General features: G+C 34.7%; 2 protein-coding genes and 2 long non-coding RNA genes across 8 annotated transcripts; 3 read left to right on the plus strand and 1 right to left on the minus strand.

Moving 5' to 3' along the window:
* Nucleotides 1-14,889: 14,889 nt before the first annotated feature.
* Nucleotides 14,890-19,181, plus strand: LOC138857724 (uncharacterized). The gene is made up of 2 exons (XR_011396906.1): nt 14,890-15,054; nt 15,578-19,181. It is a non-coding gene; the product is annotated as an uncharacterized lncRNA (long non-coding RNA).
* A 184-nt stretch (nt 19,182-19,365) lies between these two features.
* akirin lies at nt 19,366-31,697 on the plus strand. 4 transcript variants are annotated; one of them, XM_014237658.3, is made up of 4 exons: nt 19,366-19,519; nt 26,101-26,428; nt 26,600-26,959; nt 30,619-31,697. In XM_014237658.3, the coding sequence occupies exons 2-4, from the start codon at nt 26,194-26,196 to the stop codon at nt 30,627-30,629; spliced, it is 606 nt and encodes a 201-aa protein (XP_014093133.1). In that variant the 5' UTR covers nt 19,366-19,519; nt 26,101-26,193; the 3' UTR covers nt 30,630-31,697.
* A 12,831-nt stretch (nt 31,698-44,528) lies between these two features.
* On the minus strand, nt 44,529-66,765 carry tut (tumorous testis). 2 transcript variants are annotated; one of them, XM_070111375.1, is made up of 4 exons: nt 66,603-66,765; nt 47,360-47,538; nt 47,124-47,296; nt 44,529-47,068 (listed from the first exon to the last, which is right to left on the minus strand). In XM_070111375.1, exons 1-4 carry the CDS (start codon nt 66,604-66,606, stop codon nt 46,663-46,665), a joined length of 762 nt encoding a protein of 253 aa, XP_069967476.1. In that variant the 5' UTR covers nt 66,607-66,765; the 3' UTR covers nt 44,529-46,662. The 2 variants fall into 2 exon arrangements, with proteins under 2 accessions (XP_069967476.1, XP_014093140.1); XM_014237665.3 differs by lacking the exon at nt 66,603-66,765 and having other exon boundaries at nt 47,360-47,859.
* On the plus strand, nt 59,400-61,063 carry LOC106619535 (uncharacterized). Its single transcript, XR_011396907.1, has 3 exons — nt 59,400-59,706; nt 59,767-59,813; nt 60,153-61,063. It is a non-coding gene; the product is annotated as an uncharacterized lncRNA (long non-coding RNA).
* Nucleotides 66,766-72,089: the final 5,324 nt, after the last annotated feature.

Below are 72,089 nucleotides of genomic sequence, written 5' to 3' on the forward strand. Positions count from 1 at the left end.
TTTCAGTTCCCCTCCCAAAAGTGAAATATTTTGCTAATGGCCGCACTGTGAACCTTCTCTATAATCTACATTCTCTGCTCAAACAGCTATCGTCGTCTACTTGTTTCAAATGACCAATTTATATAATTATTTTTGCATATACAAATGTAAATATGTATGTCCTCAATATGGCATTTGTAAAAAATCAAACATTCACAGACACATCAAAATGCAGACTCTCCATCATTGACCAATAAGATTCGAGCAAGCTTGCGACATACTTTCTAAGAATTTTGTATTGCAACGACACCAAATTCATTCATGAGGAACGGGCGAGTGTTACAATACAAACGGTGTCATATTTGTGTACATATGGATATTTTCCTGATATATTTTCATTATCTAAATAGGATGATATGGTATTAAAGTAACTGAACTGAAATCTTCCAATTAATAAAAAGAGGGTAAAGCAAATGTAAGATTCATGAGTTTAAGAGATTGAACATAAATGCTTGGCTCTGGCTACAATGGAAAACGCTAATTTTGAAGCGCTCTCACAATAGAATAAAATGGACATTGTACAAATCTACAAGTAACCAATCCTAACATTTTCACTAATACACACGCAAAAATGTCTTCTTGATACTGGTTGCCTCAAATATTCTACTACTAAATTCCCACTTGGTACGGGTTGCCTACTACTATTCTATTACTAAAACGTCCAAATGTCTCAAATCTATAACAGTGTGTTGCCGTGTTATGTTTTAAAATTTATAATTTTAAGAATGTTTTCATTACATATTCAAATAGTTTTCGATTATTAAGATTCCTAAAGATAAAATTTACATTTAATATTTACATTAAATATTATTTATTAATTGGTACATTGTTTTGCTTATTATTATTGTTGTTCCTGAATATTTATTCTATTATTTATGTTTATGTTAAATTAATACAAGTAGATTATTTTCACTTATATTTGTTCATAAAAACAATTGAATTGTACCTGATTTTTGTATATGCATTTTCGTTTTTGTTTAAATAAAGTTGAATATTTCAATATATATTGGTAATGTAATGATTTTATGTATATATCTTTTCTAGTTATATTTGTTGCGAAAAGTGGATTGTTTTAGAACTGTTTATATTATATGGGTGAATATAGGCCTCCTGGGGAACCTAACACCCAAAAAATATCGGAATTGCGCCTATATTGCAACCTCATAGGTGGTGAGGAAATCACTGGATTGTTAAATTAAAGTCCCAATTTAATGTTATACACTTATCTTTATTTCCAATTCCAACAACTTAACACTTATTGCTCACTATTCGAACTTACAACTTATTGCTTATAGCTTAATTGCTCTTTACATGGCAACACTCTAATTAGAACTGTGTCTGCTGCACAATCCGGCAGCCCTTATATAATAAATTTTAACAAAAGTTTGCTACCAGAACATTCTGGCAACTACGAATTCGCTGTCTAGTTGCTTCTGGCAGTTTATCAATGTATAAGACTACAAGTAGCCAAAGAATCAGCTGGTTTCCTATGTGTGTGAAACAGCCGTGACCACCTGATCGAATATGCCTTTTTTTGACACAGAGTTTTAAATAAAAGGATGTAGTTTAACAAACGCATGCTCGGGGAGATGAGAGGGTGTCTGTTTTTATGAATGAAGCGAGGTTGCTTGTTGAAAGTACGCCTGCGTTCATGAATGAATATGTTGTTGTTGTGTGATTCTATTTGGCTGACATATTGACTTGTGACGATTATTGTTTTTGTAGAACAATGTTTGTAGTTTTTGCGGGTGACTAGAAGTAAAAGTAGCTTAACTTAATATCCTGCTTACTTTATCTAAAAAGCGTATATTAAAAAATTACATATACTTACGTCAAGCAGAATTCCAGCTGACAAAAACATTATGAGTGGCGGAAAATAGACGATTCATTCTATTTTAAGACAAGATTGCTTCATATTGTAGGGGAAAACAATAAAATGTCTATCTAAATCGGGATCAGTGTACTGCAATTATATTACAAACAATATTTCAGGATTGTGTTATTAGCAGTGTGTGACAACAAGTACACACATGTTCACCGCAGTCGATATAGAAGTGATGGCGCAGTTTTAAAAGTCCGTTTCGTAAATATAATTTTAAATGGAACATAAAACCTTTCAGAAGCAGAATGAATGGAACAAAAAACCTTCCTGAAGCAGAAAATCTTCCATGCAGTTCGGTAAAATTCCCATTTGATTATGCGGATGATACTGATTTTTCTTTGACGAAAAATTGATGACACCAAAACCGGGAAAGTGTTTAGAAGCATACAAAGATCATTTTAATTTATGCTAATTCAGAGCGCTGGTAACAATTAAAAATACCTTTGACATTCTGGTAGTTAGATGCCAAGTTTTCAGCAATTGTTTGAATTGTTTTCTAAAAATAACAATCAAATAGTAAAAGCAATCATAATTTTACATAGTTTTGTGAAATTTTATAACTTTCCTCTTTTTTTTACTTTAGATAAATTTATAAAAACTATTAGACTAATTCTAATTCTAATTTTGCCGACGAAATGTAAAAATATTCACAGCTCTAACAAATCAAATATTATTTTACTAACAGAAGTATAAAATATCTCTGATATATTATTTGTAATAACAATTGATAATTTAAGACAAATGAATCGACCTATAAAGTTTCAGATATGTCACTGCCATCTTTAAAATGTTCGTTGTGTAATGTAGTCGTCTTTGTGTTCAAAGTAAAACAAATGATCAGGCATGTTAACGTAACAATATTGATATGATCATAAAGCAATATGATATCTTAACCAATTTCTGATTCATTTCGGTCGTTTTGTTTTTGGTGGTGATTAATTTAATACTAGCTGTCTTCGATTCGCCAAGCGTCGGATAGTAACCGATCGAACAAACTATACTAGATGTTCAAACAAACAGGCAACAATTGTGTCGCAACTAGGTGCTAACATGTCCTCTGATGTATGCGCAAATGTGCAAGTCATAATAGTATTGCTTGATAGGGAAATTATTTTTTCCTTGTCAAAAAACGTTTTATCAACCCCTTACTTTTGTTTTCTATAATTGATTTTAAGTCTTAAGTTTTTTAAATCAAAGAATAAAAAGAAATTTGTATTTTCATTTGTTATTTGAGCCATTCACAATAGTAAAACTGATGAAACTGAATTTGCAAAACCAAACTTGGTAGCATTGAAAATATCAGTTATACCACTGCCAGGTAAAAGTAGGTACACTATCCGCCTACTCTCTTGGGCATATTCAACTCGATAACTTTGTTGTTGCTTTTACATGTAATATGATATGAATACAGATATGTTTTAGTAGTAAGGACTATTTCAGCAAATGGCCAGAGGTATACGAAATTCCTAACCAAGAGACAGAAACAGTAGCGGATGTATTCATCAACAATTGGGTATCGAGATATGGTGTTCCAATAGAATTACATTCTGACCAAGGGAGAAATTTTGATTCAGCTCTAATACAGGAGATATGCCAGAAGCTGGGTATCCGGAAAACACGTACAACTGCACTACATCCGCAGTCCGTTTGCATGGTAGAACGATTCAATCGAACTTTGGAAGAAAATTTGAGGAAAGTTGTGGACAAGTATCAAAAAGATTGGGATACCCATATATCCTTGTTTCTGATAGCTTATCGGTCTGCTGTACATTAAACAACGGGGCAGACTCCAGCAAGGGTAATTTTGGTAATGATCTTCGACTACCGATTAATTTAAAATTTGTAATTAACGCCAACGGAGGAAGGATTATGAGCGATAAGATGAAAGCAAAATACGACAAGGCAATAAACTCTGAGGGTTTTATTGAAGGCGATTGGGTATTGTTATATAACCCACAACGAAAGAAAGGGCTGTCTCCCAAATTACTGTGTAATTGGGAAGCACCATATCAGATTATTAAACGACTCAACGATGTAGTGTATTGCATACAAACCATTCGAAGACCAAGGGATAAAATGAAGGTGGTTCATCTGGAACGGCTTGCAGCGTTTGGTACTGCAAATATGTCTAGTCGGTACGATCAGACTTAGGTAGATGGCAGTGTGGCGAACACGAGTACCAGAACAAATCAGAATTGACGATAAACTGCATTGTATAAATCTACAAGTAACCAATCCTAAGATTTCCACTAATGCACACGCAAAAATAACCCACTTCTACTACCAAAATCACACTTGGTACGGGTTGCCAACCAATATTCTGCTACTAAAGTCACACTTTGTACGGGTTGCCAACCAATAATATGGTACTAAAACATCCAAATGACAGAAATATGCTATAGTGTGTTGCCGTGTTATGTTTTAAAATTTATAATTTTAAGAATGTTTTTGTTCCATATTCAAACATTTTTCGGTTGTTTTAATTCCTAAAGATTGAATTTACATAGTATTATTTAAATTATTATTTATTGTATTGAAATATTATTAAATGTTTCCAATTTTATCTTATTAAACTTACATGTTTATGTTTTTGTGAGTGAAAATCCTTTGTCTGTTGAATATTTAATTTCTTAGTTTACCGGTTTAGTCCTGGGGAACCAAACACCCAAAAAAGATCGGTAAGGCGCCTATATTGCAACCTCAGAGGTGGTGAGAAAAAGCAATTAATATATAATAATCTTTTGTTTCAAAAATATTCTTGAAAGTTTTCATTATTATTTCCATTACAAATACATGTTCATTACCAAATTGTTAAACTACATCCTTTTATTTAAAACTCTGTGTCAAAAAGAGGCATATTCGGCGTCTTTTCGCGACGATGGCAAAAGCTAAAAATCATAAATTTAACAAATTTCTAATGTCCCCTCTAGAAGGGAAAAGTTGCAACCCCGCAAACCCACAAAACACAAAAAAAATTGACAAAACTGGCAACAAATCTTTTGTCGATTTAAAATATTTAACAATTTTAAAATATTTTTCAATTTTAAAACATTTTTCAATTTTAAAATATTTTTCCATGACAAAAATCTCCGTCAATATGTATGCATGCTCATACATAAACATATATATTTACGATAGTTTGTGGACAAAGCTGTAAGAGCGGCAAGGGAAGCGGTGATTATCGCCGGCCGTTCGTTATTTTTTTTCGGCATAGCTCGAATTTTCTACCAACAACACAATGTTGTGACGCTTTGTCGTCGCGTCAGTCCTTCGACACAGTGACTCTTTGACAAGAAACCAAAAAACGTGAGCTTCGGCCATTGGTTGTCCGTGGCAACGGAGATTTCTCATGAAACAATGAGTGTACATATTTACATACATAGGTTGCATGTAGACAAATAAATAATTATAATGGGTCCTTTCATATTTGTTTACATGCACACATATTAATTATACATATATTATGTATACGAATATTTGCGACCGCTTGCTCTTTTCTTATCGGGTTATGTCAAGCAAGAGGTGTACAAAATCAAACCCAGAAATCTGACTGAACTGAAGCAGTCCATTAAATAGATAATTGAGGCAACCCCGAATTAGGTGTCGCATATGAGTGGTTGAGCATGGGAGAATAATTAATTGTTTAAATAAAATAAAATTTTCTATACAATAACAAAAATAAATGTAATGCATTGACTAAAAAGAAACTTATTACGGTTTAATTTTGTAGCACGATTCGTTAGCCACCCTATATAGACAGAATATCTTCAAATTATATCCAAAGTCGTTTGCGCATTGTTAATATACGAATCTGTAAGCGTACATTTCTTAACATCGAAATTAGCATTATTTTTCTCAATTAACATTGAAAATGCTCAGTTCTGCTATTTTTCAGTCATCTGATGTTAATTGTGGACATTTGGTGAAACACGCTCATCGTTTTCAGTTCCCCTCCCAAAAGTGAAATATTTTGCTAATGGCCGCACTGTGAACCTTCTCTATAATCTACATTCTCTGCTCAAACAGCTATCGTCGTCTACTTGTTTCAAATGACCAATTTATATAATTATTTTTGCATATACAAATGTAAATATGTATGTCCTCAATATGGCATTTGTAAAAAATCAAACATTCACAGACACATCAAAATGCAGACTCTCCATCATTGACCAATAAGATTCGAGCAAGCTTGCGACATACTTTCTAAGAATTTTGTATTGCAACGACACCAAATTCATTCATGAGGAACGGGCGAGTGTTACAATACAAACGGTGTCATATTTGTGTACATATGGATATTTTCCTGATATATTTTTATTATCTAAATAGGATGATATGGTATTAAAGTAACTGAACTGAAATCTTCCAATTAATAAAAAGAGGGTAAAGCAAATGTAAGATTCATGAGTTTAAGAGATTGAACATAAATGCTTGGCTCTGGCTACAATGGAAAACGCTAATTTTGAAGCGCTCTCACAATAGAATAAAATGGACATTGTACAAATCTACAAGTAACCAATCCTAACATTTTCACTAATACACACGCAAAAATGTCTTCTTGATACTGGTTGCCTCAAATATTCTACTACTAAATTCCCACTTGGTACGGGTTGCCTACTACTATTCTATTACTAAAACGTCCAAATGTCTCAAATCTATAACAGTGTGTTGCCGTGTTATGTTTTAAAATTTATAATTTTAAGAATGTTTTCATTACATATTCAAATAGTTTTCGATTATTAAGATTCCTAAAGATAAAATTTACATTTAATATTTACATTAAATATTATTTATTAATTGGTACATTGTTTTGCTTATTATTATTGTTGTTCCTGAATATTTATTCTATTATTTATGTTTATGTTAAATTAATACAAGTAGATTATTTTCACTTATATTTGTTCATAAAAACAATTGAATTGTACCTGATTTTTGTATATGCATTTTCGTTTTTGTTTAAATAAAGTTGAATATTTCAATATATATTGGTAATGTAATGATTTTATGTATATATCTTTTCTAGTTATATTTGTTGCGAAAAGTGGATTGTTTTAGAACTGTTTATATTATATGGGTGAATATAGGCCTCCTGGGGAACCTAACACCCAAAAAATATCGGAATTGCGCCTATATTGCAACCTCATAGGTGGTGAGGAAATCACTGGATTGTTAAATTAAAGTCCCAATTTAATGTTATACACTTATCTTTATTTCCAATTCCAACAACTTAACACTTATTGCTCACTATTCGAACTTACAACTTATTGCTTATAGCTTAATTGCTCTTTACATGGCAACACTCTAATTAGAACTGTGTCTGCTGCACAATCCGGCAGCCCTTATATAATAAATTTTAACAAAAGTTTGCTACCAGAACATTCTGGCAACTACGAATTCGCTGTCTAGTTGCTTCTGGCAGTTTATCAATGTATAAGACTACAAGTAGCCAAAGAATCAGCTGGTTTCCTATGTGTGTGAAACAGCCGTGACCACCTGATCGAATATGCCTTTTTTTGACACAGAGTTTTAAATAAAAGGATGTAGTTTAACAAACGCATGCTCGGGGAGATGAGAGGGTGTCTGTTTTTATGAATGAAGCGAGGTTGCTTGTTGAAAGTACGCCTGCGTTCATGAATGAATATGTTGTTGTTGTGTGATTCTATTTGGCTGACATATTGACTTGTGACGATTATTGTTTTTGTAGAACAATGTTTGTAGTTTTTGCGGGTGACTAGAAGTAAAAGTAGCTTAACTTAATATCCTGCTTACTTTATCTAAAAAGCGTATATTAAAAAATTACATATACTTACGTCAAGCAGAATTCCAGCTGACAAAAACATTATGAGTGGCGGAAAATAGACGATTCATTCTATTTTAAGACAAGATTGCTTCATATTGTAGGGGAAAACAATAAAATGTCTATCTAAATCGGGATCAGTGTACTGCAATTATATTACAAACAATATTTCAGGATTGTGTTATTAGCAGTGTGTGACAACAAGTACACACATGTTCACCGCAGTCGATATAGAAGTGATGGCGCAGTTTTAAAAGTCCGTTTCGTAAATATAATTTTAAATGGAACATAAAACCTTTCAGAAGCAGAATGAATGGAACAAAAAACCTTCCTGAAGCAGAAAATCTTCCATGCAGTTCGGTAAAATTCCCATTTGATTATGCGGATGATACTGATTTTTCTTTGACGAAAAATTGATGACACCAAAACCGGGAAAGTGTTTAGAAGCATACAAAGATCATTTTAATTTATGCTAATTCAGAGCGCTGGTAACAATTAAAAATACCTTTGACATTCTGGTAGTTAGATGCCAAGTTTTCAGCAATTGTTTGAATTGTTTTCTAAAAATAACAATCAAATAGTAAAAGCAATCATAATTTTACATAGTTTTGTGAAATTTTATAACTTTCCTCTTTTTTTTACTTTAGATAAATTTATAAAAACTATTAGACTAATTCTAATTCTAATTTTGCCGACGAAATGTAAAAATATTCACAGCTCTAACAAATCAAATATTATTTTACTAACAGAAGTATAAAATATCTCTGATATATTATTTGTAATAACAATTGATAATTTAAGACAAATGAATCGACCTATAAAGTTTCAGATATGTCACTGCCATCTTTAAAATGTTCGTTGTGTAATGTAGTCGTCTTTGTGTTCAAAGTAAAACAAATGATCAGGCATGTTAACGTAACAATATTGATATGATCATAAAGCAATATGATATCTTAACCAATTTCTGATTCATTTCGGTCGTTTTGTTTTTGGTGGTGATTAATTTAATACTAGCTGTCTTCGATTCGCCAAGCGTCGGATAGTAACCGATCGAACAAACTATACTAGATGTTCAAACAAACAGGCAACAATTGTGTCGCAACTAGGTGCTAACATGTCCTCTGATGTATGCGCAAATGTGCAAGTCATAATAGTATTGCTTGATAGGGAAATTATTTTTTCCTTGTCAAAAAACGTTTTATCAACCCCTTACTTTTGTTTTCTATAATTGATTTTAAGTCTTAAGTTTTTTAAATCAAAGAATAAAAAGAAATTTGTATTTTCATTTGTTATTTGAGCCATTCACAATAGTAAAACTGATGAAACTGAATTTGCAAAACCAAACTTGGTAGCATTGAAAATATCAGTTATACCACTGCCAGGTAAAAGTAGGTACACTATCCGCCTACTCTCTTGGGCATATTCAACTCGATAACTTTGTTGTTGCTTTTACATGTAATATGATATGAATACAGATATGTTTTAGTAGTAAGGACTATTTCAGCAAATGGCCAGAGGTATACGAAATTCCTAACCAAGAGACAGAAACAGTAGCGGATGTATTCATCAACAATTGGGTATCGAGATATGGTGTTCCAATAGAATTACATTCTGACCAAGGGAGAAATTTTGATTCAGCTCTAATACAGGAGATATGCCAGAAGCTGGGTATCCGGAAAACACGTACAACTGCACTACATCCGCAGTCCGTTTGCATGGTAGAACGATTCAATCGAACTTTGGAAGAAAATTTGAGGAAAGTTGTGGACAAGTATCAAAAAGATTGGGATACCCATATATCCTTGTTTCTGATAGCTTATCGGTCTGCTGTACATTAAACAACGGGGCAGACTCCAGCAAGGGTAATTTTGGTAATGATCTTCGACTACCGATTAATTTAAAATTTGTAATTAACGCCAACGGAGGAAGGATTATGAGCGATAAGATGAAAGCAAAATACGACAAGGCAATAAACTCTGAGGGTTTTATTGAAGGCGATTGGGTATTGTTATATAACCCACAACGAAAGAAAGGGCTGTCTCCCAAATTACTGTGTAATTGGGAAGCACCATATCAGATTATTAAACGACTCAACGATGTAGTGTATTGCATACAAACCATTCGAAGACCAAGGGATAAAATGAAGGTGGTTCATCTGGAACGGCTTGCAGCGTTTGGTACTGCAAATATGTCTAGTCGGTACGATCAGACTTAGGTAGATGGCAGTGTGGCGAACACGAGTACCAGAACAAATCAGAATTGACGATAAACTGCATTGTATAAATCTACAAGTAACCAATCCTAAGATTTCCACTAATGCACACGCAAAAATAACCCACTTCTACTACCAAAATCACACTTGGTACGGGTTGCCAACCAATATTCTGCTACTAAAGTCACACTTTGTACGGGTTGCCAACCAATAATATGGTACTAAAACATCCAAATGACAGAAATATGCTATAGTGTGTTGCCGTGTTATGTTTTAAAATTTATAATTTTAAGAATGTTTTTGTTCCATATTCAAACATTTTTCGGTTGTTTTAATTCCTAAAGATTGAATTTACATAGTATTATTTAAATTATTATTTATTGTATTGAAATATTATTAAATGTTTCCAATTTTATCTTATTAAACTTACATGTTTATGTTTTTGTGAGTGAAAATCCTTTGTCTGTTGAATATTTAATTTCTTAGTTTACCGGTTTAGTCCTGGGGAACCAAACACCCAAAAAAGATCGGTAAGGCGCCTATATTGCAACCTCAGAGGTGGTGAGAAAAAGCAATTAATATATAATAATCTTTTGTTTCAAAAATATTCTTGAAAGTTTTCATTATTATTTCCATTACAAATACATGTTCATTACCAAATTGTTAAACTACATCCTTTTATTTAAAACTCTGTGTCAAAAAGAGGCATATTCGGCGTCTTTTCGCGACGATGGCAAAAGCTAAAAATCATAAATTTAACAAATTTCTAATGTCCCCTCTAGAAGGGAAAAGTTGCAACCCCGCAAACCCACAAAACACAAAAAAAATTGACAAAACTGGCAACAAATCTTTTGTCGATTTAAAATATTTAACAATTTTAAAATATTTTTCAATTTTAAAACATTTTTCAATTTTAAAATATTTTTCCATGACAAAAATCTCCGTCAATATGTATGCATGCTCATACATAAACATATATATTTACGATAGTTTGTGGACAAAGCTGTAAGAGCGGCAAGGGAAGCGGTGATTATCGCCGGCCGTTCGTTATTTTTTTTCGGCATAGCTCGAATTTTCTACCAACAACACAATGTTGTGACGCTTTGTCGTCGCGTCAGTCCTTCGACACAGTGACTCTTTGACAAGAAACCAAAAAACGTGAGCTTCGGCCATTGGTTGTCCGTGGCAACGGAGATTTCTCATGAAACAATGAGTGTACATATTTACATACATAGGTTGCATGTAGACAAATAAATAATTATAATGGGTCCTTTCATATTTGTTTACATGCACACATATTAATTATACATATATTATGTATACGAATATTTGCGACCGCTTGCTCTTTTCTTATCGGGTTATGTCAAGCAAGAGGTGTACAAAATCAAACCCAGAAATCTGACTGAACTGAAGCAGTCCATTAAATAGATAATTGAGGCAACCCCGAATTAGGTGTCGCATATGAGTGGTTGAGCATGGGAGAATAATTAATTGTTTAAATAAAATAAAATTTTCTATACAATAACAAAAATAAATGTAATGCATTGACTAAAAAGAAACTTATTACGGTTTAATTTTGTAGCACGATTCGTTAGCCACCCTATATAGACAGAATATCTTCAAATTATATCCAAAGTCGTTTGCGCATTGTTAATATACGAATCTGTAAGCGTACATTTCTTAACATCGAAATTAGCATTATTTTTCTCAATTAACATTGAAAATGCTCAGTTCTGCTATTTTTCAGTCATCTGATGTTAATTGTGGACATTTGGTGAAACACGCTCATCGTTTTCAGTTCCCCTCCCAAAAGTGAAATATTTTGCTAATGGCCGCACTGTGAACCTTCTCTATAATCTACATTCTCTGCTCAAACAGCTATCGTCGTCTACTTGTTTCAAATGACCAATTTATATAATTATTTTTGCATATACAAATGTAAATATGTATGTCCTCAATATGGCATTTGTAAAAAATCAAACATTCACAGACACATCAAAATGCAGACTCTCCATCATTGACCAATAAGATTCGAGCAAGCTTGCGACATACTTTCTAAGAATTTTGTATTGCAACGACACCAAATTCATTCATGAGGAACGGGCGAGTGTTACAATACAAACGGTGTCATATTTGTGTACATATGGATATTTTCCTGATATATTTTTATTATCTAAATAGGATGATATGGTATTAAAGTAACTGAACTGAAATCTTCCAATTAATAAAAAGAGGGTAAAGCAAATGTAAGATTCATGAGTTTAAGAGATTGAACATAAATGCTTGGCTCTGGCTACAATGGAAAACGCTAATTTTGAAGCGCTCTCACAATAGAATAAAATGGACATTGTACAAATCTACAAGTAACCAATCCTAACATTTTCACTAATACACACGCAAAAATGTCTTCTTGATACTGGTTGCCTCAAATATTCTACTACTAAATTCCCACTTGGTACGGGTTGCCTACTACTATTCTATTACTAAAACGTCCAAATGTCTCAAATCTATAACAGTGTGTTGCCGTGTTATGTTTTAAAATTTATAATTTTAAGAATGTTTTCATTACATATTCAAATAGTTTTCGATTATTAAGATTCCTAAAGATAAAATTTACATTTAATATTTACATTAAATATTATTTATTAATTGGTACATTGTTTTGCTTATTATTATTGTTGTTCCTGAATATTTATTCTATTATTTATGTTTATGTTAAATTAATACAAGTAGATTATTTTCACTTATATTTGTTCATAAAAACAATTGAATTGTACCTGATTTTTGTATATGCATTTTCGTTTTTGTTTAAATAAAGTTGAATATTTCAATATATATTGGTAATGTAATGATTTTATGTATATATCTTTTCTAGTTATATTTGTTGCGAAAAGTGGATTGTTTTAGAACTGTTTATATTATATGGGTGAATATAGGCCTCCTGGGGAACCTAACACCCAAAAAATATCGGAATTGCGCCTATATTGCAACCTCATAGGTGGTGAGGAAATCACTGGATTGTTAAATTAAAGTCCCAATTTAATGTTATACACTTATCTTTATTTCCAATTCCAACAACTTAACACTTATTGCTCACTATTCGAACTTACAACTTATTGCTTATAGCTTAATTGCTCTTTACATGGCAACACTCTAATTAGAACTGTGTCTGCTGCACAATCCGGCAGCCCTTATATAATAAATTTTAACAAAAGTTTGCTACCAGAACATTCTGGCAACTACGAATTCGCTGTCTAGTTGCTTCTGGCAGTTTATCAATGTATAAGACTACAAGTAGCCAAAGAATCAGCTGGTTTCCTATGTGTGTGAAACAGCCGTGACCACCTGATCGAATATGCCTTTTTTTGACACAGAGTTTTAAATAAAAGGATGTAGTTTAACAAACGCATGCTCGGGGAGATGAGAGGGTGTCTGTTTTTATGAATGAAGCGAGGTTGCTTGTTGAAAGTACGCCTGCGTTCATGAATGAATATGTTGTTGTTGTGTGATTCTATTTGGCTGACATATTGACTTGTGACGATTATTGTTTTTGTAGAACAATGTTTGTAGTTTTTGCGGGTGACTAGAAGTAAAAGTAGCTTAACTTAATATCCTGCTTACTTTATCTAAAAAGCGTATATTAAAAAATTACATATACTTACGTCAAGCAGAATTCCAGCTGACAAAAACATTATGAGTGGCGGAAAATAGACGATTCATTCTATTTTAAGACAAGATTGCTTCATATTGTAGGGGAAAACAATAAAATGTCTATCTAAATCGGGATCAGTGTACTGCAATTATATTACAAACAATATTTCAGGATTGTGTTATTAGCAGTGTGTGACAACAAGTACACACATGTTCACCGCAGTCGATATAGAAGTGATGGCGCAGTTTTAAAAGTCCGTTTCGTAAATATAATTTTAAATGGAACATAAAACCTTTCAGAAGCAGAATGAATGGAACAAAAAACCTTCCTGAAGCAGAAAATCTTCCATGCAGTTCGGTAAAATTCCCATTTGATTATGCGGATGATACTGATTTTTCTTTGACGAAAAATTGATGACACCAAAACCGGGAAAGTGTTTAGAAGCATACAAAGATCATTTTAATTTATGCTAATTCAGAGCGCTGGTAACAATTAAAAATACCTTTGACATTCTGGTAGTTAGATGCCAAGTTTTCAGCAATTGTTTGAATTGTTTTCTAAAAATAACAATCAAATAGTAAAAGCAATCATAATTTTACATAGTTTTGTGAAATTTTATAACTTTCCTCTTTTTTTTACTTTAGATAAATTTATAAAAACTATTAGACTAATTCTAATTCTAATTTTGCCGACGAAATGTAAAAATATTCACAGCTCTAACAAATCAAATATTATTTTACTAACAGAAGTATAAAATATCTCTGATATATTATTTGTAATAACAATTGATAATTTAAGACAAATGAATCGACCTATAAAGTTTCAGATATGTCACTGCCATCTTTAAAATGTTCGTTGTGTAATGTAGTCGTCTTTGTGTTCAAAGTAAAACAAATGATCAGGCATGTTAACGTAACAATATTGATATGATCATAAAGCAATATGATATCTTAACCAATTTCTGATTCATTTCGGTCGTTTTGTTTTTGGTGGTGATTAATTTAATACTAGCTGTCTTCGATTCGCCAAGCGTCGGATAGTAACCGATCGAACAAACTATACTAGATGTTCAAACAAACAGGCAACAATTGTGTCGCAACTAGGTGCTAACATGTCCTCTGATGTATGCGCAAATGTGCAAGTCATAATAGTATTGCTTGATAGGGAAATTATTTTTTCCTTGTCAAAAAACGTTTTATCAACCCCTTACTTTTGTTTTCTATAATTGATTTTAAGTCTTAAGTTTTTTAAATCAAAGAATAAAAAGAAATTTGTATTTTCATTTGTTATTTGAGCCATTCACAATAGTAAAACTGATGAAACTGAATTTGCAAAACCAAACTTGGTAGCATTGAAAATATCAGTTATACCACTGCCAGGTAAAAGTAGGTACACTATCCGCCTACTCTCTTGGGCATATTCAACTCGATAACTTTGTTGTTGCTTTTACATGTAATACATGTATACTAAAGGTATGTATTCATAAAGAATTAAATTATTAAAAAAGAAACTTAACTTAAGTTGTATACAATTTCGTAGTATTTGTTTCTGATATTATAGAAGCTTTGAAAGGTGTTGGCATTATTGTAGCAGACGGTGATTGAGTTACACACAATATAGTTGTAAAAGTGTTTATAAACTTCCAAAAACTTATAAAAGCAAAATTCAAATAAAAATACCACCTAAAAAATAAACATAACATCACAAGTTTGTGGTTATTGTTCTGAGTTAATACGGGATAGAACACAGTCGAGTACCAATGTGCTGCATGTCTTCACTGGTTTCATTTCAAATATACTAACCTCACACCTAAAGAGTTTAAAGCTACGGCCATTAGCATAAAGAGAAAAGAGTCTGTCTGGAACTGCACCCCGTGTCTAAATGATATTAGCGTCCTACGGCCGCCATTTTGTTAATTTTTGAAATAAAAAAGCTTCGATCAAGCCCAGGATTATCTATTTATAAATCTAATTTTTTCTATCCGATTGATTTTAGATGAATCTCCAAGGACTTAGGATTGTCACCGCAAGGACCTTTTTTTGGAACTGGGTCAACACAGACAGCTATAACTTTGTAAATAATTTTTTTTTTTGGAATTTTCGTGACGTCAAGTTGAAACATTGTATAATAATGCCATATTACTACTTTTGTAAATTAACATGATTTAATAGCAAAAAAAAAATTACTGAAAATTCTAATTTTTTCGTGCCTCTGACTACCTCCAACCCCTTAATGACAGGCTTACATCAGTCATCAGTCGTGAACAAGCTCAACACCAAATAAAACCTACCCATTAGCAAAGATAAAATATTCACTGAAATGTCTGAACGGAAATGTTTTGAAGCCAATGTTATTGCACTGAACATTCCTGAATCAAACAAAGCTGTGGGTAAAGATCGTTTAGAGGATGACAGGACGAATTTAGTAGCTGCTCTGTCTCCTAGCTTTATGAGTGTAGCCACTGAACTCAAGTTATGCAGACTTGGAGGACATATCCCGGGTTCGTATACGCCCCTGCGCGTCACTACTCGCTCAGTAGCCGACGTACACTCTATCATCAAGTATACCCCTCCTGATGGAAACACAAATGTAATCTTTAAGGCTGATCTCACCCCTTCCCAACAACAGCACCTAAAAAACCTGCGACTGGATCTAAACTCTATGGTAAAAGGTGGTGACGACGACATGGCAATTAAATATATTCATGGTGTACCCAAGATCGTGAAAAAGAATTTCCGCTCGTTCAACGAGCAAGAAGAGAGTATCCTAAGTCCAGCTGTACTATTAGAACGTACGAGGTCTGCGCACAAAACTCTGCGCCTTTCAGACCGCAACGGCAGCTAACCAGTTCGACACTGTTTGCATCACTGAGTCTTGGCTTCACTCATCTATATGTGATGATGAAGTCATTGATTCAACTTATAACATTTACCGTAAAGACCATATATCTCAAGCTAGTGAACAAGTGCGTGGGGGAATTTTCATTGCCTGTAAACGTTATCTCCATACTGAGCCAAGCTCAATTGCAAACAATGATTTAGAGCAAATTTTTATCCGTGTCAAGGGTGCCTCAAGTGACTAAATTATCGGCTGTGTCTACAAACCTCCTCAAACACCTTACGAGATCTTTGATAACCACCTAGCCACCATTTCATTCATTATGGACAAATAGCAGGCATCCAACTTTCTGATAATCGGCGATTTGAACCTCCCAAGCAGCTCACTTCGTGGGAACTGTGAAAAGCTAGTTTACGATGGATACGCCTCGCTCAACTGTGCTCAACGCAATTATATTCTCAATGCTCGTAACTCTTCCCTTGACTTATGTTACAGTGGTATTGATTCATCTTCAGAGCACTCACTTGCCTCAGAATATAAATATCATCCTGCCCTGGATATCACGCTCAACTTCCAGCCTGGACTGGTCCCAAACAACTCTTTTTCCTACTTATTCAAAAAGGCTAATTACGCAGAGCTCAAACCTTCTACCTGAGAACAAATTGGATTGATTTCTACAAACACGAAGCAATTGATAGTATGCTAGACTTTTTCTACGTAAAAATCATTGAAGGGCTAAAACAAGTCCGTTCCAATACATATGCATAAAAACAGTAACTACCCATCCTGGTTCTCAAAGCTCTCATTCACAAAATTAAATTAAAGAAGTGTTGTATAAGAAAAGATTGATTGTAAAAGGCTGAGTTCCGAGTGCTACAAGAGCTACGTAGACAATTGTAAAAGCCAAGCCCGCTGCAGCAGTAACATACCTCCATCCATGGTATGGGACGATCGGTCGGCTTACTCCGGGCATGAAATCTGTAACCCTTTTGCTTCTTTTTTCCACAGCATTTATGTCCCTAACAACTGCTACGTCGCAGATGCAGCTAATTTCAATCCGGGATGGCAATGCACGGATATGATCGATCTGATAGTATATTTCGACGAAGTACTTAAACAGCTTCTTGCACTCGACCCCAGAAAGGGTGCTGGACCTGATGGTCTACCCAATATGTTCCTAAAGAACTGTGCGATTGGTCTATGTGAACCCTTGACACATATATTCAGTGAATCCCTTAGCCGTGGTGTCTTTCCATCATACTGGAAATTATCATACATAACCCCAATACACAAGGACGGATTAAAAGCGATGGTCACCAATTATCGTCCCATCTGTATTCAGTCCGCCCTTGCCAAGTTATTTGAGAAATTGGTGCTACCACAGCTATTACAATCTTTTGAACACATCATAACCACCAAACAACATGGGTTCACTGGGGGCAGATCCACTACAACAAATTTGTTTCTATATATTAACAAATTGCTTAATACTATGGACTCTAGCAACTGTATTCATAGCATCTACACGGATTTTTGCAAGGCATTTGATCGCGTTTACCACGAAATACTTATGCACAAGTTGAGTAGCTATGGCGCAGGAGGTAGTGCTTTGACCTGGATACATTCATACCTTATAGAAGGACGTCTTCAGGTGAGAATCGATGGCTATCTATCTTATAAATATGAAGTGATATCTGGTGTAACACAAGGGTCTCATTTAGGCCTGGTACTCTTTAATATCTTCATCAACGACATTGGTAATAATATTGTCTCAGACCATCTGCTGTATGCAGATGATCTCAAAATCTTCAGACCCATTGCCTGAAATACTGACATTTTAACTCTACAGCAAAATATTGATACTCTTTAAACTTGACCTCAACGTCAACAAATGCGCTGCTATATCTTTCAACCGCACGTACTCACCAATTCATGCAAACAACAAGATCAACGGCCTGGAATTAAAAAGGTTGAAGGCGTAAAAGACCTGGGCATCATAGTTGGTAATAACCTCACCTTCTCTAAAGATATTGATAAAATCACTTACAAGGCATTCAAAACCCTCAGATTCATTTAAAAAAACGGTATAGATTTCAGCAGCCCCTACACCCTGACTAGACTATTCCTGTCTTTGGTTCTACCTGTCCTTGAATATGGGTCAGTTATCTGGTCTCCTTTCTCAAATGTAATGATAGACAAAGTGGAGGAGTCCAACGCAAGTTTTGCAAGTCACTGGCTTATAAATTGTTATCATCAAGTCACACCTACTCCATTGAAGAAGTATACCAGCGCTTTAACATCAACAAACTATCTGCACGTCGACAGGTTGCTGATCTCAGTTTCTACTACAAAGTTGTTAACAACAACATTGATGCACCGGACATTCTCTGCTGTTTTGAATTTGCCTCAGTCCGCCCAACTTTCAGACGTAATCGAATACTAAAACTTCCAACTCCAAGAAAAACTATGTGATCCATGGACCCCAAAATAGATTGGCTAAATCTACCAATTCACTTCAGGGTGGGATTGACTTCTACAGAGGTACATACACGGCTTTCATCGATACCACCAAGAAGATTTATTCTTGTAATCTAGGATTTTGATCTATGCAACTCCCCCAAACTGCTACCACAATGCATTAAATATATATATATATTATTTGAATTTTTTTTTTTTAAGTACCCTCAACTAACTATTTTTTATTATGTATATTACCGATTGGCGTGGCCAATAAATAAATAAATAAATTACAACGAACGTATCACATAATTGTTTTAATATTTTTTAGTTTGTTAAATAAAACTTCGTATATAATGTATTGATAATTTGTTTCTTGCCGTACGTATTCTACTAATAGATATATGTATTGTAGTTTGTGCAAACTAAGAAACTTTTTATTTTGCTAAATTTGATAGTTTAAACTCAGTATAAATATATTCTTGATTACAACCTTGTAGATTTATGTGAATTGTTCGTGAATTATACTTAAACAGCAAATCGAAATTAGTCGTCGGACATCGTCACCAGTTTTCATTGTGTTGAAAATTGCTACAAATTTACAAGAGTTTATTGCTAGAAAAATATATCTGATATTCATAGGCAAGTGTATAATTTTAAAAAATGTATTCATGAATTGAATTTTCTGGATTATAGTGCACTCTGATTATATTTTTGTCGAAAAAATAAAGTTTTCAATATTTATAATTTGTGGAAACTTGGTGTTCTAAAGGAAATTAAGTAGAAGATAAAACACAATTTTTTTTTGCATTGGTGAGCGAAATTTAGGAATTGCAGTCATTTCTTTTAGGATATGGAGCTACATATTCTGCGTGGTGGATTCCTTTCTTAAATTTTAATGTGTAATGAGTAGTCGTTAATCGTGTAAATATGTGTATGTATATTTAGATTATTGTGGTTAGGTTTTTATGGTTAGAAAGCCCCGTTTATCAACCGATCCTAAAGTTCATGTGAGAACAATAATATTTTTCAAGATATGGCAAGATCAACTAATATTTTAATTAGGAATATGAATATTTTATAATTGTATTCAACCTCTTGGTAAACTCTGTGAATACATAAGTACATAAAATATGAGGAATAACGTTAAAATTTTTTTTGCAGCGTTAGAAGAGAATAATTTTTACAAAACACCGCATATTCGGTGTTCAATATAATACTCTTGATTCTTAAGTTTTGCAATTCGAAATGCTGTAGAATAAAATTTAGAAAAAGTTTTAATTTAACTATTTTAAGTATGGCCGACATCGAAAACGTCAAGTACAATGTATAAGAACAAAGTATAATGTTTTGTAATGCATCCGAAATATTTTTGACATTGCACCATGTTTTGAAACGCATTAAACCGACAATCAATGCGCAGTGACAGAGAAAATCACGTATCACAAATAAAGTTGATGACATTTTTTTATACCCTTAACAGGGTATATTAAGTTAGTCACGAAGTTTGTCACACCCAGAAGGAAACGTCGGAGACCCTATAAAATATATACATAAATGATTAGCATGATGAGCTGAGTTGATTTAGCCATGTCCGTCTGTCTGTATATATACACACTAATCCCACAGTGTTTAAGCTATCGGTCTGAAAATTCGACGTAATATCTGCACGAAATTTGTTATGAGTTATTTTCTAAAGCAACAATGTAATCTCCGAAGAAATTGTATAGATCGGATGACTATAGCATATAACTGCTATAATAGCTGAACGATCGAAATAAAATGCTTGCATGGAAAACTCTTTTATTTGACAAGGTATCTTCACGTAATTTGGCATGTATTATTATTTAAGGCAACAATGAATTCTCCGAAGAAAATGTTCAGATCAGATCAATGTATCATATAGCTGGCATACAAAGTGACCCCTATTTGTGAAGCGTATTATAGCTTCGGTGCAACCGAAGTTAACGTTTTCGTCCGTTCCCACGACAGTCGGGTCTACGTAACCGGAACGGACCCGGGTTTATTCCGGCCAAGGACTGTCAACTCGGCAGAATTCTACCGCTACAACAACAACGTTTTTTCTTGTTTTATATTTTCATTGGCAACGTTGGCGCAGTGAAATTGTAAAGCTTGTTATTTATTGTTTTATTAATTTATACTAAATTTGTATAAAATTCAGAGGATGGAAGCATTCCCCCGAATTCGATGTTAAAATCGGTGTGTACGGAGGAGTATGTATGCTATTCTATTCTATGTACGGAGGAGGTACAACAGTTACCGCTGACTTATGGTTTTTGAGATATTTGCATTCAAAGATAAATAATTCAACTATTAAAATTGCATGTTGATTGATTTATATGGAATTTTATTTTATATTTTTAAATTGTATATCCACTAACACTTCACTAATCCATTCTAGACATTTGTTTTGTACAAAACTAACTTTAATTCAATATTAAACATTGGTTAAAATCCATTTATTCATACGACAACAAAATGGTTGCATAAAAACAAAAATTAAGTCTTACTATATTTAATAAAAATAAATATAAAAGAATGATTATACCGTCAATACAAAATTCATAATTTCAGAACTCAAAGAGCAGGTCTACGCAAAATAACTGAAAACACCACGGTATTGGACCGATCAGGGTTAACTGGTGTGTTATTTATTTCTTGCCATTGGGGTATTATTTGTTTCCTTTATTTCTTTTGGATCCTTAGTAAAACATGTAGATACGGTAACATTGATTATGTTTTAGAATGCAACCCTTGTGTTATTGTGAATAAATGAATTGAACAAAAGTGAAATATTGAATCAAAGTTTTTATTGCACTATTTAATATAAAATAAATGTGTAAAAACAAATTGGTGAAGTGTTAGTGGATATAAAATTTAAAAATATAAATGTAAAATTTATTATTAATGGAGATATAGCTATAAATTACTTTAAATGGAATAGGTGAAATTTTGAACTTTAATTGCAAATATCTCAAAAACCATAGGTCAGCAGCAACTATATATGTATATATATTTTCTTAATTTGGAGAGTCGCCTCTATCCAAAATGGCGGGTTGCTATTCTAAAAGTTATCCTATAATATATATTCCTATATATTTTAATGATGTGGTTTGCTTGTATTTTCGGAGAAATAGATTAAACTATTTGGTTTTGATCATAACATTTTTTATCTTTATACGCTTGCAAAAAACTTTGCAGGAAAAGTGTTCTATAAAGTCAAATTATAAAACGAATGATTTTGCAATGTTGTTTGACGTTGCACAAATACTGATACTTTGCATCAGTACGTTTTCGATGTCGCCTATGTAATTTTTCCGTCTATACTACTGTGCATTTCCACATACACCCCGATTCACTTAAATGGACAGAAGCTCCGTTTAAGCTTGGTTTTAAAGACGGATCTATTTTGAACTTATGTTGAGAAATTGAAAAATATACCTTTCATAATTTTGTTTATATACAGTGTTTTAATGAATTACTCAAAAAATGTACTTTTGAATTTGCGTCACTTAAATATGGACAGTAGTCTCAATAAGCGAATTAGATTAACCATACAAATGTAAATGTCTTATTAAAGTTTTATAAACTATTGCTTTTAGTATTTACTATTGCCTTCTATATTACGGATAGTTGAAAAAATTTGTTCGGAAGGCTATCACGAAGGTTTTTTAAAAAGTTCAAAGATATCTCACTCCATGCAATTTTCATCGCTGCTAAAAGGAACTCCCAATTATCGAATTGACTGACTGACTCATAAACCTTGCTGGTCATCCACCCCCAAACGGTTTCCATTATATTAAGGTCAGGAGAATAGGGTGGCTATTTCAATAAACTCTCATTTTGAGCTGTAGTCCAAGATTTTACTACTACCCTTCTGTTGTGGATCGGAGCATTGTTCTGTTGGTAATGTCCAAAGAATGGGTCCAAAAATATTGGAAAATTCCGGAAATGCATTCTTGAGTATGTGTTTGTACAAAGATGCAGCAATTTTTGATTTTTTATACTGTAACCCAATTGTTCCTTAATAATATACCTCAGGCCCTTCGCTGCTATGGTGACGTTCTAAACAGCGTTCTTTTTTCCTAAAGTTATAGAAATAATCGTTAAATCCTTCGGGACCATTAAAATTAAATTTTTTTATCCGAAAACACGACCGATTTCCATTAATTTTTCCAACACATGTGATCACTGCAAAACTGTAGCCTTGTCTTTCGATTCGTTGAGCATTAAGCGGTGATTTTTTTTTTTAATTTTTGGGCACCAGATGCTTACAACTTTTGATTACTTTGCTCACAGTGGAAGCACGCACTGGAGCCACTTTTCGCGTTTATTTTTGCTGCAGAGTCACTCGAATTGGAAGCTTTTTTTTCGCAATATACCACCTTTCTGCTTCTATGGTCACCTTTTTTTATTTTTGTCTTATATATTTTTTTCATAAGACGCCGGATTTCGTAAAAAACTGTAGACGACATTTGCACTTCTATTAATTTTGGAAGAAATAGCTCGCGCAGAAAGACCTAAGTCCTCAAAAGCTTCACTTTTGGCCTTTTCGACATCAGAAAATGCATATGCTCGTCCCATATTTACTAAAAAGACCTGAAATCGTTCCAAAAATCTCTTAGATGCCACAAATAACAATTTTATAAATTTCGCCTAAACGGACATGCCTTCACAATGCTGTAATTTAAAATGTACCTATTCAAGTGACGCAAATTTAAAAGCACATGTTTGTCTTATTCATGAAAACTCCGCATATAAACAAAATTATGAAAGATATATTTTTCATTTTCACAAGATTTGTTCAAAAAAGATCCGTCTTTAAAACCAAGTAGAGATATAGGCTCGTATCTTAAAAATAAATTGTGTACATATTCAAGTGAATCGGGGTGTATCTATTTTCTATTTATATTATTTAATAATTAACTTTTTATTGTTTCTACTTATACACAAAATAATAATAAAAGGGTTTCATGCTAACAAGTAATACCATATCTACAGAAATAAATAATGATTATACCGGCAGCTATATATATATCTATATATATATAAACAACCTTCTCATCTACCCGAAATCGGGGGTTTCTTTTCTAAATCCTAGTCGATTATGCTATCAAATACCTTAATGGCATTATTGTGAAATTTTTTGTTCCGGCAATAAGTTTTCCACTGAAATGGTGTTGTGTGTGTTTAAAGCAGAGGTGCTCACAACGGCATAGCTTATTTGGCCCCAGTTAGCTCCTAGAAAATTGTTTAAAAAAAAACACAGCATTTTTACGAACATGCAAATTGATCACAGTAAGCAAGTTGACTTGCGCTGGCATTGTCTGGCTCGAGATAGCTTGCTCGAAACTAACAGGATAATCGTCATTTATTCGCCGTTGTCAGACATTGCCTCGCATTCACTTAGCTTTGGCCAAATTGCTTTATTGTTACGCCAAGGATGAAATGATGCGAGACTCTTTCAATCGAGAGAGAACTGTCAAAATCCACATTTTTTATAACATTTGCCAATCATGCCACTGTCGAACGAAAATGGATGTATTTTGCATATCGATATTATTTTTAGGTGCTCCGTCCCCGAGTAGGCCCTTATAACGCATATACATCCCTATATACTTGTATTTATATTATAAAATTTTTAAAAAATCATATAACATAAAAAAATTATAACAAAGAAACCATACATATCATAATAAAAGATCATGGTTTTATAATGAACGTTTTAAAATAAATTAACAAATAAAATTTAGTTGCACGTTATTCAAAAGTATTTGTGTCGTTCCTTGAAATTTCGTTTCGCACTGCTTTTGTTAGCTATTTTTAGTAGGTTTATTTCTGGCATCCCGCCTTTTTTGACATCAGCTGTTCGAAATTCCCTGATTTTAATAATCAGGGAAAGAGAATAACAGAAAAATCAGCGAAAATGAGGGAGTCTCGCATCATGTCATCCTTGGTTACGCTGCAGTTACACGATCAAGAACCTGCTTTCAAGTCGATCACACAAACTGTGTGTCAAAATTCATTTAAATTGACAGCTGTGACACAGGGTGTAAGTAGTTTGATACTCAGTCGTAATTTCTAGATACCGTCGCCAAGAAATAACTTAAAATTCTTAAAAGTTTTGCACGAAATATATAATTTAATTTAATGGAAAAATGTTATGATTCGAAAGACTTTAAAAATGCAGATATTTTGCTTTTTTTAAATTACTTTTTCGGCACTATAAGCTATTTGAGCGATACAGATACTTTCATTTCTGCAAAGATTGATTGATATTCTTGTATTTTGATATCAGTCCATCGATATAACGAAAGATTTATATTCCCATTAATTGCTACGCTTTTGTATAAAAAACTATGTGGTTAGCTGTTTTAAATTGGTTGTTAAGTTGCCACACGATTTGATATCAAGACGGCGTTCAAGTTTGCAAATGTGATAGAAAATGTGCAGCAAGTTTTTGATCGTGTAACATTCGGGTTAGTTCAGTTAAAAAATACAATTTTGAGTCGACTTATTTTTTTTCATTTTGTTGCAAGTTTTATTAATGTTGTCGTGTGGCTTCTGAATTCAGTTTTTGTCTCCTCTGTGTTAAAGTGCAAAAAAGGTTTCTGCCGCTACAAGAAAGAAACTGCAACTCGATATCCTTTCACCGAAGTTCCTAAATTTGGGAAATTTACACTGTATTAATGCTTAGTAATGATAGTCTCTCCATCTATGGGTGTTGGATGAGTCTAAAGTCATTTAATATCACCCACAGAAAATAAATATGGTTTTTATGCCTTCATAATATCAAAAAAGAAGTGTTATATACATTTGTTTTTTTTTTGTTCGATATGTTTCTCCCACTACTGTGATGATTTTTTGTTAAAACAACAAACCACTTTCTTATGTAATTATAACAGATCCACCACCGCGAATTCTTTTACTCAACATATATTTTTGGTTTCTCTTATATATGTATTTTGTGTATATACAATTATATACAGAACAACGTGTTTACAATTTTTGCTACCTACGTATAAGTCAGTAGTTTAAAATAATAGTTCATTTTCCAATGAAAGCTGTGTATTTATCTCGTGATGTTTTGTAAAATTTATACGGATTTTTGGGAATTTGTGTTCTTATATATTTTAAAACCTGAGTCAATATATGTATGGTATAATGTAAATAAACAAGTCACAAATTTCATATAATTTTAGTTTTATCATCTGTGGCAATACATAATAACTTCAGAAAAGAATAAATTTGAAAAGTAAAAATCTACGCTCTCGAGCAAACTATTGACAGTAAAAATGGCTTGTGCAACACTTAAACGTACATTAGACTGGGAAGCACTAAATCAGCGTCCTACAAAGCGTAGACGTTGCAATCCTCTTGGGCAGACAACCGGAAATGGAGCATCACCATCACGCTCATCTGTATCATCTACTTTATATGACAATGTGCAGAGTCCTAGTGGAAGTCGTATTTCCAAAGAACCACAGCCTAATCCATTCACAGAGACCAACTTAACAAAAATATCACCAGGTTAGTGCAGTAATTGAATATAATATATGAAATTTATATATGATGTCTTAAGAGTTCTTACAAAGATACAAGAACGTCTTTTTACCATCGTACATGGAATAATTTGAACATAAAATTTTAAATATTAATTGGAAATATATTTTTAATTAATTACCGTATCTTTTTTTTTAGATAAAATGGCTCAGGATATCCGTGATGAAATTAAACGACTGCATCGCTGTAAACGTCTTCAATTCCCACCGTCTAACGTAGATGGTATGCAACAGGACTCTGAATCGAGCGGTTCCGAAATGGGTGCCGATAGTCCACGTCGCCCCGACACCCCGCCGAGTTTGGTGCGTAATCCAGAGAAAGCGCTTTTTACATTTAAGCAAGTTCAATTAATATGCGAACGTATGCTTAAGGAGAGAGAAGACGAGATACGTGAGAAATATAATGCTGTGCTGACTACGAAGCTCGCCGAACAGTATGATGCTTTCGTAAAATTCACATACGATCAGATACAAAGGCGCTACGAAGCCACACCAAGCTGTGAGTAGAAAGTTGTATTTACATATACATATATCCAGTCTAATTTAAATACTTTTGTATCTGATATTCATGCCACGCATATAACGCATCGTAGACTAATGTACTTACAGTTATGATCAGAGTTGCCACTTTCCTAACGCACAGTTAAAATTATTTTTATTTTGTTAAATTTAATTAATGCTTCATTATTCTAAATGGAAAAAATTGAAACTATCCAACATGGTGCTATATTGGAAGTGGGCCTTTATTTATCCTGTGGTTATTGGGGCAGAAAATTCCCACTAACTTCCTGGCTGAATCGCGAAACATCAGTATTGAAACAGTGAAACTTTAAAATAAAAATTAAAAAGACCGTTTTACAGTAGGTGTCCTCTTCCCATTTTTGTTTAATTTCTATGTCTCGGAAACTCTCCTTACCCCCAAAGGAAATTTTTTTACCTTATACCTATGATAATGATTCCACGATTACGACTTTGGAATAGATAAATTTTGGGCTAAAGACAAAAAACGTGGACTACATAGAAACAGGTCGATCGGATGAATTATGTAGCAACGCAGTGATCGCATAGCGGAGCTGCTTCATTGACCTAGATCAGTGGTTCTCAAACTTTTTTAATGACGGAACCCTTTTGGGAAGCAAAATACTTGATGGAACCCTACAATAAAACAATTGTTTTTATAAGTGTATTCTTTATTAATCAGCATAATAAAAGTAAAATGTAACAGTGACTAATTATTATTTACTTCACCACTTGGCAAGGACGATAATAGAAAACTTTAAAAAAGAAAAAATCTAACTAGTGGGAGGTATGAAACTGTTTTTTATTTTTCATCAATTGGTTGATATCAGGTTTGATGGAAGAACTTTGGAGTCTCATATCAGTTTCGGCGTCCAGTCTATTGCGATATTTTGTTTTTGTGGCTGCATAAGTTGAAAATCCTGTTTCGCACAAATATGTAGTTGGGAACGGGAGAAGAATATCCAGAGCCATTTGGCCAAGCATTGCATATTCATCTTGGATTCTGCACCAAAAATCATTGAGAGGCGTCGTTTTGAATAGTGACTCCATATTTGTATCGGATGACATTTCTAAAAGAGATTCATATATGTATCTCGTTTGACATGTTTTCAGGCTTTTCCAAATTAGGTAAAAAAGGATTATGAATCCATGAATTCACTTTAATTTTTGTATTGTGTTCTTCGGGAAAATACTTTTCAAAAGATGCGCGCAACGAACTGCGATAATTGACCAATTCTGCAAACATATCATCTTCGAACATTTCTAAGTCGTTTTCGCTTATAAACTCACTGAGTAACGTAAAGCTTTCTATTTCTTTCTTACCAATGCAAATGATCCAAAAATCTAATTTTCTTTTAAAAGCAGTTATTTTATTATAGGCCTGAAACACTGTTACCTGTTTGCCTTGCAACGATAAATTCAATTCGTTAAGTTTTTGAAAGATATCCGTCATAAAAGACAATCGAAACAACCAATTTTTGTCGTACAAACGGTCCTTCAAATTAAAAGAAGTATCTGCTGAAAGAAACATTTTTAACTCGGCTCTGAGTTCAAATAGCCTTGTTAAAGTTTTACCCCGAAACAGCCATCGCACTTCTGTATGGAGCAGCAGTGTTTTATGTTTGCTGCCATAATCTTCACACAATAATGAGAACAATCGGGATTGTAGTGGTCGTGATTTGATAAAATTAATTATTTTTACAGCTTCATCCATAACTAATTTTAGATTTGACGGCATTGCTTCATCGCAAGTGCTTGTCTATGCAGAATACAATAACTGGAACTATAATTAGGTGCTTTATTTTTCATTCGTGACACTGCTCCTGCTGTTTTACCTGTCATCGTCTTGGCCCCATCTGTACAAATGTCAATACAATTGTTCCAACTGAGATTATTTTCTTCAAAGAATAAATTTATTTCATTTAAAATTTCTTCCCCGGTAGTGTTTGTAAGCAGCGGTGAACACATAAGCATGTCTTCTTCAAAAGAACTTTTATATGGATATCTCACAATAACCAGCAGGATAGCCAAACCAGCGACATCAGTCGACTCGTCCATTTGCAAGGCGAATCGTGTATTTTGTAGACGTGTAACTAGTTCTTGTTTGACGTAGCTTGCCAGATCATGGATTCGTCATGAAACAGTATCGTTTGATAGCGGAACAGTAGATAGATGCTTTGCAGATTTTTCATCGAGCATACATTTTGTTATGTCTAATACACATGGTTTTATTAAATTCTCAGCGATAGTGTGCGCTTCACCTGCTTGTGCAATGCGATAGCTAACTAAATATGATGCCTCCGTGGCCTTTTCGTTGATAGTTTATGTTACATGCATCATATTTCTTTCCGCGCGCACTGCTTTTGAACATTCAGCGTTATTAGAAGATGTTGTTGCAACACGTTTAACACCTTTAAGCCAACACGTCAGGATAGTGGGGTTTAAATAATGCACAATCGTTACTGCGTATAAGAGACTAAATTTAGCACCTACAGTGAAGAAATGTACCGATAAAACTGAGAACAGAATACAGCAGGCAGTAAAACAATGAACACTAGTTTCTCGCTAGCGAGCTTGTAAGTAGGTAGTAACTTATCGCTCCGAACGCTAATCGTCAACTGACGACGCGCGACGCGCAATCGCAGCTTTTATACTTAGTCCTAGACTCGATCTCGAATATTCTCAAAAATACTCGAGTCGGCAACTTTGATAAACAAAAAGCAAAAATAAAAACAGAAATTTAAAAATTGCGTTGAAAACAATATCGACTTATTATTTGGGTAAAACTATGACACATTATAAGTTTTGTTGTCACATGGGGGAGGGTACGCGCATTCCACAGACCGGCAAACTTAGAGTGAACGGGTTGTACAAGTATAAAATTGTTGATACCAAACTTATGACATTTTGTACCAGCTATTGTAACACATGTTCGTACAAATACAAATAAAAAATAAATAACGTCCATAGCGTTTTGTCTCCGCGCGGCCGCGGAGTCCGCGCAGCCGCGCAGCGACCAGAGAGAGGTGTTTTGATTTTTTTTTCTAAATTCTTGTGGAACCCCGACAGAGGTATCACAGAACCCTAGGGTTCCGCAGAACACACTTAGAGTATAGCTGACCTAGATGATCGTTACTACAACAACAACAACCATTATAAGCATATAAGTCGAAAATTGTGCGGATAGTTATTTCCGCGATCTAACTCTGTTTGGATCGGTAAGTTCTAGTTTAAGTTTGCCGTCATTGTATCCTACTGACCCGTGCTGGCATCGAGTCCAACCCGGGCCCCGAGGAATGCTTTGCTGCGTTTGCGCTAGAAGGCTCCATCCAAACTCCACCTCGGTTAGGTGCAAAACACCCTTTTCCCTATGGTCCGACCCCGTCGAAACAGCTCGTTTCCTGGGCCTTCCGTTAGATGACCTCGACGACAACCAAACTGGAACTTATCACCCAAACGGGGACTAGGTAACCGTTACATCAACAATAAAATTGTGCGGATCTCCTGACTTAAATGTCAGTAACAATTTTAATTATTACTTTTCCTAGTGTATAGTAATTAAAATATCGATATGGCTGTTGTTTATAATTATGTCTAAATAATACAATAAACAATAATTAATTATGTTTTTTGTTTCAGATCTTTCATAATCGGACCTCAAGCGAACTGAATTACTAGTCGCTAAGATATCATCGCGTATATACAACACTTTCTGTATTTATGCATTTTGTTGGAGAAACAATAATATAAAACTGAAATTCTCATCATAACTTAAAATATTAACTTTAATAAAAGCACTGAAAGCTAATAAGATGAAAGGATAAATATAAAAAAGTTAATATAACAATCGCCTAAAGGATAAAAATATTCAAATTTTTATATATTCTGTCATATTATAATTTCTACTCGAACACATAATTTTTTTGTCATAGTCGAAGTGAAGTCTACATTTAAGTAAGTAAGTTAGCACCTTATTAACATAATTTGTTATGTTCTGTAAAAATCTATTGCTAACTTCAAATTGTACTTTGTTTTCAACTATGACTATTGGCCTTTAAACTCAAACATATTTAATAAACTTTCCATAAGACACCGCATTATTTACAATTCAATATTTTATAAACACATACATATGTAAGTAGATGTTCAAGATTTGAAAGCTTATGTATATTTTGTTGGTTTTGAGAATGTACTGCTTTTTCATTTGTAGAGATTGTTATACAATTTTAATAAGACTTTATTGAGGAATAATTCATGCTATAACTGAATGGTTTGGCATTAAAGATAAAATATTCCTGTCGGAATATGTTTTTTTTATTCAATGTCTTGTGCTATATACAATATATATAATATAAACATAGTTGCGAATGGCAATTGAGTAAAATTACTGAAGTTCCCATCCAATTATGCACTTGCTTTCTTATCAGAGAAATGCTTAATTTTTGTTAAGAGAAAAAAATCTAAAATCATACTAATAATTTTTCAAATAATACACCTGCAGCAGAGGAAAAGCGTATACTTTGAAATTGATATAACAAATAAACAATACAAGCAACAAATAAACAACAATTAAAAACCTCAGCATCAGTAAAAAGAAATAATATTTACACAAACAACTATATGTTAATATATACTTAGTATAGAACAGATATTAGGTTAATGAAATTGAATTAATAAGATTATTATTTTAATAATAATGAAGTGAATATAAGAACATACTCGAATATTGAAATTATACTTTTAAAGGATAATGTCCACTTTGGGTAAGTAGTATTTTTAGTTTATGCATAAAATTAGTTAAAAAACAAGTAAGGAAGAGCTAAATGCGGGTGTAACCGAATATTTTATATTCTTACAGTTTGAAATAATCAAAGCCCGGGAAATACTTTGAAGTGTTGGCAAAACTTATAATTAAAAAACGGTGCGGAAGAATTCAACACTCATTATGCGACGAAAGTCTGAAATGATTATAATCATATTCGGTATCTTATTAACTTATTTTATAGGTTTTAGACTCACTTAGTTTCGTTACTACTTGTATATTCTGCTTCATGTCCGAGATACGTACACTGCTTCATCAGGTTTGCACACTTCAGGTTTAAATAGTTTTGGTTAATATCTATCAAAACTAAAAAAGCTACAATTCTAAAATTATTACCGATTATAAACGTATAAATTTTCTACTAAATAAAACAACAATTAGTGTTTTTTTACCACCTTCTTTAATAAATTTTTTCAGAATCAACAAAAAAATTAATTTAAATTAGATAATCAGGTTAGCCAGTGTCACTTTTTTTTAATATTGTTTAACATTTTTTAGCTAAGAACATATTTTTAAACTTACATATGTGTGTACTAATTTGAACATTTTTATGTTATTTTAATAATAAGCCGATCGCACCTTATTGACTATGCTCTCAAAGATCAATTGGGTAGCGATTTGTACAATTTCCAATATAATTTAAGGAAATTGATGAGCAAGCCTTTTTAATATCTTCAACTAATTTCTCATTAGTGGAATACTGCGGACCACACTCGAAAGCTTTGCGAGCCTACCATCCTCACATCTTTTCTAATACATTGATTTAAGGTGGTGAGTTAGGCGCCAAATGCATTAAATCGACCTATTGTCCTTCAATCCCAGACCGATTCACCGATTTCACATATTTTTGCATTACAAAATTACTATAGTAATAATATCCAATATTATACGTTCACTTAATTTTTATATATAAAAGATATTAAGCCCACCGAAAGTTTGAAATTTTTATTTTAGGTATAAGAGGGTTACATGTAGTATTGGCCCGATTGTATACATTTTTAACATCACGATTACACAATAAGACAACCGAAGGTTCGAAAGTCTTTATAGTAGGTGATAGAGGCAAGGGGAAGTATTGACCGGAAATGACCTATTTTTGACGCAAGGGTGAGCCCTATCAAAAAAAAATCTCTCTAAATATCACTAATATATCAGAGTTTTACCAATATTTCCGATACATATTCGGTTCTTGTTGTTGTAACGGTTACCGAATCCCCGTTTTGGTGATAAATTCCAGATTGGTTGTCGTCGAGGTCATCTAACGGGAGGCCCAGGAAACGAGCTGTTTCGACGGGGTCGGACCATAGGGAGAAGGGTGTTAGATGAGGGGTTCGTTGGGCATGAAGGTGGTTAGTGTCATGCGGAGACTCATTGCACGTAGGACATGTGTTTTGTATGTCGGGTTCTATTCTGGATAAGTAGGAGTTTAACCTGCTACAATATCCAGAACGAAATTGCGCGAGGGTCACTCTGGTTTCGCGAGGCTACTCGAGCTCTACGTTTGCTATGGGTGGTGGTTTGACTCGTAGTACGCCATTCACTGAGAGGGAGTCATTGAAGGTGTTGATGGCTCCACTGTGAATGGCGGTCAGTGCCTGTCTGAAGTTCGTTGCGTCCGAAGTCCGGTCGGCGTACTGTCTAATTTCGTCAACGTAATCAAGGAAAGACCTCTTGATATTCCTAGGAGGCGGCTCCGCTTCAAGAAGACGACTGCAGGGGTGGTTTCTACGAAAACAACCCAGCAGAAACTGCTTGGAGAGGAGCTCGTTATGGCGACCATATTGGGGCTGCATTGTTTAGGACCGGCCGGCCGATTGCCTTGTATGTCGCCAGCAACGTTTCCTTGTCTTTTCCCCAAGAGCTGCCGGCAAGCGATTTGAGGATTTTGTTGCGGCTCTGTACTTTGGCAGTTATCGCGGTCGTGTGAAGAGTGAAGGAGCAAAGACTGTCTAGTGTAACGCCTAAAATTTTAGAGTGGTTTACTGTCGGAATTTTGGTACCATCGACTGAAATATTTAGATCCAGTCTGTACTCCTTCGTCCAGTTCGTAAATATGGTCGCTGTGGATTTAGTGGGGGAGGTTGGTCAGACTGGGAGTTATGCTGTCAGTGCGCGAATTGCGTTGACAGCATGGGGCCACGTAACTCGTGGTCCACTCCCTGTGTGTCTTAAGGGCTGAGCAGGTCTTAAGATGGCTCCATCCATTGCATGTATTGCACCTAACCGAGGTGGAGTTTGGATGAAGCCTTCTAGCGCAAACGCAGCAGTAAAATTCCTCGGGGCCCGGGTTGGACTCGATGCCAGCACGGGTCAGGAGGATACGGAGCAACCCTGATGCTAGGCGTTGCTCCAATGACGACAAACTTAACCTAGAACTTACAGATCCAAACAGGATTAGGTCGCCGAAATAAAAGCCCTTGGCCGGATAAAATCCGGGTCAATTCTGGTAACGTAGAACCGGCTGTTTTGGGAATTGCCACATAGTCGGTATTTGGGGACGGTTAGATTTCAACTTTTTTGGCCTGAAATGGCACACCTTAAAACCATTATTTGTGCAAGGTTTTATTCAGATAACTTCTTGGTGCATGATTTGTATTGTCAAATGGAAGAATTGCATGGAGTATAAAATTTAAATATGTATATGTTCGATGTGCGCTTTGTATGAGTACGTTCACATACAAATTTTCGACGCGAAGCCAAGCATAGATTTGGGCAACTCATCTTTTTACGCTTTGCCAAACAACAGCCGCAATTTTTTTTAATAGAGAGAAACACTGAAAGCGTAGCGTTCATTGTGGCATACCCTTTGTTTTCTGTGCTTTATTGCTTTACTATGAACTGTAACGCAAATCGAGGAAAGTTGTACGTGAATGTGCCTTTACGCGATGTCAAAAATGCTAGAAAGCAATGTTCCCACTAAGGTTTTTTATCAAAGGAACATTCGGTGTCAAATTCGTTTTGTAGCTTAATTATTAGCAGTGTACGGTGTGATTTTGTATTTCTTATTTGCGGAATTAATTTTTTGATTTATAAATAATACAAATACAAATCGTTTTGATTTTATTAGGATAAGGCTTAAACCTACTAACGTTATCATATGAACAAGAAATTCAAATTTGCTCACAATTTTAAACAGAAGAGTGTCGGCAGAAGCAGTGAATATACATATATAGTATTTCCTTTAAGCAGAGAATATTCATAATTCTCTAGGAATTAATGTATTTCTCTTTATTAAATCAGTGAATGTTGAAGGATACACTAATAAATATATACAGCTGTGTTCATAAAAATAGCAGTGCTCATGAGCTGCAACTTTAAACTTAATTTTATATATCAAAAAGTAAATGAATGTTCACAAATTTAATTTTTTTTTAACTTTGTGATTATTTTAAACAAAAACAAATCAATTTAATATTCAAAATGTTGTTAATTTTTTTTACATTATTAATTTAAACAAAAAAGTGCTGTTCCACATGCTGTTTATAAAAATAGCAGTGAGTAATGAAAACAGTGGAATTAGTTGGAAAAAAACATTGTTGAACTCCAAAAAACTATTTTAATTTGTTTGCTTGGGTTAGTACCCATTATTTTGTATTATGGCCTGGCAACTGCAAGGCATAGAATCCACCAAGTCCTGGCAGCGCTTGACAGGGATCCGCTCCCATGATTTTTGAACAACCTCCCAATGTTGTGATCGAGATGTTGGATTTGCATTTGCATAATATCGTTTAACATCTCCCCATAGGTTTTCAATTGGATTTAAATCCGGAGACTGCGCAGGCCATGACATAAGATCGATCCGCTTTGATGCCATCCAGCTTTTGACCAGTTTGCTTGTATGTTTAGGGTCGGTATCTTTTTAAAACGTCCATTTTAGTGGCATTTCCCAATTGGCATAAGGAAACATAACATTTTCTAATATGTTAACATATACAGATCGATCCATGATCCCATCAATCATGAATATAGGGCCCACTCCACTGTAAGAAAAACATGCCCATACCATAATACTCAATCCGTCGTGTTTAACTGTCTTTAAAGTGTACCTAGGATCGTACTCTGTGTTAGGTGGACGTCTGACATATTGTCTGGAGCCCTTTTAGAACACAATTTTACTTTCGTCACTCCATAAAATACTTCGCCACTTTGTAATGGGCCAATTAAGGTGACTTTTGGCGAACTCCAAACGTGCTTTGACATGTCTATCTTGCTGGACGATGCAAAAGGCTGCGCCCTGCTATATCGCACAATAGATCGGTCCTCATGAGGTGTGGTTTCACGTTAGATACCACGATTTTCGGGCATTTCTTTAAAGTTTAAAGCATTATGAATCATTTTAGCAGAACATCCACATATTTCTTGGATGTCTTTATATGTTTTTCCCAGGTTTCTTAGTTGCACTATAATATTTCTTTTTTCAGGAGTACAATGTTTGCCCCTGCTCACTAAGTTAAAAAATATAAATTTATTTTACTGTTTTCTAATGTTAATAATAGTCACAGACACAAAACCACTTACTTTTTATCAATTAAACGTCTTAACAAAAATTTTTTGGCTTATCAAGATACGCACTGCTATTTTAATGAACAGCCAAAGACTGGTGCTTCTAGCAAAAAGAGTTGTTCATTTGCTTAAATCTCTCAAATCTAACGGGATTTTTTCGTTTCTTCCTTATACACATTCCATTCTACAACAACAATGCGTAGACGTTGGAATAATCGTAACGGAACTTGAAAAAAGATAACATTAATTGATTGCATTTCTCGCACTGCTATTTTTGTGAACACAGCTGTACATATATGTATGTATTTATGTATATTTAGTCCTGCCATAAGTTCTGTTACAAGTTCAGGCCATTATACAAATTAAACTCAAATACATTTTTATTTAAAGTTAATTTAATTTAATTTTTTTTATTAAGTGGGGGAGAGGGGCATATAAATACATATTTGCAATTCAACGTATTAGAAATTGAGTATTAAAAACAGATATTGAAATTGCTTATCATTGGCAGACAATAATTGACATGCTAGAAATTGTTAATCAATTTCATTTTTGATTTTACGCTCTCAATCCCAAGTCGCTGATTTTCTTTTTGCTTCGAATTTTATGGTTCTTATTTTAAACACTAGTTCGTGTTCTGGCTAAATTCGAACTTAGTGAAATCAGAGAACCTCAAACATCAGAAAACAAACTATTATAATTAGTATTATTACACATTCTTTGATTAAATTTCGTTCAATGTTCGATTTGTTTCCATACAGAGTTGAAAAGTAGCGAGTACGGAACGGAGATTGTATAAATATATTATTTTACGTTCTCTGTTTTTACTTTTTCAGCTCAGTTGTTTTACGTTCTCTGGAATAGCTGAATGCCAATTTCTGATGTATTCGCTTCGAATTTTATGGTTCATATTTTAAACGCTGGTAAGTAATTACGAAAATGGAATTTTGAAGAAACATTGGAATACTTCATTATTTAGTTCATATCCTGGCTAAGTTCGAACTTAGTGAAATCAGAAAACGTAAAGCGTAAAATATCAATAGCCAAAGAATGTACGATCAAAAGAAGGGCAATCCAAGAAAGTGTGAAAAACTCAAACAGATAAGGCAAAAGTTTAATTTCGTTCAATGTTTGATTTGCTTTAGTACAGAGTTGAAAAGTAGCGTGTACAGAACGGAGATCGTATAAGCACAATACTTTACGCTCTCTATTTCTACCTTCTCAGCTCGAACGGCTGAATGATAATTTCTGCTACATTGACTTCGAATTTTATGGTTCTGATTTTAGTTGAGGGTTAGGTGCTGGAAAAATAAGTAATTTCGAAAATCTTCGAAATCCTCAATTCAGGTAAGGAATTTTGAATTTCTCATCCACATAAGAACGCCAGCACCTATTAAGCCTAATCCAAAAAACAATTAAGGCAAATTTATAGTTGTCCCATTCATAAAACAAAAAGGAAATTAAACAATTAATTGGTTTGGTGAGGTTTCATTGTAACTGTTTGACAAACTTTTCCTTATATGGACCTTCTATCTGGAATAAACCCTAATTTTCAATCAAGACAAAATTTCAAAATATTTTAAAAGGTCGGTAGACTTTATATTCCCTTTAAACGATTCTAAAGGTATAAAAATTTACGTCTAAAAATTCTACCCTTCCCTTAGTTATACTGTAATAGTCTTTACATTGCGACCAAAAATTATGCATGTGCTACGTATGAGCTGGAAAAAATAATAGGGACCAATTAGGTTATTTATTAGTTTGCACAGAATAGTAAAGATCGCAACGAAATTTTCTGAAATTAAGAGCCTATTTAATGTTTTGTTGAAATTAACTATAGTACATAACAAGTAAATATTTTTATATGAAAAGGGGCGCGGCAAACATTGTACGGAAAGTGAAAAGAAAACCATTATTAAATTCAGAAAATCAGGAGAAACTATTCGTCAAATAGCGGAAATAATAGAATGATCCAAAAATATGGTCTGTAATGCATTCGAAACACGCGTAAAAGGTGAAAAAGAGGATGGAAACGCAAAACAACGGCAAAGTTTTACCCTTGGCTGGTAATGCAATCAAAAAATTATCCATTTTTATCGTCTGAAAATATTAAAAAATTAGTAAATGCATCAGTAACCAGTCGCACAGTTAAAAATCGATTTCGGGAATCGATTTTAATCCAATGGCAAAACTTTTGTACGGCGACCTTGAAATGCATAAGTTGACCCCAGATATACACAAAAAACTATTAAACATGACGGCTGGAGTTGGGCCGATTTATTGGATAAAAAACAAAGTGTTCAACAGATTATCTCAACATCCTTAATACTGTAATGTTGCCCTATGCAGAGGAGCACATGCCATTAAAATGGAAGTTCATGCATGACACCGATCCGAAACATGCTTCGAAACTGGTAAATAGCTTTAGCTCAATAAAGTTGACGTTATGGAATGGCCCTCCCAGTCGTCGGATCTCAATTTTATAGAACACCTATGGGGAGTGCCGAAAAATCAGTCGGTGGACAAAAATGGAAAAATAAGCACGAATTATGGAGAAAAGACCAAGAAGCATGGTATTCAATACCAGTCACGATTTGCACTAATCTTGTCAGCTCCATGCCGCGAAGATGTCAGAAGATGATTAAAATGAAAGGAACATCAACAAAATATTTGATTTGAATGGAAGAAAAGTAATAAATAAATAAAATAACACAGAAAACAAATTAATTAGTTTTTGTCCCTATTTTTATTTCCACGCTGAAATACAAAATTTATCCGTTTTCACTTTCTAAACTCAAATAATCCAATCAAATAACTACTCAAAATGTTAATTAATTATCAAAATAAACGATAATATTTGAATTAATTTATTGTATATCATTTAATTCAAAACTAAATTGAAAATTTTTAAGATATATCTAGAAGCATCTATCAGCCAGGTAAATATGCTAGACCACCACTTTTTTCCTGGGTATGTAATGCGGTACTGAGTCAGGTTTTGATCAAAAGGGTCCAATCTGCACATATATAAGGTTGGAAGGTATCTCCCTTCCGCTTTTTTGTCTTTTGAATTTCGCGGCTATGTACAAAGCGCTACAGAGCTCGTATCTGGCAACACTATACATAATTTGAAAGGTCTTGACATAACCTACAAAACAACGCTATGCATGATTAGTTTGGATATTGCGTTCAACAGTTATAGACGTGTAAACATGGAGTTCACTAACGCCGAAACTCGCGCTATTTTAAAGTTTTCCTTCGTTAAAGGCAAATCCGCTAGAGAAACGTTCCGTGAGATTAATGGTGTTTTGGGGGATGGTACTCTATCACTTCGAACCGCGGATAAATGGTTTCGACGATTCAGAGCCGGTGAAAACGACACCATGGATAAGCCAGCCGGCGGAAGATCTGTGACGACAAATACCGATTAAATCATGGAATACATCGAATTAGACCGGCATATGGCATCTCGTGACATCGCCCAGGAGATGGGAGTTAGTCACCAAACCATTTTGAACCATCTGCAGAAGGCTGGATACAAAAAAAGTTTGATGTTTGGGTGCCGCATAATTTGACGCAAAAAAACCTTCTGGACCGAATCAACGCCTGCGATATGCTGCTGAAACGGAACGAACTCGTCCCATTCTTGAAGCGGATGGTGACTGGCGACGAAAAATGGATCACATACGACAATATCAAGCGAAAACGGTCGTGGTCGAAGGCCGGTGAATCGTCCCAAACAATGGCCAAGCCGGGATTGACGGCCAGGAAGGTTTTGCTGTGTTTGGTGGGATTGGAAGGGAATCATCCACTATGAGCTGCTCCCATATGGCCAGACGCTTAATTCTACCATATACTGCGAACAACTGGACCGCTTGAAGCAGGCGATCGACCAGAAGCGTCCAGAATTGGCCAACAGGAAGGGTGTAGTGTTCCACCAGGACAACGCCAGACCACACACTTCGTTGATGACTCGTCAGAAGCTACGGGAGCTCGGATGGGAGGTTTTATCGCATCCACTATATAGCCCGGACGTAGCGCCAAGTGATTACCACCTGTTCCTGTCAGACCACACACTTCGTTGATGACTCGTCAGAAGCTACGGGAGCTCGGATGGGAGGTTTTATCGCATCCACCATATAGCCCGGACGTAGCGCCAAGTGATTACCACCTGTTCCTGTCCATGGCGAATGCCCTTGGTGGTGTGAAGTTGAACTCAAAAGAGGCTTGTGAAAAGTGGCTGTCCGAATTCTTCGCAAATAAGGAGGGGGGGTTCTACGAGGAAGGTATTATGAAGTTGCCGTCTAGATGGAAACAGATCATCGAACAAAACGGCGCATATTTTAACTAAATCCGATCACTGTAACACTTTTTATAAAGCATTGAATGAAGAGCAAAAAAGCGGAAGGGAGATATTTGACAACCTATATTAGTGACATTCTGTGATCGCACAAGGGCGGGGTACTTTTATGCTTTATTTACTCTCCTTTGAATGACGCTGTGCCATTGACTTAGGATTTTCACCAAAAGTGGTAGACAATAAGGAGACAACATTATTAGCTTTCCACTTCACCAAACGAATACCAGTACTTTTCATAACAATTAATTCTAAATTGATTTAAAATTGTTTCTAATGCATCAGAGGACAGCTTGCAGGAATGCGGTTTTCACGGATTGTTAACATGGTAATAAATGCTCGAAGTTCGCCCATTCTTATGTTTGGGGTAGTGCATATTGTGACATCGAAAAAATTTCAAATTGCTAGTGCGGTAGCAAATAACGACAATGCTCGTAATTTGCACCTGGGAAAATGAGAATAATAGATGAAGCATCATTTTTTATCAATTAAAATATTTGTTTATTGCTTTGTGGCAGAGAAACGATTGAAGGTTTTAGATCATTAAAATCCATACTTTTATATGCATTTACAATAATGGGAAAACTTTCGATATTTGGAGCTAAATAAAAAAAAATACGCATTATATATAAGGACTTACCGTATCATAAGATTCGCACTAGGGGTAGAAGTCAGGCAACTCCCTCCCAGGCGTATCCCCATAAACACGGACTGGGCCACTTTTAGGGATACGTTTGAAATAAATGTCAATAGGAGGGGGCAGCTGGACGGCAATGCTACTGCTTCTGGACTTGATAGCAGGTTGTCTGCGCTAAACCAGTCCATTATAGAGGCATTTAATAGCAGCTGCCCCCTAAAGACGACCACCAAGAACCGCAGCTGTTCCTGGTGGTCAAGTAGGCTCTCAGGACTACGAAAAACGGTACGCAAGTTATTTAACAAGGCTAAGCGTACCGGGTACTGGGAGAACTACAAGTGCAGCCTAACTGATTACAATAAGGAGATTGGGCCAGCAAAGCAGAAGAGCTTCAGGAAGTTCTGTGAAAGCGTCTTCTCAACGCCAGAGGCTGCAAGAGCAGGAGCAGGATCAGGTTCTACTGCTCCACCTTGTTCGGCTGATGAGGGATAGCCTAGCGTTGGCATATATCCCAGAACCATAGCGAACTGCAAAGGTGATCTTCATACCGAAAGTAAGAAGGAAAGACTATTCGTTGACAAAATCCTTCAGGCCAATAAGTCTAACCTTCCTTCCTACTTAAAAGTATTGAAAATATCATAGTAAGCGATACCAAGATTCGTCTGGGCACAATGAGACGCTGTCCACAAGGCGGAGTACTATCCCACCTACTTTGGAGCCTAGTTGTGGACGATCTTCTCGAGCTGCTAACTAGCAATGGAATCCGCTGTCAGGGATATGCAGACGATATTGTTATCTTAACCAGGTTAAGTTCGCAGACACTCTCTGCGACATTGTACAATGGGGATTGGGGCTGGCAAAGGGATGGTGTAGTGGGGTTGGTTTAAACATCAACCCCTCCAAGACTACAATCATACCGTTTACCAGGCGCAGGTTACTGCCACGCTTCAGAAACCTATCCCTAGGCGGCATAGAGCTGGAGATGGAGATGGTCAAGTACCTGGGCTTCACGCTGGATTCCACTCTACGGTGGAAGCAGCATGTGGACCTGACCTTAGCCAAAGCTACGAAAGCGCTCATGGTGTGCAATCGACTTGCTGGGAAATCATGGGGCTGCAACCCGAGGATTATCAGATGGTTGTACACCATGATTGTGAGACCGATAATAACATATGGAGCAGTGGCTTGAGTTTCCAAATGTATCTGCGCGTCGGGCGCGATGCGTACGTATCCGACTGCAGCACTGGAACTAATGCTGGAGCTCACACCGTTACATATAGTGATCGAACAGACGGCCAAACAGACCCTGCTTCAAATGACAGCAGAAAGGTTTGGCAAAGGGAAGATAATCTCGTCCCAGCAGATGAAGGCCCGAAATGCCACTGGCCCTTCTTCCAAGGGATAGCATTTCCAAAGCAGTAAGCTTCACTAGGAAGTTCAAAGTTACCCTTGGCAGTAAGCCGGAATGGAATGATTCCCCGCTGCTAAGAGATAGCACTATCAAGTGCTACACCGACGGCTCGAAAACGGCGGAGGGGATTTGTGCAGGGATCGCAGGGTATGTGCTATAAGTCGGTGCGTAGAGATGAACCTCCAACACAACTATCGCAATAAGAGTATCAGCATACTCAGCGATAGTCAGGCGGCACTAAAAGCGATCGCGGCTTTTGAGGTCAAATCGCTACTAGTGCAAGAGTGCATAGAACGGCTGAACAGCCTATGAAGCCACAATAGAGTGCACCTCATCTGGGTGCCTGGTCACAGGGGTATAGCAGGAAATGAACTGACTGACGAGTTGCCCCGCTCTACAGCCTCCCAAAAATGGTAGTACCAGAACCGTAACCGCGGTTGGTCCACACACCATTAAAGAGCTGCTCCGTAAAGAGGAAAGAGCAGGCAGGGAAAGACATTGTTAACATCTCCAAGGCATGCGCCATGCCAGGTTGCTGATGGGGGACTATGATGAGACGGTTTAAAACCGTAATCAATCTCCCGAGAAATAAATTCCGGCTACTTGTCGTGTTCTACACCGGACATTGCAGGCTCAACAAGCATTTATTTAACATGGGCTTAGTCTCTTCTGCAAACTGCCGGTTCTGTGACATGGAGTCGGAAACCCCAGAACATCTGCTAGTGGACTGCACAGCAGTCTGCAGACGCAGAGTTAAAGCCCTGGGATCCATATTTCCAAACAGGGATCGATGGCTTCACTAGAACCTAGCAGTATATTGGATTTCATCAATATGCTGGGGCAAGATGAGTCGTTCTGACCTAGGGGAGGGCACAATAGACCATAGGTCGCGGTGCATACCTCTATCCCTATTTAATCTAATCTAAGGACTTACCGACATGCGATATCGAAAAACGAGATTTTTTTACCTTTGTTTTTGTCAGCTTACTTTCAGCGATAATTTCACGAATTGAAATCACAATAATTCAAATTTCACAAATTTGGCAAGCTGCAATGTTTTCACAAAAGAAAACGGCTTGTAGTTTGTAGTTTTGTAGTGTAGCTTTCAAGTTATTTATGGAAATATAACGGCACACTTTGCGTTACCATATGGTACGCGTGGGTTATTTCGGGTTAATAATAGCAGTATTGAGTTTTTTACATCAAAAGTCAGTTGATTCATTATCTACATATGTATGTATATAAATTAAAGCCGTGTTAGTGACACTATTCATAATTAAAGAACGCCTGAACAGATTTGGTTGAAAACTGGTTGGGAGGTAGCTTGAAACCTGGGGACGGACAAAGGATACTTTTTATCTTTTTATGTTAAAATTCAATTCAATTCATAAACACAAATATTTGGGCAATTCACAAGCTTTGTGTTATGTCTTATGTCGTATTTCAATAGTCTTAAAAAATACGACACTTGTAAGCACGGCTTAATCGTTGTATGTCATATTGTGTAATATTTCTACACTTCATCAGCTGGTAGTGAAAAGTGAAGACTACAAAAATGCCACGAAAAAGTGGCAAAAATAAAATTAATGGTTCTTTATGTGAAAACTTTCTTTATGTTGAAACTGCAGCGTTTTGGTTTACACTGGATAAAATGATTTCCAACCACAGAAAACAAAATAATTTTATATTCACTTTTCTTCAACTTATTTTACCTGAATATCGTGGCTTCCTACCATATTTTTAATTTTAGACACTTAAACGTCAACAATAAAAAAGTAAACTGATGCAGCTGATAGAATAGCACACTCAAAAACATACCTCGCCGTGTTGTATTTGTTGTATTTCAATTTTGCATGGGAGACAACAACAATGTTGATATGACAGTCATAAAAAAATAAGACAATATGACACAATATGACCCTTATATATTTTAAATTATAAGCATGTGTTCGAAATTCATGTAAGAAGCATTTGAATATTTCATTATTTCAAAAAACCAATAATGATATCAACACATAGTATGTATGTATGTAGCTACTGCAAAACACACACCCTACACAGTATTTTTCCTATAATTTACATACATACATATGTATGTACAAAAAATAGCGAAATAACTGCAGTGTTGAACGAGGCAATATTTCAACGGCAACGATGAAGTTTTCGGTGTTGCTGTCCGACAACTGGTGATTGCCGAGAGCCCGTTCATTCTTCACTTTTCTTAAGCTAAGGAGATTAACGAATGTTTAAGCAATCATTCTTATGGTAAAGTGTTGAAACACAGCCGGCCAGCTTACAACCTCAACTCCATTTTAAATAAACCAGTTTTTGTGCCAACATGCTGGTATGCTTGGGGTCGTTGTCTTGTTAATAGACCCAATTCAGCCATCCATTTTTTCTTCAATCGAATATAACGGACCTGTACATTATAAGAAAATCACCCTTATCTTCCGGAAAACCAATCGGGGATCAAATGAAACATTTTTGGCCTTCGTACATATTCTCGGCGTCCTCGGGAACCAAATAAAACAATTTTCGTTTCGTGGGACCACAATATATTGCGCCATTTTTCAACTGGCCAATCCAGGTGCTCTTCAACGAATTGAGCTCCGACCTGCCCATGCCGGGGTTGAAGTAGTGGATTCTTTCTTGGGCTGCTACCGAAAAGTTTAGCTGTTATCAACTTTTTTTCTTATAGTGGATGCAGTAACACTAAGATTTAACTAATCTTTAATTTTTTTTTTACTTATGAAATGGCTTTTATTTAGGCAAAACCACAACTTTCCGCAACTGGGACCGCGAAAGAGATTCTTTTCGTCCTTTGTTTTCGGAATTTGGCTTCCATTTTTTGCACTCGCACTTATTTTGGCAGAACATCCGACCAAATATTCGATAAGCTTGTAAAATTTTCGTTCTACCAACAATTTTCGATCGATATTTGCAAAAACAAAAAAATATGCTTTGACAATTAAAGAACGGTGTATTCACTAAATAAGTGTTGAATCAACTGACATTAATAAAAAATTTCACATTTTAGTTCATATATTTCAAATACAGTGAAATATTCTACGAATTACTCTGAACTTTCCCTGAGAGACTATGGGTCTTAAATCGGTTTTGAGTCAGCGATTTTTAAAGCGAAGTTTATCTTTTAGGGATTATAAAAATTTCTTCGTGAGTTTTTGAGATATCCGAAAGAAATTTAATACATAAGTAGTATGTGGGTGCATTTTGATATTCTATAGATCAAATGTCGGAATTGGCCAGATCGGAAAACTATAATATATGTATGTCCAGATACGGACGATTATTCAGATTTTGATGATGAGAAAACCACACTTGCTCTCATACCAACGGTTAACAGTTATTCTGAAAGGAAAACTTGAGTGCAATAATTCCTCTATACCACAGCATCACCAAACAAGAAAAAACGTCAGCTTTTTATTGCACCGAAGCTGTAATACCATTCACAAATTCAAAAGATTCCTTACAAGAACTTGATTTTGACCAGCCAGTTTGTATGACAGCTATCGATATTGTAAAAACTGAGGGACTAGTTCGGGTATATACAGGCAGACGGACATGGCTAAATCGACTCAGCTCGCCATACTGATTTATATACATAGGTATGTACATACATACATATGTATATTGTAACAGGTAATAATATTTACAATCAAACTTAAAACTTAAGTATACATTTACCAAACTTAATTACATACATACATACATATACCCGCAATTCACAATTTATTACAAACAAAAAATATTCATACAATATTATTCATTGAGCTCAACAATATACACATGCATGTATAATAATTCATAATAGAGCTATAATTTAAGGTATCATTTAAAAGTATGCACACAAATATGCTTCAGTAATCAGATTTCTTGATAATACATTTTCTTTTATCAACTTCGTTAAAGTTAAAGGAATCCACTTTCGGCGATCATTGATTCAGAGTACTGAGTGCCTCTTGGTTGAAAATAGTAGAGTACTTCTTTTCTGCATTGATGCTACTTTCGTACCTAACGAAATCTTTTGTAAAATCGGTTTCTTCACTACTAGTATCCCAAACCACTATAGCATTTTTTCCAAATTTGGAAATAGTGCGTAAGAGATCACGTCGGGCATGAACTGCCTCTTCATTGCATTTAAATATTATTTGATATTCAAAATAACCAGGGAATACTTCTCGTCCGACTAACTTGTCAAACGTGATTAGATTATGCAACATTTCATAAATATTCTGCGGGGAAATGCAATAAGTTTTCTTTAGTAAAAGTTTTGAAGAGTTTCGTGATTGGCGTACGCGAATCATAGGTAGTGAGTGCTGTCGAAAAAGAGCAGGCAAGCTGTAAAGGCAAGAAATTAGGAGAATAGTTATTATGAAGATTACAGAATTTTTACCGAATTATAGCCAGCTGCATGAGTGTGTGATTGATGTATTGAAGATAAGCAAAGCCTCGAGAGTTCCCAGAGAAAGTAACTTTGTATCTCAGTATATATATCTCACCTATTAGCGCAGCGATTTCGGCAACCGATTCTGCAGGAATTTGCGGCGGTATGCCACTAAGAAAGATCTGAAATGGATATGCTTTTAGAATCACAATTAGCACGAAACTGTTTTTTTTTTTTTACATTACCTCGCCTGTGCATGCGTTTAGCTCGTCTTGAAGAGTGTCTGATATCGGTTTTAAACTTTTAAGATATTTAGTTCCATTTTCTTGATACGATTCATATTGTGTGGATGGAAACTCAAATGGAGAACGACGATACTGAATTAATTGTTGATCTGATACCCAACCTACTGGATTCGTTTCAGCTTTCAAATAGATATTCATTATAATTGGTTTTAAATTTCAGAATTACACTATTATTGAGAAAATAAAAAATTGGGTAAAGTTTTACTCAGAATTTTCGAGGCACTTTATGATACATATATCGAACTTCCTCATTATTCAGCGTACAATTTCTCAGAAACGTCTAAGGAATTTCTAGGGCGTTTCTTCGAATTTCTCTTGTATACTATATACTTACATACATAAAATCTGCACGTGTTTACACATATACATATACATCGTAGCTATATAAGAGCTACATAAGATGTTATCTAAATAAGTATCGATATGTGATTCATTCTTATACCCTGAACAGGGTATATTAAGTTTGGCACAAAGTTTGTAACACCCAGAAAGAAACGTGAGTGACCCTTAAAATGTATATAAAAAAACATAACGAGCTGATTCAATTTAACCATCCGTCCTCTCTCTGTCTGTCTCTATATACTCGAACTAGACCCCCAATTTTTGATACATCGATCTGACACTTTGCACACGTCCTTTCTCTCCAAAAAGCTGTTCATTTGTCGGAATTGCCAATTTTGGACCAAGTGCATGTTTGGAAGACTTTTTAATTTAACGAGATACATATCTTTAAGAGATTTGTCATGAATTATTGTCTAAGGCAATGAAGTAATCTACGAAGTAGTTGTTCAGATCGAGTCACTTTAGCATATAGCTGCCATACAAACTGACTGATTCAAATCAAGTTCTTCTAAGGAATCTTTTGTGAAGGGTATTATAGCTTCGGTCCTGGTTCGAAGTAAACGCTTTTTCTTAGTATATAAACATACACATGTACATACGTCACGGTGTTCCTAAAAATAAATTTCTAATTTCTATTTCCTAAACCCTTCCTTTCTTGGCGAAGTTATAAATTAATTTTATTCTTTTATTTTAACAAAATAAGGATTTTGTGTAGTAGCACATTAAATGAATTAAAATTTTACTTTTCATAAAATAATGTGTAGTATAGGTATAAGAAAAAAGTGATCCACCGAGAAAAGACAAACCGTCAGTTGAGCTTTTAAGGACTACCTCAATGTTCATACACATAAATACATATATACATATGCCCAATGTTATTGGCCAATATAAAACCGGGTATATGTATATGCATAAATAAAATGGGTAAGTATATAAATGTGTATATATGCTACTACAATATATTCACTTGCCTTTTTTAAAAAGAAAAAGCAATAAAATAGAGTAGACTCCGATTATGAATGATTTTAATTTAAATCCATTACGATGGATTACAGAATTTTGTGCTACTGAGTTTTATTGAAAAATCATATTTATTAAATATAAAAATTACCATAAGAAGAAAATGACTTGACACATTTAGTTTACTCTTATTTTTTCAAATAATTAGTCGGTAAAACATAAATATAATATTTTATATTATGAAGAATAAAAAGTGTTTAATAAACTGTTATTCTTACGCTATAATTGAAGGGAATTTAACGATAATTTCGGTCCAAAAGTAAATTATTTTCTTTTATCATTTGCTAAGTTTTTGGACATAATTTTAATTTTTTCTAACAAAAAAAAAGTAGCGAGAAGGAAAACCTTAAATTGCATTGCTATATTGTTGACCCCCTCGGTATTCAAAAATATCCACTTAATTTTTGCTCACTGGGATGTGTCACAAAGTCCACAAAGTAAAATTTAGTTACTTATATATTCAACGCACTGCGTTGACACTTCGACAGTATATTATAAAAGTATTTTAAAATTGTTATGTGGAAAGCGTTAGATGATTTATGTATGTATGTATGTATATGCATATGCTCACAGGGCCGTTCCGAGACAATTTACCGCCTTAAAGAAATACCAAATTCTGCGCCCCTTTTAAGCCTATGGGAACATAAAAATTTAACAAAATTTATAATTTTTGAAAATTATTCCGGTAATTTTATTAAAAAAATAACATCACTCATATTGAAAAATCTTAACATATATTATATATTTCTAAAGTTTATAATTATACAAATAATATTAAAAACAAGTTAATTATTTAAAATCAGACACTTTATTTTCAATTGATAATGTTGGCAATCCTCCCAGTCTTTCTTGACACATTGTAGAGCGTAGGTACATATGCAAATTTCAATTAGAGAAACGGCGCTCTCCACAAGTTAGCGAAGGAAATGTTAGCAACACCGGTAATTCCGTAAATGTGTATAAATATGTATCAATTCGATTGGACAAATATAATTTAAAACGTCTGGTGGTGTAATTTTATGAAAAATTTTTCTGCCAATAGCTTGTACTTCGTTAAATAAATCTGTTGCATCAATATCCATCAATCCGCCGTGAGATAATGACATTTTTAATTTTTTACGATGTTAAAAAATGGCCGTGTATGTACAAGTTTGCACCTGACCAATATTGAATAAAAATCAAAAAGTTTTAGTAACTTATTTTAACTGGTCATATCTTTCATCCATTGAAGTCACATGTTTGTATCGAAGTTGGTTCAAAATGGTTGGTTGCCATAGTCTTTTTATTATGTTTGTGCTCTTTTATCTTTAAAATAGCTTAAAATATTAATCATAAAAAGCTATAAACTGGTAATTTACTTGTAAGCAATCAATAATAATTTGTATCAAAGATGTTATGAAGTAGTTTTGTATATAAAAAACCTATTTTAGTTTTCAAAAATATTTCAATTTAAAATCAAGTTTTATTTTTCACTAAAAATATATACACATAGCAACTATAACTGTTTGATGATATTTGAAAGAATGACATATTTAAATAAGCCAAATCCGTTATAAAATTTGTGATTCGTGACATGCGCACACAGTTTATAAAAACAAACATGAAAATTTATTCCTATATATGTACATGTATTTTTATAAAATCAAGTGCCTTTCTGAAGTTTCTGAAATGGTAGAGCCTTAAACTTAATTGCAAAAATCGCTTATAAATATTGGAAACGAGGATGAAGTATATGGTGGGTTGTTGTTAGCAAAAATATGGAAAAATTCGTGTGAGTGATATGAATGTTATGAAGTAATCGTATTTGGGTGGAAGTTTGTGGTGCCAAAAGTGGTGCGCATGATTTAAAATGGTGATTTTGGCTTGTAAGACGAAGTACTTCCTGGGTTTGAAGATGAGGAACTGGAAGCATTATTCGATGAATATTGTTGCTAAATACAAGCTCACAGCATCGAGTACAAGAAGAACTCACGGAGTCTCCCAAGCAGCTATTTCAACACGTTTATAAGCTACGGGTTATATCCAAAGCAAGAAAATTGGATGTCATATAATGTGGTACCAAGAGGCGTTGAAAGATGATAGCATGTTAGAAGTGCTGCTTGAACGCTACAAAAATGTTAAAAAATGCGTCCATTCTGATAACCCTAAACCCAAAAAAAAACATATGAGAAACCTGGCAAACTAGGCAACTCAACGACAAAGCTGAATATCCATGATGCCAAGTACTCTGTATTTGGTGGGATCAGAAGGGCGTTTTGTATTAGGATCTTCTAAAGCTGGGTGAAACCATTAATGGGGAACGCTACCGACAGTAACGCATCAAGTTGAAGCTAGCGATTGCCAATAAATGCCCGGAATTTGCGACTAGATTCGAAGTAACTTATGTTGTAAGATCAGTTAAAAACTATTTAGAAAACAGCGACTGGAAAAATTTGTCTCACCCACCTTTTAGCCCAGACCTTGCCCCCACACTGGAATACGGTTTAAATCAGAACAGTACACACAAATATTCTTAAAAGAATCCTTAGAAAATACCTTTGTTGCTATTGGTATAATTAAAGCGGTCCAATATACTTACGTATGTACCCATGATTTATGATATGATTAAAATCATGGTATTGGAGAGTCCAATTGTCAAAATTGCCTCTGAAGTACTACAATAAAATTTTGAACATTGTATTCATTGCTTACTTTGTCCGGGCAGCCCCTAAGCTTAGACGTTTTAGCGATTTTAGTTTGTTAAAAGAAATGGATAATATGGAGACGTTTCAATGTCATATCCGTCAACCCATTTTTCGTCACCTGTCATCGTCGTTAACTTCGCTGAGTGATTCCTGAGCAACTTCGTATAAACAAGAAATACAAGATATGTATGTCTGTACAGGGTGGCTCACGAATCGTGCTACAAAAACAAACCGTAATAACTTTTTTGTGTGTTCATATGTACATATACATACATATGTATACTTTATAAGGTCTCCGAATTTTCCCTTTGGGTGTCACAAACTTCGTGACAAATTTAATATAGCCTGTTTAGGGTATACATAAGTATGTAAGGTCTTAAATTTATTGGTATATTGGGTATGTGAAGAAAACGTCAATCAGATAATCTAAAATCATTATATTAGAGACATGAGGTACAGAGCAAGGTTTAACATTTTTCCAAAAAATTGTATGAAGATAACTCGCAAACTGACTGACATTTTCAGGTATTCGGTATCTGGAGATTTAAAAAGTTTTGGTTCGACCTCGACTATAACCTCATTGGTGCTTGATTTATATTCTATTAAAGTGAAAAAATCATGTGGAATTTAAAATTTTGATATACATATAGGAAGTAGGCGTCGTTGTAGTCCAATTTCCCCACTTTCACAGTGTATCATAAAAACTTCAGAATAATGTTATTCACCGAATTTGGTTCGAAGTCTTTATTAGATCCTGAGATATACGATTTCACTTAAAGGTGGGCAGTGCCACGTTCATTGTCCAATTTGGACACCTGCTCCTATTTAACTCTTCCATACCATCTTGGGTGTGAAATATAATGATGCGGACGTATTTATTTAGTATATAAAAATATGCTAGAAATACATACAAGTGTATATCTTTAGCGGTTTGTGAGATATGCACATTACAACTATTAGAAATGAACCATAGCCATTAAAAAAATTTTGTTTTTAACTTTCAAACCTCAGATGCCTCTTTCTACTGAGATTCTCTGTACTGTATTACAGTTTATCCATCTTCAATACCATTTTTCTTTTGATGCTAAGTAATATGTGTAGCAGATTTTATCAAGATATCTAAATTTTTACACAAGTTACAGCTTGCACAGACACACGGACCTACAAACAGATACCAGTATTTCAACTCGCTTCTGAATATTTTTATATACATATGTGGCAACACTATAATACGCTACGGACGGGTACTTCGATAACAACCGTCAACCCTGTACTATCAGATCTCTTACATAATAGGAATGTAAAATAATAACTTTTTGGAAAAAAGTATTTTGAATGGAAATTATTAATAAAAACTTTGAAGAATATTTTCGAATATTTTGGAAGAGTTTATTGCTTTAAGGAAGGACTAAGTCCGGGTGTAACCGAACATTTCATATGTATTCTTGCAACTTGCCAGGATCAAAGCCGGGGAAATACCTTCAGGTGTTGGCAAAACTTTATATTAATAAATGTTGCGAAAGAATTCAATATTGGTTATTCGACGAAATCGTGAATAGATAACAATCAAATTTAGTATGTTATTAAATTATATTAAAGGTCATGTACTCACTTAGCTTTATATACATATCTACATTTATATAATTAACAAAGAATGTTTGTGTTCCCTTTTTGACTGTGGTGTCGTTGACATATAGGGATAGAATTTTTACTGTTGGAAAGGTGAAGACGTACTGAAGTGCACAATGTTAGTCAACGGGAACGGGAGGTAAAATGCGTTGGCACAAATTTGTCGACTATAACTACAAGCGCGAAGGTGCGTTTTCATTGGTCGATGTTATTTCTTCTTTGCGCGTCACACTCGACACGGTCGTATACAGAAGTACATTTCGTCGCTTTTCTGTATAAGTTGCAAATACTTGTATATACTTACATACATATATCGGATAATTGTGTATCGTTTACGGCGGATTTGTGGTTGCGATTTTTTCCCACTTTTAATTGTGTATGGACTTTGCGTATTGCAACAATAAATTCTGTTACAAATACATTTTTTGATTTAATTGTAATGTTTTGGTGAGTTAGAAATGTTTAGATAAATTTCAAATGCATTATGTGATAGATTTTTGAAAAAATCTCGGAAAGAATTTTATGTAGTTGGTTGAATCGACAGCACTACAATTCGAGAGATAATTTTTTCGTGTGTTTTGACTATATTGCAATACTGCCTTTATTATTGATAAGTCTATTTTTTTCTTTACTTCCAAATTGTAAACAAAATTGTGAACATAATTTGTATGTTCGGTAGGCGATATTTATTGCTAATTAATTAAAGTTTTTTTTGGAAGTGTAGTGTTGTCTTCAATAAATTGTTAGAACATTTAACACAAGGACGTTCGTTCGATACGAAATGTTTTATGGAAGTGAAGTAAAACTGTACTTTGCAAATTATGTACATGGTATTTGGTTTGCTCTTGCAGTGTAATTACATATGAAAATAACAAACTTTAATTACATAGAAATTTAACAGAGCCTTATGTTGAGGAATTTACAAAAATGTTTATGTTTCTCTTTTGGAACAGATTTAGTGAAAATATCAGCTACATTTTCTGCGGTCGAGATATATTGAATGTCAATTTCTCTGTTGTTATATTTCTCTCGTACGTAGTGGAACTTGATATCCATATGTTTGCTCCTTTTGTGGACTATTGAATTTTTAACTGCAAATTGCGAACCTTGGTTGTCCGAGAAAAATTTGGTAGCATAATTTACTACTGTTTGTTTCTTTGACTTCCACGCTACCGGACTGCTAGCACAGAAGACTGCATAGCCGCTAGAATCGGATCGTTGTGCTTTTTAGATAACGAAGTACATGCTTTGGCTAAGTGAGTCAATGATCCAATGAGACTCTGATATGTTTGTGTGTCGAAAACTTCACAGTTTTTTTTTGCACTTATTTAAGACCGTTCAACATGGCAACGGAGTTGATGTCAATTTATAATCGAACATACCCCATTCATTCAATAGCTCCTCTGTAAAGCGAAATTGATCAGGCTGAATATTTCCGCATTGAGAGCCTCACGAAATATTAATGCTTAAAAAATACTGGATTGGGCCTCGATTTATGCGTCGGATACTGCCTTCTATCAGCTTTTCTGAAAAGCATGCTACCAACATATCATCAACGTATAATACTATAATGGTGATGTTATCAGCTTTTATACGATGATATACGCAACCGTCGGTGAAACTTCTTTCAAACCCAATGCTCCGTAAAATGTCGTCGATTTTACGATTCGATTCCCGACCTGCTTGCTTTAGCCCGTACAACGCTTTTTTGAGCCTACATACTTTGTGTGGATTAGCTTTATCTACAAACATCTCCGGCTGTCGCATATAAACTTCTTATTCTATTTCCCCGTTGAGATACGCTGCCACAATATCAATGTGGTTGACGAATAAACGCTAAAAATGCCAAAATTAGCCTGAATGTAGAGTACTATGCTACTGGTAAGTAAGTATTACTATAGTCAACTTTGTCTAAATACACGACATCGCACCCAAAACCTTTCAAGTAAAAAACATATGGCTGTTTATTGAACCAGCATTCGTATGAAGTTTTCTTTAGCAGCTTTGTAGGAGAACTGTTGCTCAAGTACGTAGCTGTATTGACAGCTTCTGTCCACATTCACTGAGGCAATTTCGATTCAGCTAACATACATTTAGCCATCTCCACTAAAGTCCTATTAGCCCGATTTGCAATTCCGTTTTGCTGTTGTAAGTTGATGGTTTATATCTTTTTCTTTTATAAAATTTTGAAATTCGCCACTCAAATATTAGCGCCCATTGTCGCTGCAAATATTTTTTACTTTTTGCCCGGTTCGGTTTTCTGGCCGCGTTACACAATCGTTAAAAGCACGCAGCCTCCTCCAGACTCCTTTTTTAATAAATAGCTAGAAATATACCTGGAAAAATCTTCAATAAAGGTTATAAAATACCTTGAACTATTCTGAGACGATATACGCATCGGTCCACAAATGTCATGAATAAGTTCCAAGCAATTTTTAGTGAAAATATTTTTATTAGTTTTGAATTGATTAATCTTTATTTTACACTCCTCACAAATAACACAGGAAATTTCGTTAGTAAAATTTAATTTCATACCGCGCACAATATTTTGTTTTGATAATGTTCCCAAACCATGAAAGTTTAAATGACCAAATCGCGAGTGCCAACGTTTATTCTCTTCAAGTTAAATTGCTGTTAATACACGGTCTCTCCTTTTTTCATATTAACAAAAAATCTACCAGCACTTAATTTAGCTTCAAAATAATCTTTACCGTAGCTATCTACCACACGCTCTGTATTTTTACCAAATGTCACACAATATCAATAACTAATTTATTTGCTGACCGACAAAATATTAGAATGTAAGTAAATGATGTATTTCTACAATCGGGAAACACCGAGATCATTCTGCGTAATGTACTTTTTATGCCATTACTTTTGCTTGTGCAGACCTACCTTTGCATTCTGACCTTACATGACCGCGCCATCCACATGCATAGCATTGAATGTTTCTCTTTCGAATTGCATTGTTTCTGTAGTTGTAATTACCGCTCGTAATGCTGCTGATGCTGAAGATTTTGCCGCTGTCACCACTGTAGTTTGACCTTCCATCATTCTCGGTTCTCTCTTTTTTGTTTTTGCTGAAAACACTTTTTCAGCTCCACTACTTTCTAATAGTTCTTCTAATATTTTCACCTTCAGTTGATCTAATGAAGGTAAATAATATTAGGTAATGTAAAAAGTTCGTTCGGTTTTTTATTGATTTTTCAAAAGATGATAACTTTGTGTACATTTGTCCGATTTAAGTCAAATATGCGCCGTTTTGTTCGGAAACTTGTTGCCAACGAGATGCCAACTTCATTATACCCCTCTCGTAGAAGACTGCGTCCCTATTGCCAAAAAACTCGGAAAGCCAATTTTCACAGGCCTCTCTTGAGGCCAACTTCTCACCATTAAGCGCGTTCGCCATGGACAGGAAAAGATGGTAATCACTTGGTGCCAGGTCCGGACTATAAGGTGGGTGCATTAGAACCTTCCATCCGAGCTCCAGGAGCTTCTGGTGAGTCACCAAAGACGTGTGTGGCCTGGCGTTGTCCTGATGGAACACAATTCGGCCTCTGTTGATCAAAGATGGCCTATTCTGGATGAGTGCTCCCTTCAAGCGGTCCAGTTGTTGGCAGTAGAGGGCCGAATTGAGCGTTTGGCCATAGGGGAGCAGCTCGCAGTAGATGATTCCTTGCCAATCCCACCAAACAGCAAAATCTTCCTGGCCGTCAATCAGGTATTGGCCACCATCTGGGCCGCTTCCCCGAGCTTTGACCACGACCGTTTGCGCTTGATGTTGTCATAAGTGACCCATTTTTCATCGCCAGTCACAATCCGCTTCAGAAACGGGTCGATTTTGTTGCGATTCTGCAGCGATTTGCAGATGGAAATTCGGTCCATCATGTTTTTTCGTTAGTTCGTGTGACACCCAAACATCGAGCTCCTTTTTGAATCCAAGGTTATGCAAATGGTTCCAAACGGTTTTCTGGCTTATCTTTAGTTCCTCAGCACGTGATGATCTGTTTCCACTATTTCCATGATTTTATCGCAATTATCGAAGACAGGCCTCCCGACGCATGGTGCATCTTTGACATCGAAATTACCGGAACGGAACCTAACAAATCACTTTTGTGCTACACGTTCGTTTACAGTATCGGGCCCATAAACTAAATTAATGTTTTCAGCCGCTTTGGCTGCTTTTTCGCTTTGATCGAAGAAAAATTGTAAAATATAGCGAATTTTCTCTTTGTTGGTGTCCATCTTTGACGAGCGCTCACAACGAACTGAGTAAATCAATCGAAAAACTGTCAAAGACAAACGCGAATAAACACGTTTTCAGCGCCGTATAGTATGACATGATGCGACACGTACACTAATACTATGGACAATAACGCCATCTCTTAGATAAAAACCGAACGAACTTTTTACTTTACCTAATATCATAACAATATCAACAACAAAGCTCTCCAAATCGTCTGGCAAACTGCACAAAAACAAAACACATAGGAGATCCTTTGGTACAACAGTGTCCATTTCTTTCAGACTTTCTGAGATGCTACAAAAATTATTAATTTGAACTGCCATTGTTTCCTAATTTTTAATTTGGAATCGAAACAGACTTAAATAAATTAACTTTTCTTCATGATGTTTTTGCTCGATATATTTCTTTTAACTTAATCCATACTTCTGCAGCATGTGCACAATTTTCCACATGAAACAGTTCCGACGGTTTCAAACACAACGTAATAAGAGAATGTTAATAAATAGAGAAGGCGCAAATGTTGGCTGATCTAAAATGTAAACTATTAAAAGGGAACATCGAAAATGCGCAAATTCGAAAGTTCAATTACACCACGTCAAAAAAGTACCTTCCCCTCATGAAAATCGAACTCAACAAACTACACCACTCTAACAAGGAGTGTATGTGGCCCACAAGCTGCTTCCTCACAACATTTGCTAAAAATCAGAAATTGAAGAATTTGTCTGATTTTCCCTACAGAAAGAGAATTGGCAACCTATTAGCGATTTAAAATATTATTTTAATTTATTTTATATTATGCACTATATATGGCATTAAATTATAAAATTTATATAAAATTTCCATTGATATGCACACTGCATGTAGTACTTTTATATGTTTACTTATTATCATTATTTCATGGTTTTTCGATTTAGCCCATTTTATCTAAATACGACGCTATGAAAATACACACTAATCGGTAGTCGCAGTATTTCAAGAGAGCATAAATCAATTTTCAAAAGCAAACCACTGCAAAAAGAACAAACTAGACAACATAGCCGACCGACATTGTCGTAAAATTGTCCATTGAAACAAATTTTGTCAACTCCGCGACGATGCCCAAAATTTGGAGTCAATATGTATGCGAGCTCGTATGTATGTATATATGTTTGTCGGCATAGTTGTCATTTGGTTTTTTTCAACGTTTTGTCAGAAGTCAATTTTTTGCTCCGCCCCGTCACTGCGCGAACTCGCCGTTACTTCCATGGCGTGCCATCAGGTCAGAGGCGTTTAAACGGCGGGTTTTATCATTTTATTATATTGATTAATTTGTAATGAGAAATACTGATATCTTACGGTTTATTTACGTGATATTATAATATAAGAGTAAAAATATAAATACACGTGAATTCATACTTACTTCAATGTTTTTAAAATAAACTTGATTAATAAAAATATATCTGAAATAATTATGTGGCAGTGAGCCCCTGATCCCTCCTTGCCTGTGATCGTTCAACTTGCTTCGTTCTAGCAGTTCTCGTAAAAAGCCATTGTATAAATCTACAAGTAACTAATCCTAAGATTTTCCCTAATGCACAAGCAAAAATATCCCACTTGGTACGAGTTGCCTCGAAAATTCTACTACTAAAATCACACTTGGTACGGGTTGCCAACCAATATTCTGCTACTAAAGTCACACTTTGTACGGGTTGCCAACCAATATTCTACTACTAAAACGTCCAAATGACAGAAATCTGCTCTAGTGTGTTGCCGTGTTATGTTTTAAAATTATAACTTTAAGAATGTTTTTATTCTATATTCCAATATTTTTGGGTTGTTTTAATTCCTAAAGATTAAATTTACATAGTATTATTTAAATTATCATTCATTGTATTGAAATATTTTCCAATTTTATCAAATATATTATTGTGTAACGGTGATTTATAATATTTTGTGAATATTATTTATTACTTAGTAGATTGTTTTGATTATTGTTATTGTTCCTGAATTGTACCTCATTTTTTATATTTATTTCTTTCTTGTTCAAATCAAATAATTAATATTCATGAACCTGATTCATGTACCTGAACGACGCAAAACCGTGTCCTAAATCAGCTGATACGACCTATCTCATAAGAAAACAATGTAAATGATCAGTCACCACACCGTACGATAGGATATCCGCGAAAATTGGATTTTTTTTAGTTGGATTTTAGTTTTAAGCTTTTACAATATTAAAAATTATAACTAAAAAACTAAATATGTGAAAAATCGTGTATACAAATAGAATAATGGCAACATTGGTGCAATGAAAACAAAAGAGAACAACTGATTTCTGCGTTGCACATACGGGCATAACTTTTGACAAATTTGATTTGATACGGACGGTAAGTAAGGAAGGGAGGAATATCGGTGACTGTTTGTGCTATTAATCTTAACTCCTGCAGATGCATCCTCTGGTACAGATGACATGACTGTTTACGAATAATTCATGGTAATTAAGAGGCTTTTCATTTGCATAGCCCAGCTCTCATAATTTTCACCATTTAATTTTTCAATATGTAAAACCGATCCGCTCATTTTTATTTTCAATAAAACGATATTAATTATATCGACCTGAAGCGACTATATCGAAACACGTGATGGGTCTGGGCCCATAACTTTTGTTCGAACATTTAACACAAACACGTTCGTTCAATACGAAATGTTTTATTGAAGTAAAAAAAAAGTACATAGTATGTAAAAATAACAATAGTAAAGAGTAACAGGTGTAATACATAAGAAAGAAATTATGTACATATACATGTTACATCATCTGGTCTCTCTGTCACAGATAAAAGACCACCTGGTGCAAACATCAACTTCAATGCAGTACCAGGTAACTTAAACAATCACTATTCTTGCCTCAACGTCCAGCCCAATATTGATGCACACATCATGGCAGTTACATCTTGAGCTTTGGTTCATCCAGGTGGAGGCACAGCTTGGGTCGCAAAATATCTGGAATGACAACATCATGTACCAGGCAGTCCTCGGTACCTTGAATCCTGAAGTATTCAAGGAGGTCTCCGACATCCTCTGGGCTCCACCAGTGCAAGATAAGTATACGTATCTAAAAACTAACCTCATTAACCGTTTCATCGATTTAGTTCATCGCCAGTTGTATAAGCAGTTGACAGAGCTTGAGCTTGGAAATCGGAAGCCCAGCCAGCTTCTAAGGGAGATTAAGACCCTGGCTGCCATCAGAGCATCAGAAGAGCTTCAGAAACATGATCACGATCCCGAACTCCAAAACCATCAGGTCTCTGTTTTTATCACAGCAGATTTGGTGAGAAAGTCATCGATGGCTTCAACCCTGCACCTACAAGTCTGTTAGCAACCACGGAAACTAGCAAGGCTTTTGGCGACAGCAGTCATTATGTTCCATCCAGCAAGGAGTACCACCTGCATGTACATGACATATTATACCAGAGGTTCCTTGTTGACTCTGGCTCAGTGGTCTCTGTATTATCACAAGCTATAGTCAAGCAAAAACTGGAACTGGTCAGGCACTCCCTTTTTTTTAGAGAGGGAGAAAGTGGCGCCTTACGCAAAATTCGGGGAGGTGGGGTTGGACGTGGCTTGGTTTGCTCTTGCAGTGATGTTAATTACAAGTAATTACTATTAGTATTGTTAATAAATTGTATTTTCTATTGGTAAACTCAATGTAAATTTAATATATTGAATTGATGTGCAAAACGACAACCAGCGGATCGAAATTCTTCATATTAGGGATATGAGATTTAGACCGAGTTTTAGACAAATTCCATTCATATTCAGTGTTAAACCACTTAATTTTCAAGGAATTGTCCATTTAATTTCATTAAAATATCACATATTTTCACAAACCTGTACGATTTAAAGTCAGGTGGAAAATCAGAAATCATTATATGAATATGCTATATTAGGAGCACAGATAGGTACGGTCTGATTGCATTAATTTGCGTGATTACGGTATTCCACATACTATTAACATGCCACATACTAATAATATGCTCCCTGAGTTTCATTAAGGTACACCTACCATCACCAATATACATATATGGAGTAAAGTCAGCCGGATGTTAGAAAATCGTAATATTAGATATGTATATGGGAACTAGGTTAAGTTTTCACCCGATTTTATCCATTTTAGGCACAAAGATACATTGTTATTAGTAAAACAAGCACATAAAGTAAATCGGAAGTTCGAAAATCTTTGAATAGGGTATCTTCTAAGAGAAGCCTTCATCCAATTCAACCCATTTTTAACATACATAGTCATACTGTTATCAGAAAAGGATTTGCTCCGAATTTCAATAGCATATTTCACAGAATGGCTGATATTTTCGATAAAATGTTCGCTGTAAGAACTGCGATCCACATATTCGGTATCTGGGTGCTTGAGCAGTTGTACTTCGATTTTGAAAATTTTTGGTCATAAGGTGGTCTACTTTAAGCGCACTATTCCGACAATTTAAAAATGTGTTATATGGGAAGTAGGCGGGGTTGTAGTCCGATTTCGCCCATTTTCACATATAAAAATGTCAAGATAATATTACATACCAAATTTGGTCGATATTGGTTGAGTAGGTCCTGAGATATGAGTTGTCGGTAGTAATGCTTAACTGATTTGTTCTGAGCGAATTGCGTTATTATAGCTTGAATGGTTTGGGAGATATGTGCATTAAGTCTGATTACGCTTATCTACTAACTCGTTCTTAATTTTTTGCCAAAGAATACGAGTATAAAATTTCATTATCATTCACCGTTAGGTGAAGCAATAAACTATTATACTCTGTAGCAACATGTTGCAAGAGTGTCATAACTAAGAATTAATTGAGATACAAAATGGTAATTTGGTGAAACGGATCGCAGTAAGGGACGCTTATGGACTAAACATTTATAACAAGCGGGCGTGGCAAAACCCTCTACATGGTTAAATGCAGATATCTTCCAAACCACCTAAACTATCTCAACAAAACTTGCTGAAAAGAAGTCTTTTAATACAATGTGAGTCTTTATACAATGGAAAAAATCAAATAACTACGCGAACTCCCAATATAACGTTTATGTTGAAAATTAATAAAAGTGCGATATCTTATTGAATAAAATAGCCACAATCATTAAATTTAACAGACAGGATGGCATGAAAGGGCTTTGTAGGAGCCGGTGTAAAAATTGTACAATTTGCGTGGCACCCCCTACTTTTAGGTAAAATCCTATATCGCAGGAACTACTGGACCATTTTTAATCAAATTTGGTTACCAATCCTTTCTATCATCTGCGAAATCCGATCAAAACCATGCCTACTTCCCATGTAACAAATTTTTAAATTCCATCTGATTCTTTCACTTTACAGTATACAAATCAAACATCAATGCAGTTATTAAGGTAAAACTTTGCACAAATAGAATGTTGAAATTTCATCTAACGCCCAAAAATTGTTGAAATAGGACGGCGAAAATTTTCGATTTTTTACGATCAGTGTGCACTCAGTATGTCGTGTATGGCTTGTGTACACACAATTGTTCATTTAGAAAACAATAAATGCTACTACAATAAATCTATATCAGAATTATAAAAAGTACAATTCAATTATTCGCTTGATTCTGGAACATGTTTACTCATTGAAGGACGAACGTAAAATTGAACTGTAAGTCGTGAATGGCGAAAATACTTCACACCGCTCGAAAACATATATGTTTGTTTTAACTTTTTTTCATTTGTGAAAATTTTAAAATATCAACATTCCGTCGAAGTTTGAATGAAATTATATTATAATAGAGAAACGTCCGTGCTAGCAGTTTAACCATAAAAATATATCAATATAGGTAGGTAGTAGGTAGGTAGCTTTAGGTGACTAATATAAGAAACAAAATTAGAATTCGAATTCCGAATTTCGGCCTACAGCTCTCAAAGCAATTAGATAAAATTGCTTTTCAACGGGCTTTATCCTTTCTGAGGAAATTTTATACCTTGAATTCCATTACGAACCATATCAAGGAAACCGTTAAGCCAATGTTTTAAAAAGCAATTTAGAAGTTAAATTAGTAACTAATTTTGACCATCGTTGGACAAACTTCAGAACATCTTTATCTGATTTAAGTGTAACGTTAATATGAGGGCTAAAATGAAATTTAAATGAGAGTCCAAATTTAGTCGAGGTCTTGTCCACTTAAAATACCGAAGTGCAGAGGAAACTCTGGTAGACCGTGGAGCTCTCGGTTGAGTTGGTTCTGGATCTAGGTTCAAAAAAGCGATACGATGATAGTTATGGGATGATTTTAGAATTAGAATACGGTATATGAGCTGACTCAAGGATATCTCAGAGTGGGTGGCAAGAATGGACGTAGTAATTACCTCACATGAAACTGAACAGGTTTTATTTACTAGAAGCTTATAGGTTCCAAAAGTCCTTCTCCCTTTTATGGGTATCATTATCTAGTGCTTCGAGCTAAGAAACTCTTATGTAGACGTATATCGAGGAGAGAGCAAAGAAAACATTGTTTGCCTTATATTGCTCTAACGGAACTATTGGCAAAGAATGGAGTTTCTCAAAAAGGTTTTACTTTGGATTGTTATGTTGATCCATGTATCCATGTTAGGATTATCCATCTATGCAAAATCAAGGCTCAAGCTTCTGGGATTTTACATCTTAAGACATCCATGTGTACTAGGAAAATTGAAAAGAAAAACACCTACTACGATTTATGATGGGTTGAAGAGGTTTTGTCAATCCATGAGATCCAACTAGAACAGTGCTTATTTAGAAGGTATATTACATAATATGCGTAAAATATGTATTATTTCAAATTATTAAAGTCAATTGAAAGTTCATTAATCAGTATATTAATTACTTGGCTGTTAGAATAAACGATGCAAACTACACACCATGTAATTATTAGAAAATTATTCTCAGACATACATATGTATGTTGGTACTGAGGTTCACACATTAAGTATCTAGAAAATCTTGCAATGTTGTAGTCCGATTTCGACCACTTTTATATGGAGGTGCTACCGATATTTTCGTTGATGAATGTATGATGTAGTGCTTACGGCTAGCCGGCTCAAGGTTCTAGGCCATTGGACCCAGGCTCAACACCACTGCGTGCTCCGGCTAGATGGATCAAAAGGTAAAATAGGAACAAGAAAAACTTTTTTTCTGTAACAATCCATACACAAAAGGAATCTTCAAACTAAATGACTACAATTCAGGCTTTTAGAAATTGTTGGAATAACAGAAGGCGAAAACTAGGCTTCTGTTCTAACCAGCCAGTTCATTACTTTTTAATGAATAGCCGAGTGGCAACAAAGGCTATCTTCGAACACAAAATACTACAAATATACTTTGGGGTAGTGTTGATGTGGGACAGACTAAAAGGCTTATAATACTTTTAGTTAAGGGGAAACTAAGTTACATTGTAGGGGTCATCATAGGTCTATACCTCTATATATAATATATTGGCGACGATTATTAGAAAACTTCATTTAATATATGTAAGTTAAATGTTTTATATTTGTTGATGTTTAAAAATTTTTAAACTATACATACATTTTTTTACAAAACATGTGCATATATGAAATAAAATTATTTTCGTAGATAGTTTTTCCTTTACCAATAGGAGCCAGCAAATGGATAAGCGGCATATGAAGACCACCACGGAACAGTAGAATATGAGGAATAATAGGGCTCAGCATACGAGGGTGCCGAGAAAGCCACCGATGGTGTGGCAACAGCAAAGGAAGCGGCATAAGGGTGTGATATCAACCATTGGGGTTTTGCTGTGGTTATGGTGACAAGCGCAAGAAAGCAAATTTCGAACTATTTGAGACAAAAGTGTGTTAGGTTATGGCTTCAAATTAATTGCAAAATGTTTTATTAAACTAATATACAACAATAACTTGATACAAATAAGAATAATCACTTACATATGTATATACACTTGTTAACTTATATAATTTCAAATATCATAATCTGGGTTCAGTAAATAGGTTGGCTTTGATTTGGTTGAAATAAAAAAGCGACATTTTCGCAACTAGTGATTTTAATCGGCATATACGGGTGTGTACATAGCCCATTACCCACTCATTGCCTAATGTTCTGAATTTCATGTCCTCAAATGAATGCAAGATTTCGAGTTTTACTAGTTTCGCGTTCAGCATTATAGTATTTCTGTTTTATTGCCCCAAGCTTATAAAAAGTTATACTTCCTTTTGGCACAGTAAAATGCTAATTATTTTTTCGCAATGGTAATTAAAACAGAAAAAAAGTTAACTTCTGTTGCACCGAAACTATAATACCCTTCACATATACAAAAGATTATTTATAAGAATTTGATTTTGATCGGTCAGTTTGTATGGCAGCTATATGCTGTAGTGACTCGATCTGAACATTTTTGTGGAGTATCGCACTATTGCTTTAGACAATAAACCATACCATGAAAGAATTTCCTCAAATAAGAAAGTTGTACACGCAAGCACTTGATCGTCCAGTTTATATGGCAGCTATAGGCTATAGTGATTCGATCTGAACAATTCCTTCGAAGATTATACCATTGCTTTAGAAAATAAACCGTGCCAAATTTCGTGAATAAATCTCTTAAATGAAAAAGTTGTTTATGCAAGTATTTGATTCCGATCGTTCAGTTTGTAAGGCAGCTATGTGCTATAATCCGAACCGATTAATTTCTTTTGAGATTGCACCATTGCCTTGGACAAAAAACCATGCTAAATTTGGTGTATCTATATGCATAGGGGTCCGATATCGGCGGTTCCGACAAATAATCAGCTTCTTAGGGAGAAAAGAACGTGTGCAAAAATTTAGATCGATATCTCTAAAACTACGGGACCAGTTCGCCTATGTATGGACTGACCCACAGACAAACGTACACGTCTAAATTGACTTAGCTCGTCATGATGAATTATGTACATATATATATTTTATAGCTTCTCCAAAGTTTCCTTCTGGGTATTACAAACTTCGTGGCAATGATGAACAAAGCGATACCGATTGCTCTATATAATGATTGAGGCAATATAGAACACCACATTTTATTCAAGAAATATTTGCATTACTGTACGTTTTACGCAATCAAAGTTGTTTTCCGTCGATGCCTTAAGAAGATCTCTTGGGCATTTGAGTTTCGCACCAGGATCATACTTAATACAATATAATGTTAATTATAACATTAATTTATATTAAAACTTTAGATTTTTGAATATATTAACATATGTAGGTACATATGTATATACACACTTACACATTTAAACATTCTGTTATATTTTGCGTAGCTTTTATTTTAGACAAGAAAATTAATGTAGCAGAATTGGTGGTTGTTGAACGTTTGACAACTTTGTTAGAAATGGTCAATCTTATATTTGAAACTATCTGCCTTAGAAGAAAAGCAAACATGAAATGTTTATTGTTGAGACCGCGCTTTCACACGAATATTTTTGTTAGTCATCATCGGGAAATTGTCTTTTGGTGTTGTTTATTGCATTAGAACGGGTGAGAAGAGTATTACCCCGACATCATATATTTAGATTCTTCTACGCTTCATTTATGATGTACACGCAAATATCAAGTTTCTTTTTATAATTATTCACCATTTTCTAAAATATATCTACTATATTATGCATATTTGCTGACATATTTTCATATTATTTGCAAAAAAATCGAGCGTAATTGCAATCATGGAAAGGGTTTCAAAATGAAAATAAATGCCGAACTCCGAACTGTTACCAAAAAAAAAACATGTTGCCTAAATACGAGCGACTCGGTCTTTAATCTTTCCTCGCCGCCCCTGGCTGACTAAGTACCTTGTTTAGTAAAAAAAAATTCGTGTGTAGACACAGTATAATTGTAATTTCTATTCCAATAGTATGTACAGTGACGGTTAAATAATTTAAGTGAGAGTGAAAAACAAAATATTAAAAACCAACAGAATTATAAATACAAATTTTAGAGTTAGATAAATAAAATAATAAAATGTAGAAAAATATATCAACTAATGTAATGAGTATTAAGAATTTATTTATATATTTTGAAATTTTAAACAGAAAACTCAAATAGAAAGTAAAATAATACTTACTATTTGGGTACTCATTATAATACTTTGATTTTCACACTAATAAATGCGATTTAAATGTATAATCTTTTGCGCCTCTGACACTAATAATCCCATTCTTTATAATTTTCTCAAATTTTCGCACACTTATTATTTCATAACGCGGCTGTATATAAACACATTTGGGTATGTACTTATATGAAGCAACATTTTCCCAAAAAGGATATTGTATATAAATTATCAAATATAATATTCAAAATATCAACGTGGTAATTTTTTTGTCTACCGTAAGCCGACGTGTTCTGACTTAAATAGGTATAATAGGCACATGTACATATCATATTCTAACGTTGTGAATGCATGTATTGAAAACATAATAAACTTAACATATTTAGTTTTATGATCTAAGGCCTTGGAGAATTTTACAGATTTGTACACGACACGCGACAAGCATTACCGATTTTTATCCGTATGCATTGTACATATGTGTTCTTTCAACAAACGCGGAAGTTACATATCGCTTATACGTAAAAAGATGAATAATAAATTTCTATGTATCTACATTTACATATAATATCTGTCGTCCATCACAAGATTGTTTTTATACCTATTTACCTTTTTTTTAATATTTTATTGATATGATCAGTATTATATCGGGCATCAGGCACGACCAATCCATATAGGCAAGTTAGGCAATTGCCTAGAGCACAAGGAGACATTAAATTTTATCACTGGGTTGGTATAAGATGATTTTATAGGAACTACGTTCAAAATTAGATAGTGGGCGTAGCGCCGCCCACTTTTAGGTGAAAACCCATATATTGGGATCTGCTTAACCGATTTCAACCAAATTCGGTACATAATATTCCTCTCATATTTCTATGTTATAGTACGAAAATGGGCGAAATCGGATTACAACTACGCCTATTTCCCATATAACACCATTTTAAATCTGATTCTTTCATTTTCCACTTTACAAACCAAGCAACAATAATTGTATCGGAATAAAACTTTGAGTGAGTAATGCGTTTAAAGTGTGCCACCTTGTGACAAAAAAATTCTCTAAATCGACCCAAAACTGTTCAAGCCCCTAGGCCTAGAGTTGACTTTTTACAGAAAATATCGTTAATGTGTAAGATATATAACTGAAATTCATATAAAAAATAAAAAGTAAAACTCTCGATAATAGTATGTTTTGTGTCAAAAATGGGTTGAATCGGATCAATAAAAAATTGCTAATAATAATTCACCATTGGACGTTTGAAATAATATAGTATGTTGATAACACTTTCTGTGTCGGTAGTTAGGTTCTCTAATTAAAACTTATCAAAACCTACTTGCGCTCTACAGTGAAGTGGTACAAACTTAAAATTACAAATTAAAGACAAGAAAATATTTAAATATTTCACTTTATTGTGTGCGGTGCCACGCCCACTATCTAATTTTGAACGTGGTTTCTATAAAATCATCTTATACCATCCCAGAGAGAAAATTGAATGTCTCTGGCTTGTTTAGTGATTGATTTATCGCGCTTTGAGTAGTTTTTAACAGTACCGTTATATGGAGAGTGGGCGGGGTTGTCACCCGATTTCACCCATTTTCACACCGTCGATCGAAAGGCTAAAAACATTTGTTCCCAGTGAATTTTGTTATTGATATTATACCTTCAGTGGTATAGGAGATATGCACATTAACTGCACTGCCCCTCCCTAATGTAATCCTGTATACCAAATAAGAGTCTTGTATCTTGTTGTGGAGATTAGTTATGGCAATTTATTTGTTTTTGATGATGTCGCTTTGTGGGCGTGGCAGTGGTCCGATTACGCCCATCTGCAATATCAACTGTCTTACGGTACCAAGAGACACGTGTACCAAGTTTCATAAAGATATCTCAAACTTTACTGAAGTTACAGCTTTCAACTCGTCTCTTCTTCCTGATCATTTATATATGTATATATATCTAACTCGATTAGTTTTAGGTGCTACAAACAACCGTTAGGTGAACAAAACTATTATACTCTTTAGCAACAAGTTGCGAGAGTATAAAAATGGGTCAATATAAACGGTTTAAAGTCAAGTGGAAAGTCCGAAATTCGTGGACCGATTTCAGACATATATATCATTAGACTAGACTATATATTATATATATACGTTCACTTGTTTTTCCTAAGATATCTTACATGTTGACCGATTTATATGGCATAAAGTCAACCGGAAGTATGAAAATCTTGATATTATATTAGGTGTATGGGAGCTTGGGAAGTTGTGACCCGATTTTACCCATTTTTGACATCACTGCAATTTAGTGATATACGTCACAGATTGACCGATATTTCTAGTAAAAAGTTAGCCATGAACACGGGTACACTTATTCGACATCTGGGGGTTTGAAAGGTTATGGTCTGAATTAAACAATTTGTTGACTCGAAATGGCATACCTTAAAAGCCCTATTTGTGCACATATTTATTGGATTTGGAATTTAAAATTGTGTTATATGGGAAGTAGGCGTAGTTGTGTTCGCTAATTTTCACACCTTAATGTAGAAATGTTAGGATAGGGTTATGTACCGCATTTGGTTGAAATTGGTAAAGAAAATCCTGATATACGTGATTTGACTTAAAGTAGAGCGGTGCCACGCCCCTTGTATAATTTTGACACCGGCTTCTATAACGTCTTTCCGTAGCATCTTGGCTGTGTTTTAATGTTTCTGTCGTATATACACAATGTCGGAGAAGGTGCTTAATGACTTAATTATGGCATGCTATATGTTTCAGATTAATGCCATTTTGTGGGCGTGGGCTTCTCTTGGCGCTAAGAAACTTGCGTACCAAGTTTCATCAAGATATCTAAATTTATACTCAAGTTATCACTTGCACAGATGGACGGCCCACAGACAGCCACCCGGATTTCAACTTGTCTCGTCACCCTGCTAATACCTAACATACCTAATTTTCATTTTAAGTTTTAATATCTGCTTTAATATTTTTTCTAATTTACATTCTATTAACTAACTCAATTTTTTTACAGCTGTGGTCTAAAATTAAAATTCTGCGTTATTAGTGACTAAGATGTTAAATGTTACCAAAAATATTCCGTATATTATCAGGATTGTGTTCCTATTTTCAATAGTGCTCGCACTGTTATACGTTAAAATTGTTGGTTCCTATAAAATCATCTTATACCATCCCAGAGATAAAATTTATTGTCTCTGGCGTGCTTAGTGCTTGGTTTATCGCGCTTTTAGTATTTTTTAACAGTACCGTTACATGGCGAGTGGGCGGGCTTGTCACCCGATTTCACCCATTTTTACACCGTTAATAGAGGTTCTAAAAAAATTTGCTCCCAGTGAATTTAGTTATTATAGCTTTAGCGGTTTAGGAGATATGCACATTAAACTTATTAGGGGCGGGACCACGCCCACTTACAAAAATTTTAACTGCAGATGCCCCTCCCTAATATGATCCTTTGTACCAAATAACAGTCTTGTAACTTATTGTGGAGCTTTGTTTTTGATTAATGGCGTTTTGTGGGCGTGGCAGTGGTCCGATTACGCCCATCTGCAATACCAACCGTTTCACGGTACCGAGAAACATGTCTACCAAGTTTCATAAAGATATCTCAATTTTTACTCAAGTTAGAGCTTGCACGGACGGACGCACGAACAGACAGTCACCCGGATTTCAACTCGTCTCTTCATCTTTATCATTTATATAATATATATATAACCCTATATCTAACTCGATTAGTTTTAGGTTATACAAACAACCGTTAGGTGAACAATTATATACTCTGTAGCAACAAGTTGCGAGAGAATAAAAATATAGAGTATATACACTGCGTTTCATTCTTCATTTCTTCATTTTAGCATTAGCATTCTTCAGGTTTAAATAGTTTTGTCGATTATTAAGAATTAATTTTTTTACTAAATAAAACAAAAATTAGCGTTTCTCCTTTTTTCCATATTTATTTAATAACTTTTTTTGGAAATCAACAAAAAATAAGCAATTTAATAATATTCTTTAACAAGAACATATTTTTAAACTTATGTATTAACCAATTGAAACAAATGCATATTATTTTAATAATGAGTCGATCCCGCCTTGGTGAGAATGATCTCAAAGATCCGATTGGGTAGCGATTCGTACAAATTCTCCAATATAATTGAAGGAAATTAATGGCAAAGCATTTTTAAAACCTTCAACTAATTAATCGTTAGTGGAATACTGCCGGTCAGACTTTGGGAGCCAATCATCTCCACATATTTTTTATTACATTGATGTCAGGTGAGTATGGCGTTCACCGCAAAAAAAAAATCGCCGCTTTGTCTTCAATCCCAGATATTAACACTCGAACAGAGTGAATCGGTGCATTGTCGGATCGTATCAAAATTCCAAACTAATTTTTAAAATAAAAGCAGTTTCCACAGTTCCTGAGATATAGGATTGCACCTGATAAGGGCGCGTCAATTGTCCAATTTTACAACTACACCTACAAAGGCCTTCCTTGCCATCATGGTTGTGAAATTTAATGCTTGTGGCGCATTTATTTAGTGAGCACTTCTAGTGGTTTTCAACTTAACCGCTATATGGGTAGTGGGTGTGGTTATTATCTGATTTTATACATTTTCATAAAGTTTGATGAGGTGCTAAAATGACTTATTCTCAGAAAGTTCTAACTTT

The sequence above is a fragment of the Bactrocera oleae genome, chromosome 6 (genome assembly GCF_042242935.1).
Source record: "Bactrocera oleae isolate idBacOlea1 chromosome 6, idBacOlea1, whole genome shotgun sequence".
NCBI classification, from domain to species: domain Eukaryota; kingdom Metazoa; phylum Arthropoda; class Insecta; order Diptera; family Tephritidae; genus Bactrocera; species Bactrocera oleae.

What these genes read in the sequence shown, in the direction of transcription:
- akirin (XM_014237658.3), top strand. Translation starts at nt 26,194, where the DNA reads ATGGCTTGTGCAACACTTAAACGTACATTAGACTGGGAAGCACTAAAT. An exon ending in CTTAACAAAAATATCACCAG is followed by an intron (nt 26,429 to 26,599) that starts GTTAGTGCAGTA and finishes CTTTTTTTTTAG; the next exon opens with ATAAAATGGCTCAGGATATC.
- tut (XM_014237665.3), bottom strand. Translation starts at nt 47,557, where the DNA reads ATGAATATCTATTTGAAAGCTGAAACGAATCCAGTAGGTTGGGTATCA. An exon ending in TAAACGCATGCACAGGCGAG is followed by an intron (nt 47,297 to 47,359) that starts GTAATGTAAAAA and finishes TATCCATTTCAG; the next exon opens with ATCTTTCTTAGTGGCATACC. An exon ending in ATGCAGCTGGCTATAATTCG is followed by an intron (nt 47,069 to 47,123) that starts GTAAAAATTCTG and finishes TTGCCTTTACAG; the next exon opens with CTTGCCTGCTCTTTTTCGAC.